General features: G+C 41.3%; 2 protein-coding genes across 2 annotated transcripts; both read right to left on the bottom strand.

Moving 5' to 3' along the window:
* Positions 1-42732: 42732 nt before the first annotated feature.
* Positions 42733-44253, bottom strand: LOC104110570 (probable carboxylesterase 120). The gene is made up of 2 exons (XM_009620099.4): positions 43568-44253; positions 42733-43356 (listed from the first exon to the last, which is right to left on the bottom strand). Exons 1-2 carry the CDS (start codon positions 44085-44087, stop codon positions 42899-42901), a joined length of 978 nt encoding a protein of 325 aa, XP_009618394.1. The 5' UTR covers positions 44088-44253; the 3' UTR covers positions 42733-42898.
* Positions 44254-49768: 5515 nt separating this feature from the next.
* LOC138892694 (uncharacterized) lies at positions 49769-56244 on the bottom strand. Its single transcript, XM_070176430.1, has 7 exons — positions 55866-56244; positions 55451-55790; positions 53852-54134; positions 53616-53764; positions 51483-51599; positions 51262-51401; positions 49769-49824 (listed from the first exon to the last, which is right to left on the bottom strand). Exons 1-7 carry the CDS (start codon positions 56242-56244, stop codon positions 49769-49771), a joined length of 1464 nt encoding a protein of 487 aa, XP_070032531.1.
* Between the last annotated feature and the right edge of the window lie 15845 nt (positions 56245-72089).

The raw sequence follows: 72089 nt of genomic DNA, 5'->3' as shown, positions 1-72089 counted from the left end.
AAGATGATGATCAGAGGATCCCTCGATTCTTCGTGATTCCCGATGACTCCGACGCCACCAAATCAACGATTGAGGAACTGGGGCAAGTCACACTAGTCGAGCACTGGCCCTAACGGAAGGTATACCTGGGTACGGGGTTAAGCCCCAAACTCAGGAAGAAACTTATTCAATTTTTTATCGATAACATTGATTGCTTTGCCTGGTCCCATTTAGATATAACAGGGATCCTACCAAACATAACGACGCATCGACTAAGCTTAGACCCTAGGTTCAGACCGGTGAAGCATAAGAGAAGACCCTAGTCCGAGGTAAAGCATGCATTCATAAAGGACGAGGTAATCAAACTTCTCAAGATAGGGTCCATTCGGGAGGTGAAATATCTCGATTGGTTAGCCAATTTAGTTGTAGTGCCTATAAAAGGGAACAAACTTAGAATATGTGTGGAATATAAGGATTTGAACAAAGCATGCCCCAAAGACTCCTTTCCGCTATCCAACATCGATTGTATGATCGATGCCACAACCGGCCACGAGATCCTCACTTTTCTCAATGCCTATTCCGGGTATAATCAAATCCAGATGAACCTGGAAGACCAGGAAAAGACTTCATTTGTCACCAAATATGGAACATATTGTTATAATGTGATGCCCTTCGGGCTAAAAAATACAAGAGCTACTTACCAATGCCTAGGAAGAACAAATAGGTAAATCAATGGAAGTTTATATCGATGACATGTTAGTTAAGTCCCTGCACGCAGAGGACCATTTGACCCATTTACAGGAAATGTTTGAGATTTTGAGGAAATACAACATGAAGCTCAACCCTGAAAAATGTGCTTGCGGGGTCAGTTCGGGCAAGTTCCTCGGCTTCATGGTGTCAAATCGGGGAATCGAAATTAACCCCAATAAAATCAAGGCCATCAAAGACATCACCATCGTAGACAGAGTGAAAGCCGTACAAAGGCTAACAGGACGGATTGCAGCCTTAGGCCGATTCATTTCGAGATCGTCAGATCGAAGTCACAAATTTTTCTCTCTACTCAAAAAGAAGAACTATTTCGCTTGGACCCCGGAATACCACCAGGCATTAGAGGAATTAAAACGATATCTATCGAGCCCGCCATTACTTCATACTCCAAAAACAGACGAAAAACTTTGCTTGTACTTGGCAGTATCCGAAATCGCAGTAAGCGGTTTCCTAGTTAGAGAAGAGCAAGGTACGCAAATTTCCCGTTTATTATATAAGTCGAACCTTAGGAGAAGCATAAACTATATATCCGCACCTAGAAAAATTGGCACTTGCACTAATAAGCACCTCTAGAAAATTAAGACCATACTTTAAGTGTCACCCCATATGCGTATTAACCACTTACCCTCTTCGTAATTTTTTGCACAGGCCCGAACTATCAGGCTGATTGGCCAAATGGGCCGTCGAACTCAGTGGGTACGATATCGAATATCAACCCCGTACGGCCATCAAGTCTCAAATTTTAGCAGACTCCGTGGCCGATTTCATGCCAACCCTCGTACCTGAAGTGAAAAAAGAACTTTTATTGAAATCGGGTACGTCAACGGGGGTATGGACCCTTTTTACGGATGGGGATTCGAACGTGAAGGGGTCCGGGCTAGGCATAGTTTTAAAGACGCCGACAGGTAACACTATTAGGCAATTTATTAAAACTACCAGGTTGACTAACAACGAGGCCAAGTATGAGGCCATGATTGTAGGTTTCGAGCTAGCTAACAGCTTGGGAGCAGAAGTCATTGAAGCCAAGTGTGACTCTTTACTGGTGGTAAATCAGGTAAACAAAACCTTTAAAGTTCAAGAAGATAGAATGCAAAGGTATTTGGAAAAATTACATGTCACTTTGAACCATTTCAAACAATGGACTTTACAGCATGTTCCACGAGAGCAAAACAGTGAGGCTGATGCACTTGCGAACTTGGGATCATCGGTCGAGGAAGGTGAGTTGAGCTTGGGGACTGTCGTTCCACTCTCAAGATCCGTGATCGAAGAAGGTCATGCCGAGATAAATTCTACGAACTTAAAGATTCAAGGGCCCTACGAGCCAAAGCTGCTCGATTCACGTTAGCTTCGGATGGAATGCTATACCGGAGGACATTCGATGGACCATTGCAGTATGCTTAGGCCCAGGAGATACCAATTACATCCTACGTGAGGTGAACGAGGGCACTTGTGGCAATCACTCCGGTGCCGATTCATGAGTCCGAAAGATAATCAGGGCAGGGTATTATTGAATCGATGTGGGCAAAAACGCAAAGGAGTTTGTTCGAAAATATGACAAATGTAAAAGGTTTGCACCAATGATCCATCAACCCGGAGAGCAACTTTATTCAGTCCTATCCCAATGGACATTCATGAAATGGGGAATGGATATCGTCGGCCCTCTACCATCGACCCCAGGTAAAGCTAAATTCATTTTATTTATGACTGACTGTTTCTCTAAATGGATTGAAGCACATGCGTTTGAGAAAGTAAGAGAGAAAGAAGTTATAGACTTTATCTGGGATCATATCATATGTCGATACGGGATACCCGACGTAATAGTGTATGATAATGGGAAACAATTTGTCGGCGGCAAAGTGACGAAATTCTTCGAAGACCACAAAATAAGAAGGATATTATCAACACCGTATCACCCTACAGGGAACAGACAGGATGAATCAACAAACAAAACTGTCATTCAAAACCTAAAGAAGAGGTTGAATGACGCTAAAGGAAAATGGAGAGAAATCCTACCCGAAGTCCTTTGGGGATATCAAACAACATCAAAATCTAGTATGGGGGCAACCCCGTTCTCCTTAGTATATGGCTCTGAAGCCTTGATACCAGTCGAAGTCGGCGAACCCAGTGCCAGATTTTGATATGCAACAGAAGAATCAAATAACGAGGCCATGAACACTAGCCTCGAATTATCGGACGAAAAACGAGAAGTGGCTCTCGTCCAATTGGACGCCTAAAAGCAACGAATCGAAAGATACTATAATCGAAGAACCAAACTCCGCCATTATAAGCTCGGGGACTTAGTGCTAAGGAAAGTCACCCTCAATACCCGAAATCCAAACGAAGGAAAACTAGGACCAAACTCGGAAGGACCATATCAGGTTCTCGAAAACTTCAAAAAGGGATCATACAAGCTCGGAATTATAAACGGCAAACAATTATCAAGAAATTGGAATGTGTCGCATCTAAAATGATACTACTACTAAGGTATGACCCTCCCATATTTGTTTGAATTTCAAAACTAACCCCTGGGGGGCTAATATAGATCCTTCAATACAAAGCTTTAGGTCTGAATGCATGCATTGCACTCTTTTTTCCCTAGACCGATTTTATCCCAAATGGGTTTTTCGGCAAGGTTTTTAATGAGGAAACCATTGATCGTGCTATCTTAGAACAATTCAACAGTATTCGAGGCCTCTTTACAATCGACCTCGAATATTGGGGGGCATTACCTCTCAAACATATCAAGCTCGATGCAAGAAAGTAACTTCATAAACAACAGGGTTCCGATAGAAAAAATTATAAGAGCCAAATGGTCAAAACGAACCATGCTCATATAGTTGACCCACATGTATAATGACTTACAAAGAAAACTTTCTTCTTTACCCACATCTTATATCCAAGAAATATTTCCTCTATTTCGAGATTTATTATGCAAACAAGCTTAAGGACCGACCGATATCCCTTAAATTGGGGACTGCCAACCGAAAATCAACGAAGCGCAAGGGCTACACCGACTCGAGTTCGAGCAATAATTCACTCGACTACTAAGCCTACGGGCTACTTTTAATTCGAGTTCGAGCAAGCACTCACTCGACCATTATGCCTACGAGCTACATTATTTCGAGTTCAAATCATTCACTCGACTACTAAGCCTAGGGCTACTTTTTCGAGTTCGATCGAGCACTCACTCGACCATTATGCCTACGGGCTACATTATTTCGAGTTCGAATAATTCACTCGACTACTAATCCTACATGCTACTTTTAATTCGAGTTCTAGCAAGCACTCACTCGCCATTACGCCTACGGGATACATTATTTCAAGTTCGAATCATTCACTCGACTACTGAGCCTACGGGCTACTTTTAATTCGAGTTCGAGCAAGCACTCACTCGACCATTACGCCTACGGGCTATATTATTTCAAGTTCGAATCATTCACTCGACTACTAAGCCTACTGGCTACTTTTAATTCGAGTTCGAGCAAGCACTCACTCGACCATTACGCCTATGGGCTACATTATTTCTAGTTTGAATCCTTCGCTCGACTAATAAACCTACGGGCTACTTTTAATTCGAGTTCTAGCAAGCACTCACTCGCCATTATGCCTACGGGCTACATTATTTCAAGTTTGAATCATTCACTTGACTACTAAGCCTACATGCTACTTTTAATTCAATTTCGAGCAAGCATTCACTCGACCATTACGCCTACGGGCTACATTATTTCGAGTTTGAATCATTCACTCGACTACTAAGCCTACATGCTACTTTTAATTCGAGTTCGAGCAAGAACTCACTCGACCATTACGCCTACGGGCTATATTATTTTGAGTTCGAATCATTCACTCGACTAGTAAGACTACAGGCTACTTTTAATTCGAGTTCAAGCAAGCACTCACTCGACCATTATGCCTATGGGCTATATTATTTCTAGTTCGAATCATTCACTCAACTACTAAGCCTACACGTTACTTTTAATTCGAGTTCGAACAAGCACTCACTCGACCATTACACCTACGAGTTACATTATTTCAAGTTCGAGTCATTCACTCGACTACTAAGCCTACGGGTTATTTTTATTTCGAGTTCGAGCAAGCACTCACTCGACCATTATGCTTGAGGACTTAGTCACTTCAAGTTTGAGTAAGCACTCGCTCGGTTATGGATGGGACGAAATCCAAATTTGATTAAGGCGTGAATAAAGTCTTCACAAGATAGGAAACAAAACTGAAGCAAGTCGGCAAAAAGGGAGATGTTTTTATATACAAAATTGTTTACATGATTGATTACAACGTAAAAATTAAGGACTAAGCTTCCTGGTCATCCCCATAAGCGGTCTCTTCTCTATCGGGCTCCCCCCCCATTCTCGAATCTGCTCTTACTCGCATCGTCATCATCATTGTCACCATCATCGTCATCAAAAACTAAGGCTTCAGCATTGGCTTGGAGTTCTTTGGCCCTTTTTATCTCTTCAGCAAGGTTGAAACCTCGAGCATGGATCTCCTCGAGGGTCTCCCTCCGAGATCAGCACTTATCAAGTTCAGCGACCCAATGGGCTCGAGTATCGGCGGTCTCGGCTGCCTCTCTTGCTTGGACCTGGGCAGCTTTAGCATCGGTCCGATAGACGGCCACGAGTGCATCCGCATCGGCCTTTTCCTTTTCGGCGTCATATTCGGCCTTGGCAAGTACAGAGGCCAACCGAGCCTCGAGCTCCTCTATTCCTCTTGCTTGGACCGAGCTTTTCTCCTTCATTTTTTGAAGTTGGTTTTCGACCGATGACAATTGGGCTAGAGCAGTTTTTTTCTCTGCAGCGAAGCGGTACATTCATTCTTTCTACTTTAAAGACTCCGCTCTTATCACATCAATTTCTTCATAGAGTTTTTCGATAATCTCGATTTTTTGCTGCAGATATGAGACCGAAAGATTAGCCATCATTCCGGTTCCAAGCCCATAGGCTTTTAAAAGCATTATTACCTGTTCAGATAGATCAATCTGATCTTGGTGAGCCCTGGCCAACTCAGCTTGGAGGTCTTTTATTTCCTCTCCCCTTTGGCCCAAAAGGATCTTTAAGGAGTTCCTCTCCTCCGTAACCCGTTGAAGCTCGGCCTCGTATCGACGCAGCTCGATTCGAGACCGAAAACATGATTCTCGATGAACTACCACGGCCTGCAAAACAAGAAGAAACGAAGTCAGAAAAGAAAAGCAAACTTAAAGGTAACGCCATATTATTTAGGGCCTACTTGATTCAAAGCCTGTTGCACTCCATGAAAAAGATCCGATGTGTCACTTGAACTAGCAGTGTTTTTGATGCCAATAAATAGGTCACGAAAATGATCCTATACGTAATGAGGCCTATCTAATTTGAGAGACACCAAAGCTTGGACTTCTCAAATCGCCCGTGCAAAAAAGGCAGTGAAGGTGGGCGAGCCTTCAATTGCTACTGCCCCAAATAAGTTATCTGGGGAATTCTCTTCGGTTCGAAGAGATTAGGGAAGAGCCCCTTTAGACATATCCCCTATTCGTCGGCTTTGATGGGAAACATCTTCGATCTCCAGCAACTCGTGGACTCTACCCGAATCTCTCTCCGATATATCCTCAATTCGAAGTGGAGCCTTATGAACCACCATCGATCCAACTGCCTGTGGAGCATCGGTGGTCTTCTTTGTTCGGGCCGCCAGAGCAGACCCATCATTCTCTTCTTCTTCCTCTTCTTCATCCCTCAGACGTAGAACTAATTCTAAGGTCAAAGGAATGGCATTCTTGTTCGGCTTACGAGCCGTCCTCTTCTTCGATTTTGGATCTTCAGGAATGGAGGATCTTTTCCTTTTATTTTCTTTCACCTACTTTGGGACAGAGGCCAAAGTTTCTTCCTCGATGGACAAGGGCCTCAAAACCGCATCTTTGCCCAAACCTGCATATGAAAACTTTTATTAAGATATTTGGAAGGCATCTCGTTCGAATTATCAAAGAGTACGAGAAAGGGGCTTACCGTGATTTTTGGCCTCCCACCGACCCTTTGACAAATCACGCCATGAGTGCTCGACGTATGTGGAGGTCGAAACAAGAGCTCGTACCCAGTTCTTGAGATCGATAACCGCTTCGGGCATCCAGGGAACAGCTGCATCACAAAAAGAAGAGTATCGATGAGAAATGAAATGAAAGAACAAAATAGATGGAAGTAACAACAGGATCACACTTACGTTTCATATTCCACTCATCGGGAAAGGGAAACGTTTCGGTCGAAATCAGGTCCGAAGTCCTCACTCAAACGAACCTGCCCATCCAGCCCCAATCCGTGTCCTCGTCAATGCTCGAGAATAGAGCCTTGGTAGCCCAACGCTGAAGTTTTATTAACCCTCCTTGAAAAAGTCGAGGACTGTATAATCGGATAAGATGGTCGAGGGTGAATAGCATCCCTTTGATTTTGTTCACAAAGTATCGGATCAAGATAATGATCCGCCAAAAAGAAGGATGGAACTGGCCTAGGTTTATCTTGTATTGACGACAGAAATCAATTATAACGGAATCGAGGGGACCTAACATGAAAGAGTAAGTATACACATTCAAAAACCCCTTTACGTAAGTGGTGATATCTTCATCAGAAGTAGGAATTATTATTTCTTTTCTATCCCAATTGCAATATTTCTTTAGCTGTTTGGCGTGCTACTCGGTTATCGAACACATGTACCTCGATACTGGCTCACATCGGCCAGGGACCGATGAGCCTTTATCGACCTTAAAATCAGAAATATGAACACACGCCCCGGGAATGCACTACTCAGGCTGTGGTTCTGCCGGTGTCTCATCGGCGGCATACTGTGAAGATGAAGCCTTCTCTTTCTGAGGAATGGTTTGTGACGTTTTCGCCATTTTCGAATTCAAAGGTGAGGAATAGATGAAAGTGACAAAGATTTAGTAAAATTGAAGGGGGATTTTTGCAAAGAGAAATCACAGATTTGCGGGTAAGCCAGAGAATACAAAAATGGACTTGAGAAATTTGGAAGATTGAAGATGTAAAAGTAGTAAATGATAAAAGGAAGGGTTATTTATAGGTTTAAGTAATGGCGGTTCAGTATCAGTTGTGGCCGACCACCGTCTGATATGCATTAAATACCTTGAAAGACTAAATCAACAGGACAGCTATCACGTGCGTCATGATCAAGCCCGATGAAAACGTCAGCATATAATCAGATCGAGTCGTTGAAAAATCATATCATTTCTCACCACATTCTTCCTGAGAAATAAGGGGACTATCTGTATACGGTCAAAATAGATTTCAACCTTCGTACGTATGATCGAGTTCGAAAGATAATCGATCGAAGTGAGACCTCGAGATGGGTTCCGAAAATGGTACAAACAAGCTTCGAATCCGAGGGGCCGATTTGTGTCGAGTTCGATATCATTATCAAGCTTGGATCCAAATCGAACTATGATGCAAAGTAAAGCAGTCAAGCTTATGATCCAGGGACCGACCAACATTGACCCTGAATCAATTCGAGCGCTCGAGTCAGAATTGAGCTCAAGCCAAGATCGAGAGCTCGAGTCAGAATCGAGCTTAAGACAAGATCGAGATCTCAAGTCAAGATCGAGCTCACAGACAAAAACCGTTGTAATCCCACTGGAGGAGAGAATCTTGGCAGGAATTGTGGAAAGATGATTTATCGTGGGTATCCCACTGAGTATTTTTAATTATATTTAAAGCAATATCCCTCTACTATAAAGGGCATGGTTATAATTTTTGTAAATGCAAGTTTTCATGCTTACATTGTAATCAAAACACTATATTCTCCCATAGTAAAGAGTTATTCTTTCAAGCTTCTTAAATTGATTCCACTTGTTTAGTCCTAAAATCCATCTTCTTTACAACCTTATCTATTTTGCATTCTTTGCAATCCATACTTATATTTTTATTTATCCTTACAATTTGTATTAAGTTACGCCACATATCCTTTGAACTACGTACAAATTCAACTCTATCCATTTTTCGGGTAAACATATTTTCAAGACCTAGCACATATGCATCCTTCCTACCACTCATCAAGGAGCGTAGCTCTTTTAGCTGGAGACGCATTTAGAGTAGATTCTGTGGATTTAAATAAACCCAAGACATTTGGCTCAAACTATGACTATATAATTAAACATGTAATGTTTGCTTAAGTTATTTATCACATTGGATGGCTCAGCAAATTAGTTAGTCTATATATTTTGAGGTAGTTGATTTTCTCAAGTACGAAAAAGAAAAGAAACATATAAATTTTCTATTTTCTTTTTGACTTTATAAACTATAGGTATGAAGAATGATATTTTTCTTCCTCACCAAAATCAAACAGTTGCGGGATAAAGTTCGCTCTTTGAACTCTGTACTTCCTTGTCATTGTGAATGTGTTTGTTGGTCCTAAGACAACAATGACTAATGGGCATGATCATAAGTTGGTATAGCTTATTGGAATTTGACTAAGAGCTCTATCTAATACGAGAAGGAACATACTTGTGTTGATTTTCATTCTTTCTTCATCCAGACAAACTTATTCATTAGTAATTCCAAAAGAGAATCAAAGCAAAATCCTAACCTAATGTACATATACTTGTATGCGCAAACAATATCATGTTATATGTGGACCATGTCGACATCAAGGAAGCCTTCGGATGCTTCCATGTGTCATAAATAGGATATAATGACCTGGCTTCAAAGGATCGACGTCACTGGAAGACAACGCCTCATAGACGAGGTCAAAGTGATTCCACATAGGACGAGGACGAGCACTCCTTTTCGGAAAGCAGTAACGTCTAGTTCTAGGATTACTATTGCCTAGAGAATATTTTAGTGAATATTCTTCTCAGTTGTACTATCTAAGATTTTGTGGCACATGTATCCTTATAAATAGAGAGATATATAGTTATGTGGAGGGGGGACATTGATTGTAAAGAACAACACATTGACATTCTCTGAAGATTTTCTTTTTATCATATATATACAAAGTTCACCTTTTTACATCATTATCTATATTTTCTTTCCGGATCCAAGAAGGATCCGAATATCAAAAGGCTTATCATTATCCATCATTGTCTGAAAAATTATTGGAGAGTCTCACCTTTTATCGGGTGACTTCTATTCATTTACTTACGTAAATGTCATTCATTGTTATTTATTGATATCTTCCATATTCTTGAATCATTCATCATACCATTATTGCTATCATTTGTCGCTATTCAACAGTTCACGTTGGGTATCTTCAACAAATACACTTGAGCTATCCTTTGAATATTAATATTGCCTAAGATTAACCTTATTTCATTATAAATTTGATTGTATAAACCAAGATCTAAATTTTGGATCATGCAGTTTGGCACTGTCTGTGGGAATTGCTCTGTCAAGTTTTTAGTTTACATTGGATCTATAACTCATGTGGCCGGCTAATCTAACAAACCACAAAAGATTATATGTTTTCTCTGTTTATACAAAACAAACACTCCATAAGTGCCATCAACGAAGAGTATGACACCCAAGATGAGGAGGTGACACCCACGGCCTCCCCCAGATGAGAGAAGTTGCCTACACCTTTCTGCATCACAACCAAACAGACAGGGAAAGGAGCCTCTACATCAACATGAGAAGGGGCACCATCCGCTGTAAAAATGCTCCTCGAAGCGTGGCTGACCGACACTCTAGTCAGCTTGATCAATAAACATGCCCCGTGTACGACTACAGAAACCACGAGAGTCCATGCAGCACAGTGCGGGAATGAACATGATGACCAACCAAACCCTCCAACATCAAGTAATATTTACACGATCACTGACAGTGCAGGGGATAGAATCCTCGCCACCGTGTTGAAAAGAATGGAAGAAATAAAAAACGAGAACATGACACTCAAGAAACACATAAAAGATCACCAGGAACGAGTAGATAAAATCCCATGTGCACCTAAATTATTACCAAAAAGAGACGCCGGCAGGTTTGTGGAACAGTCGTACAACGAAGAAGCAGCCCCACACGCTATACCAAAAACCTTCAAGATGCCCCCATATCTCAGAATCTATGACAGGATGATCGATCTCGAAGATCATGTAACTCACTACGTTACCGCGCGAAAGGCAACAACCTCACCAAAGAGCAGGTGTCCTCCATATTGCTGAAAATATTTGGTGAACTCTCACTAGATGGGTGTTGACGTGGTATTCACAGTTGCTAGCTCATTCCATAGAAACATTCAAAGAGATGGCTGATAAGTGCGTAACGGCGCATGCCAGGGCCAAGAAAGCTAAAACAAGGGTAAACAACGTCTTCGCCATTAGGCAATCCCCGGGAGAGGGACTGAGGAACTTCTTCACATGATTCAACAGAGTGAGGATGACCTTACCAAATGTCTCTGAAGGGATGGTCATGGTAGCCTTTCAAAACAGGTTTAGTAGAGAGGGTTCGAGGGCGACTAGAAAGCAACTGAGTCGGTTAATGAAGTACCCACCGGCCACTTGGGATGAAATCCACGATGCCTATTGTGCCAAGGTCAGAGCAGACGATGACGACCTCAACGGGGCAGCTCGACGACTTACGTCGGTACAATCTGAGCCCAAAAAGGAACACAGGGACAATATATGGAAAGATCATCTTGTATGGAGACCAGGCAGGGAACGACATCAACCCTATGTCAGGGCACCCATCTACCCCTCCCGTTATGAAGATGGCCCCTCTAGGCTGAGGTCCAGAACCCACAGGAATGATCGAGGTATGCCTCCCTTAGTATTTGCTCACAACTTTTGTATGTCACATACTGAGGTGATCTACGCTCTTGAGAAGCTCGGAACGAAGGTAAAATGGCCACCAAAGATGAGGTTCAATTTAAGTACTAGGAAGTCTGACGCCCTCTGCGAGTTCCACCAAGAATATGGACACAAAATGGAGGATTGCATCGCTCTAAAACTATAAGTAGTAAACTTGCTACACCAAGGACGTCTCATGGAATTACTTAGAGACAAAGGCAGGAACACTTTAGCAAGGGATCGAGAACGCCTAGGCCTACCAAAGCCACATTCGCCAGCTCGTACCATCAACATGATTATTGGTGGCAGCGACGACGCCTCTATCAACAACATCAGATTCAGCACCAACCACAAATGCAAAAGATCGATCACCCATAAACGGTATGACGGACTCGAAGAAAGTATCACCTTCGATTAGTTAGATGCTGATGGTTTGACTTTCCCTCACAACGATGCATTTTTCATTACTTTATGAATATTAGATACTCTGTTAGGAGAATTATGGTAGATGAAGGAAGTGGGGCATGCATCATTTATCCCCGAGTCCTCCCACAGATGAGACTCGAGGATATGATAGTGTCACGCTGCATTACACTAATCGGCTTTAATAATACAGTTGAACAGACTTTGGGAGGGATTACACTCCCTGTCCTCGTCGTTGGGGTGACTCTGGAAACAACATTCCATATCATGGACCAGGACACCGCATACAACGCCATCGTGGGACGACCACATATACATCCTATAAGAGTCGTCCCCTCCAGCTTATACCAGGTGATTAAATTCCCAACACCCTGGGGCATATGCAGCATACTAAGGGAACGACATACATCCCGGGAATGCTATCGAATCGCCATGGACGGCACAACAACTCTACAAAAGAAAGAAAAGGAAAAAGAAGCATATGAATCAGCAGGGTCAAGGTCACCAGAGGTCGAAGCCAATGAAGTCATTATGGACCCTCGGATGGCCGATACTATAGGATCAACCATAGAAAACCTCAATCCCATCCAGCTAGATCATAGCAACCCCAGCAAAAAGCCTATATCGGCTGCAAACTCCAAAACTCAGGTAAATTTAGTTAATTCCTAATAACTAATGCGGATTTATTTGCCTTTAGCCTGCAAATATTCCAGGCATCCCAAAGGAAATTGCCATGCACAGGTTGAATGTCAACCCCTACCACCCTCAGTGAGGCAGGTCCAACAGAAGTTCAACCCCATGATCAACTAGGCCGTCCACGAAGAAGTAAAATATTTATTGGCTAATGGCTCTATCAGGGAGTCAAAGTACCCTAAGTGGATCGCCAACGTAGTAATTGTCAAAAAACAAAAATAGGAAATGGAGAATGTGTGTGGACTTCACCGACCTAAACAAAGCATGCCCAAAAGATTCATTCTCATTGCCACACATCGACCAACTCATCAACGCAGTAGCAAGACATGAGCTGTCAAGTTTTTTGGGTGCCTACTCAGGATACAACCAAATACTCATGGAGGAGGAAGAACAAGAGAAGACTACGTTCATCACCCATAGGGGAACATATTGTTTTAGGGTTATGTTATTTAGGTTGAAGAACGCAGGGGCTACCTATCAAAGGTTGGTCACGAAGAAGTTCAAAGATCAGCTCGGCAAAACCATGGATGTATACATCGACGACATGTTGGTCAAGTCCGTGAAAGCCAAGGATCATATCGACCATCTAAAGGAAGCATTCGACATACTGAGAAAATACGAAAAAAAAACTAAACCCCGAGAAATGCGCATTCGATTTAGCCTTAGGGAAACTTTTCGGCTTTTTTATATCACAGTGAGGAATTGAGGTCAACCTAGATCAAATTAAGGTTATCGATGGGAGAACATTTGACCACTAAGAAACAAGTCCAGATACTGACCAGTTAAATTGCCGCCCTATCCAGATTCATCTCGCGGTCGTCCGACAGGTGTCATAGATTTTGCAATGTACTCAAAAAGGATAACGACCTAGAGTGGACACCGGAATGCGTACAAGCGTTGAAAGAACTTAAGGAGTACTTGTCATCACCAACCTTGCTCTCAAAGCCCGAGCCTGTGGAGGGCCTTCTCGTTTACCTTGCCATCTCAGAAGTAGCAGTAAGAGCAGTCCTGGTTTGAGAATACAAAGATACGCAATCTCAAATTTATTATATCAGTAAAAAACTTGTCGACGCCGAGATAAAGTACCTGATCTTGTATAATTTCACACCTTAATTCATGATTATGAAACGGTCGATGTAATAATAGTACCCAACAAGAGTCGGGGTCGAATTCTGCAGGGAGCTATATATGGAAGTTAGTAATATATATATATTGTAGTGTATGAATTTGACTATCTAAATTTACACTTTCAAACAATTAGGTTGTTTCTAAGTCTAATTTAAATCTAAGATTGCAAGCTTAGAAATAAAACTAAGAGAATATTTTTGTTGTTTTTCAAGTTTTGTAAAAGCCTAGGGCTATGACCATCACCTAGGTGTTTGCCTAATGGAATATAGACCTTAATGCCTATTTTATTGATCGGGGTGTGTTATAGCTATCAACACTCAATTACCCACTCAATACCTCTCGGTTAGAGAGTTATTTTTCCCAATTTAGCTTTCTCAAGTCCAAATGAGAATTGAACAAAACGGTTGATAAAAGCTCAAGTCGTGTTATTACTATCTCTAGGTTGAACCCTTTAATTGGGATTATCAATCTCTCTCTCGATTGACCCAATTTCTTGTTTGCGAAGTTTTCCTAGACTAAGTCTCTCTTTCTCAAGTAGAGACTAAGTTAATTAGGCATGAACTAATGTTTGCAACCATTAATTACATAATTTAAAGCATAAACAAGGCTAAATAATAAACATCCAATCATAAACAAGAATTAAATTAAACACCCATTCAATTTACACACTAGGGTTGGGTCACAACCCTAGTAAATATCTAGCTACTCATGCTTTCAATTGATGAAATAGAAAAAGAAATGATAATTGGACTCATATTGCAAGATTAAAATGACGAAATCTATGTTAAAATAGCTCAAAATTTGAAAAACTAGTAAAAGAAGTAAAAGGAAAAGGCTACTGTAGCAGCTGATGTCAAAAGTTGATCTAAAATTGTGAAACTCGTCTATTTATACAGGGCTAGAAATTTCGGACAAAAATACCCTTTGGGACGTTCTGCGGCCACACAATTCCATGTGCGATCCGCACCTTTCTTCAGCTTATCAGGACTGGAAGTCTGTGGCCGCATAATTCTGATATGCAGCCGCATGACACTCTTTCTGCGGTCCGTAATTTTACATGTGCGGCCGCACTTGATCTTCCGCGGTCTGTGCTTTTACTTTTGCGGTTGCTTAGCACTTCTTCTGCGGCCGTACAATTCTTGTATGGTCTGCATATTTGAGGGACTTGAAAAGCACATTCTCTAAACTTTGCTCTTGGCCCAGATTTTGGGTCGCACAATTTATGTGCGGACTGCACTTTGCACCAAACTCTGCTGACTTTTCCTTCATAATTTGCGGCCGCAGATGATATTATGCGGTCTGCACTTTTGAGCTTTTGTGCCTTTTATGTCCTTGAGTTCAGATTATTCCTTTTTGAGTTGAATTTCATCTCGGGAGTTCATCTTCCAATATTCCTGCAATTAAGTACATTTAATCAGCTTTCGGGAACACAATTAAACGATTTTGGACTAAAACAAAAGCTAAAAGACTCTAATAAGTAGTCAAAATCCCCACTTTTCAACTCCCCTAAACTTAAGTTTTTGCTTTTTCTCAAGAAAATAAATTGGTTCCCACCTCCACAAGTTAAGGACCATTCCATCTAATCAAAGGTGAGTCATTCACACATCAACTGGGACCAACAATTACCCACACCACTTATGAATTATCAACAAGGCAACAAGTTAAACTTTTATACACAAATAGTTCTAATGTGACACTTGAGCATCAAGAGTTGACTTTATTTATCAAGGAAGCTTGCTCTTTCATGTGGGTCATTGTGGATCCCAACACCTTCTACTCTACTCTCTATTTGCCTATCTCCTTAAGAATTTTAGCACTTAATTCAAGATTTGCAAAAGTCTCGCTCATCTCTCTCAAAAGAATATCGCAAGTACGGCTTTAAGTACCATAGGCTTACCCCTCATGTAGATCACCACTAATGTAAGCTCACTCAGCTTGAAATCACGTAGGGCTTTTTAATAATGCAATGAAGGCTTTTGGACTAAGGTTGGATATGCTTATGATAGAACGGGTCATCTTTGTTAGAGCACTCCATTTTCTGTTCTCGGCTCATGCTTTGCCAATTCTTTAAGGCGTTTTCTTTTTTTTTGGGGGAACTAGAGAGACTTAACATCACTCTTTCTTGATCATGACATTCATTTTCTCCCTCTTTGATTTCTCCATGCTTTGCATCATTATTTTTCTTTGAAACCCTTCAACTCTTCAATTTATTCACTTTCTTTTTATATTTTTCTTTTTGTTCTTTCCTTCTCTTCATTTCTTTTCTCTTCTTGTGCCTTGATACCACTTTCAAGTTCCTCGTCTCTCCCCCAAATGTATGTTTTTATCCAATTATTTCACAGGAGTGTTAAGGAAAGCTCGGGTGCCAAGAGAGGGTCACGACCAAACGAGTAAAGGCTTGTAACATAGTTATCACATGAGAAAGGTTCGAGGCTCAAATGGGTTTACTAGGGATAACAACTTTGGTGGGCAATGGAAAACTTCAAACGGGTCAAGGAGAGCCTATAATCACTTCTCAAGCCAACCAAAACTTAAGATTTCGCCTTGAAATACATTCGGGGCAAGTTCTAGACCATTCGCACGGGTACTTGGACATTCAACAAAAACATCTCACCTCTCACGCAACCGGATTGTTAAAGAGGATAGAGTCGAGGGCCCACAACGACCATATTCAAGATTGAAAATCACTATGGTTCGATTAAACCACTCGATGGTTGCCTATGTCAACACACGAGTCACAATGTCACTAACTAGAGTTACTTCTTTCCAAAAACCTTGTTTTAAAACATAAGTGCATAGTTAAGTGTGTTGGTACCAAGTGAAGCATGTTTGACTCTTCGAGCATGACTCAATTAGGTCTTTTTATTCATTACTACTACTATTATTACCTAAACACCAAAAACAGACTCAATCTCCAAAGAAGGTTGTCACGCCATCCATTGTTGGGAAAAAGCACCCGAATAAAAATAAACTCCACCCCTCCCCACCCCCCACCCCCCGGAATAAAAATAAGCATTGTCATCATCCTCAAGTCTAGGAGTGGTTGGGTTGGTGAACATCTAACGTACTGCCTCGACAGTGTTAGCAGCAGTGTCTGGCTCCTCAGCCTGGCCAGCTGGTACTGTAGGTGCTATAGGATCTGGGCCTAGGTGGTGCGGGTCTATCAGCATATCAAATGAAATGTCTCCGTCTACTGCAATCTTGGTAAACTATCGCCGGACCTTGTCCACTGACTTCTTGGAGGCCTGGGACTTCCGCATCTTCTTCACTTCTTTTCCCAGCTCTTCTATCACTGACCCATGCTATACTATAGTGGCCATTATTTTGTTCTGATTTTCCAGAAGCTTCTTCAACATTTCTTCAACTATGGGAGGCATCTGGGGTGCCGGAATGGATGACTGTGCTGCAAAATGATTGGATGTGTCTGACAACTTTGCAGTAGCTCTCTGCATCCAGTTGTTGAGGCTCGCCAGTGTTTGGGAGACTCGCAGGGCAGTCAATGGAGCAGTGGGCATCGGTACCGGCTTCAAAGACGAGGTGGAAGGCACTGAGGCTGAAGGTGGGGGCATGGTAGCTGCACTGACTGAAGGCTCTGCTGAAGTGGATGGCATATAGGCTATCTCTACAACTACCACCCATGGCTCATGAGACTGGCCTATGGTGGTAGTCGTCTAACCCTTTCTGTTAAGCTTGTGCACATCCATCAGAGAATACCATGAGAAAGGCTTCTTTGCCCGAACCTTCGTATCAAAATCTCTTGGCTCCACCCGTGCATCCGTAAGGTACTCAGTGATGGTGTTGGGATACGGGTAGGAGGTATCAACTTGACTGGCGACCACAGACATTTTGGTCGACATCATGACACCCACATTGATCGTGTACCCAGCCATGATGGAGGCGACTAGAACTTCCCACAGAATGGGTAGGTTTGTTTCATTCTAGCACGGGTCTAGTCTGCTGCATACAAAGGTCTGGCATCCCTTCGCCTCGAAGTTTAGGGTGTTCCGTTGAATAGGAACCCCTATTGTGATCCATGGTGGTGGTGGCCCAGGGGCTACAAGAATCTCAGCTAGCCATAGGCGAGATGCATCACCTATCGCCAGCTTCTCCAAGTACTGTGCAGGCTCAACATCCTCAAACCCCAAGTAGGAGTTATGTGTGTGCTGTTCAAATCGCACCTTCAAATTCCTCACTTTGGTCCCTTTCTTTATGTGTGCCACATTGGCGTAGAACTCCAGGACCAAATACTCCTTGGTGTCCTTTACACTCTGGGTGAACCACATCCACCCCTTCCGTTCTTTGAACTCTCTCAAGATAGCTAGATTGTACTTGTTAAGGTCTTTTAGTTGGAATTGCTGCTCAAGAGTGAGAGATCTCACCGGCCACCATCCATAGAAGCTAGTGAAAGCAGCTAGAATGGCGAACTAGTCCTCCCAGACTTGTTTCGTCTTCGAACTTTCAAGGCCGGAAACTGAGGTATCTCCCCCTCAGACATCATCCTGAATATCATCATTTGTATGTACCTCAGGTACGGGTGTAGAGGAGGGCTCTGAAGCTTGACTGGCACTCTTCGAACCGTCGAAGGTGCTATGTGAGGAGAAAGGCTCGTCCCGGAGTTGATACCTTCCCGGTGGCTTTGATTGGACAGCCGACTGCTATTGAACTGAGTTGCCCTCCGATGCTTCCCTAGATAGGGCATAAGAACTAGATTCGGAGGGCTTCGCATTTCTTCCTCGATCGACTGTAGGCTTCTTTCCGATTATCTTTTGGATGGCGAGGGCTAAAGTACTTTTTCCTCGGCCTTTGGAAGGTTCACTCCTCCCCTTTGAAGTATCTCCTCGGCCTCAAGATCTAACCATTTTCTGTAACAAGAAACAGTAGGTGTCAGTTTTAATTCAAGTGTAACATACAAGAACACACCAGATAGACAGTGAACACACAGTGTAAAACATGGTTGCAGGGTAGGGGAGTGCGTCCCACAAAATTATAAGTATGGCAGCAGGCAGTAGGCAGGGCATTGCGGACCGCACAATTACTTCTTGCGGCTGAAGAATTGGATCTGCGGTCCGCACAATTATTAGTGTAACCGCAGAACTGGAGTGCGGTCTGCACATTTTCTATTGCGGCCGCACATAAGATTCACCAAAATTCCAACTCTCTGAAGAGAGAGACTGTTTTGCGGATGCACTCACTTTTCTACGGACGCAATCGAATTTCTGTGATCCGCACAATTTTCAGTGCGGCCGCAAAATCATGCTTGACCAATGTGCCTTAATCTCAACTTCTGTGAACCGCACAATTTCTTGTGCGGCCGCAGATTCCAAAACATTTACGAACAGAATTTATAGGGTTAAAAATATTTTTACAGATTTGACATAGTATTACAATTAATCATGAAAATCAAGTTACCCATTCCCCATAGAGCAATTATCAGTTGACCCAATACAGTTTAAACCCCACATGGTTGTAAAATTTAAATCTACTGACAAATGGCCTAAAACTACCTAACAAATTATAAATTAAACTAAAAATTAAAAAATATTCTACGAGAAATTAAAGCATACCAAATATTAAGTAGTGCAAATGAGTGATCACAGATATTGATTGTATGTGGAAGATGATTTAGCAGATGCTTTCAATGTTTTAGATCTTTGAGTGCTCAGAGAGGGAAAAAATGTACAGTAGCCCTAAAGTTAATCAGAGAATTCCTTCTGCAGTCTGCACTCTGTTACCTGGGGCTCAAAAGCCCTTGCTGATCTGCGGTCCGTAGAATTTATGGTGAGACCACAAATTTTTGTTGCGGACCGCACATTTTGGTGTGCGGCCGCACTTTGGCCATTTTTGTGACAAACCAAACTTTAGAGAGTTTGCATTTTCTCTTTCTAATTTGTGCGGTCCGCACTACAATTGTGAGGCCGCAGTTCCCTTTTGCTGTAGCAATCACAATTGTGTGGTCCTCATAATATACATGCGGTCCGCACTTCTTTTCATACTTCGCCAATTTTCTAAGCACAGTTCCTATAAAGTACACTCATCCCTTCAATACACTTCAAATCCAGTTAGCACAAAAATAATACCTATCTACAAAAGAAGAAAAGAAAAGAAGCAGAAACATGGGTTGCCTCCCAATAAGCGCCTAATTTAACGTCGCGACACGATGCAGATTACCATTATTTCAAATGAATAACTGCCACCACGTGGCCATCATAAATGTTTCCCAAATAATGCTTCACCCGGTGACCATTTACTCGGAATACCTCGTCATTTTTCTTCTTCAAGTCCATAGCACCAAAAGGTGTCACACCCACAACTTCAAAGGGACCACTACACTTAGATTTCAGCTTTCCGGGAAACATCTTCAACCATGAGTTGAACAACAAAACAAGATCGCCCACTTTGAACTCCATGTTCCAAATGTATTTATCATGAAGGTACTTCATATTCTCTTTGTACAAGGACGAACTTGCATATGCATGGTACCGGAACTCATCCAATTTATTCAAGTGTGCAACCTATAAGTTAGCGGCTGCATCCCAATCAAGATTCAACTTCTTTATAGCCCACATAGCTTTGTGCTTAAGTTCTACCTGAAGATGAAAAGCTTTGCCAAACACCAACTGGTATGGAGACATCCTGATAGGAGTTTTAAAAGCAATTCGATAAGTCCATAGTGCATCATCAAGCTTCTTTGACCAATCCGTCCAGTTAGCATTCACTGTTTTGGACAAAATACTCTTTATCACACGGTTAGAAACATCCACTTGACCGCTAGCTTGTGTATCATAGGGAGTCGTAACTTTATGAGTGACACCATACTTGCCAAGCAAAGTGTCAAAAGTCTTGTTGCAAAAATGCGACCCCCCGTCGCTTATGATAGCCCGTGGAGTACCAAAACTTGTGAAACTATTCTTCTTCAAGAACCCCACCACACTTCTCGCTTCATTGTTGGGTAGAGCAATGGTCTCAACCCATTTAGACACATAATCAACCGCGACCAAGATGTAGATATTTCCACAAGAACTCACAAAAAGACCCATGAAGTCAATACCCCACACATCAAAGATTTCAATCCCCAAAATGATAGTGCGAGGCATTTCATTCTTCTTCGAGATTCCACTGGACCGTTGGCATTCATTACATCTTTTAACCATATTACTTATATCTTTAGAAAGAGTGGGCCAATAGAAATCACAACTTAGCACTTTGGTTGCCGTTCTTGCTCCGCCGTGGTGATCACCATAAGGCGAAGAATGGCAAGCCTCAAGAATAATATTTTGCTCTTCGTCCAGTACACATCTTTTAATTACCCCATCCGTGCAAATCCGGAAAAGGTATTGCTCATCCCAATAATAATCTTGACCATCTCACTTGAGCTTCTTCCTTTGATTTGAAGAGAACTCATCCGGGATGATTCCGCACATAAGGAAGTTTGCTAGATCTGCGAACGATGGAACCTCCTTCATTGAAATAGCCAAGAGTTGCTCGTTGGGAAAGGATTCATTGATTTCAAGGCCATCATGCGGCCTCCCATCCTCCTCCAAACGATACAAGTGGTCCGCCACTTGATTTTTACTCCATTTTTTATCTTGGATGTAAATATCAAACTATTGCAACAATAGCACCCATCTCATCAACCGAGCTTTTGAATCTTTCTTGCTCATAAGATAGCGAAGTGTCGCATGATCCGTATGAACAATAACCTTTTCACCCATCAAGTACGGGCGGAACTTCTCAATTGCAAACAGAATGGCAAGGATCTCTATCTCTGTAGCGGTGTAATTAACGGTATCATTCATGGTCTTACTAGCATAGTAGATAGGATGAAACTTCTTGTTGATAGCATAGTAGACAGACAGGACTTCCCCAACCGCTACATCACTAGTATCGCACATGAGCTCAAAAGAAAAACTCCAATTATGAGCGTTGATAATGAGAATGGTTGTCAACTTGAACTTTAGCAATTCAAAGGCTCCCATGCAATTATCATTGAAGTTAAACTTAGTAGCTTTCTCTAAGAGCTTGCACAATGGGTTCACCACTTTAGAAAAATCCTTTATGAAGCACCGATAGAATCTCGCGTGACACAAAAACCTTCGCACGCCTTTCACCGAAGTTGGAGGTGGAAGTTTAGACATCACCTCTATCTTCACCTTGTCGACCTCTATGCCATTCTTTGAAATCTTGTGGCCAAGGACAATGCCTTCCTCGATAATGAAATGGCATTTCTCCCAAATCAACACCAAGTTTTTTTCTTCATACCTGGCCAATACTCTATCCAAATTTGCCAAATAATCATCAAAGGAATCCCCGACTATTGAGAAGTCATCCATGAAGACTTCAAGGTAGTCCTCTACCATATCCATAAAGATCGCCATCATACACCTTTGAAAAGTCATCGGTGCATCGTATAAGCCAAATGGCATCCGCTTGAAAGCGAAAGTGCCATAAGGACAGGTGAAAGTTGTTTTCTCTTGATCTTCCGAGGCAATAAGGATTCAGTTGTAACCCGAATATCCATCTAGAAAGAAATAGAAAGCAATAGAAAGCACGGCCGGCCAACCTATCAAGCATTTGTTCAAGGAAGGGAAGTGGAAAATGATCCTTCCTCGCGACTTTGTTAAGCCTGCGATAGTCCATTCACACTCTCCACCCGGTCACCGTTCTTGTGGGAATCAACTCATTCTTGTCATTGGTGACCACTGTCATGCCCCTTTTCTTTGGGACACATTGCACCGGAGAAGTCCACGAACTATCGGAAATGGGGTAGATAACTCCGACGTCCACCCATTTGATAATATCCTTTTTGACCACGTCTTGCATAGCTTCGTTGAGTCTCCTTTGATGTTCAATAGATGGTTTGGCATCTTTCTCCAAGTTAATCTTGTGCATGCAAAATACGGGGCTTGTTCCCCTAATATCTGCCAAAGTCCATCCAACGGCTCTCCTCCTCTTGTGGAGCACCGCCAATGTGGAGTCAACCTGTACGTTAGTCAAATAAGAGGAAAGAATAACCAGTAAAGTAGAACAAGGGCCACGAAATTCATACCTAAGATGTGGAGGCAATGGCTTCAACTCCAATGTAGGAGGCTCTTCAATTGAAGGCTTTGTAGGAGGAGTTTTCCTATTCTCAATATCCAAAGAAAGTTTCCGGGGTGCATAGTTGTACGACCCCATTCCTTGCAAAGAATTTACACATTCCATGAAGCCATCCTTCTCTTCATCGTCAAATTTGAGCAAGACGGCCTCCAACATTTCACCCACATTAATCGTGGTACTTGTATCATAAATAATCACATCGGTCACCAAGTCCACGAAAGAACACACTTCATTGCAATTTGTTTGCCGCATAGATTTGTACACGTGAAACACCACCTTTTCATCACCTACCCGGAAAGTGAGTTCTCTGGCTTCCACATCAACAAGAGCCTTCCCCGTAGCAAGGAAAGGTCTTCCATGAATAATCAGCACCATATAGTCCACTTCACAATCAAGAATAACAAAATCCGCCGGAAGAATGAACTTATCAACACGAACCAATACATCTTCAATCACTCCCAACGGTCTCTTCATTGTACGATCGGCCATTTGTAATCTCATAGATGTGAGTCTTGGTTTCCCAATTCCCAAAGTCTTGAAAACTGAATAGGGCATCAAATTTATACTTTCCCAAAGATCACAATGAGCTTTAGGAAACTCGGCACTTCCAATGGTACAAGGGATTGTAAAAGCACCGGGATCTTTCAATTTTGGAGCCATCGAATGCACAATAGCACTCACATGATGAGTGACCTTGATAATTTCATAATTCATCAACTGCTTCTTTGTCACCAAGTCCTTCATAAACTTTTTCATTTCCCAACTTCTCAAGAATCTCCAAGTCGAACAATGAAGGGACTAGATATACTAGGACTGGGACTAGAATGTCAGCCAACACCCAAAACTTGTAATTTTCTCCAAACATTTCCTAAGGGCAAAATAATGTAATCGAAGCAATGATATTAAAGTAAATAAGATACACGTTCATTGAAACTGCTCTCGTCAAAGATAAGTTCAACCAGTTCGAACAACTCCTATCGGCCCACGACCACAACTTACCAAAATAGTACGTTCGATCAACCCGAATAACACCTATTGGCCCTCGACCATGACTTAATGAAAGGTAAGTTCTACCAATTCTAACAACTCCTATTGGACCACAGCTACAACTTAACAATATGGTACAATTGATCAACACGAACAATACCTATTGGCCCCTGGCCACGACTTAATAGAAGATAAGTTCGACCAGCTCGAACAACTCTTATTAGCCCTAGGCCATGACTTAATGAAAGGTAAGTTCCACCAGCTCGAACTACACTTATCGGTCCTCGGCCTTGACCTAACTCAATGGTATGTTCTATCCATTCGAACAAAACTTATCGGCCCTAGGCCTAAACTCGGGTAGAAGATAACATTGAAGAAAACACAGAAACAAAACACAAACACAAAATCAAGAAGGGACAGAGACAAAAAGGTGCGTACAAAACCAAAACAAACTGTTGTATTTTATAGGAAAGTTTTACAAAGACGTTGAAAGATGCCAACAAAAGATACAATATAAAGAAAGTTGAACAAAAACAAAAAACAAAGATAAACACTCAATGGTCGTCGCCACCCTGATCTCCACCATCCTCTCCTTCCCCCCCCTCGACCATAAGGAGAGTCATACCAAGCGATATCCGTAAGCTGGCCCACACCTCCCTCATCGTCTTTCTTAGAATCGGGCTAAGGTGTGGCGGGATCATAATCACAGGTGAGCCGGGCCTCATGAGCTTTGACTCGAGCCTCCTCAATGGCCGTCTCAAAGACAAACCCGTCTTGTTCAACTCATGGATCACGCCCAATCGGGCCTAAACGAGGATCCAGTCCTCGTACCTCTCTCGGGGAATGTCAGGAAACATAGAGGCATGAGACATAGAGGGCCGTTCGAGCAATCGGGCATTCTCGGCCTCAACAACAGTAACTCGCTCGAGCAGTTCAGAGTTCTCCTTACCCAACACTCCAATTCTCTCCTCGAGCTTGGTTTCCTTAGCTTCGGCTACTAATAGAATGTTATCTCATTCTGAATGAAGAGTTCTATTCTACAACTCCAAAACAACGGACCCTTTCCAGCTTTCATTCGGGAGGACTCCGCCTCCTCAAGCATCCGCTACCTCTCAGTGACTTCCCCCCTAAGAGCGTCGATCTTAAGATGGCATCTGTCCAATTGACTTTGCAGTTGAACCACCTAACTCTGGAGGTCACTACACTGGGCCTCCACGCCCTTGCTCAATTCAAGCTCCTCTTATTTACTCTTAAACGCTCCATCGAGAACGCTGAACGGCTCCGCGGATGGTATAAACTCCTCATCGATCTTCTTCAACTCCTCCTTCAAGGCCGTCATGTCGCCCTCCTCGCGAAGCTGCCTCTGAGCATCTCGGTACTTCCCGCAGAATTCCTGGTACTTAACCTTCAACTTCTAGTAAATCTTTTTCCGCTTCTTCTCCCTCTACACAATATCAATCTCCAAAATGATAGTCTGCAATCCAAAGAAAGGTAAATATTAACACTTAGAAACAAGTCAAAGCAAAGAAGAAAGAACAAGAAATGACTACACTTACCCTGAGAGTGAGGTCGGCGATGCTCTTCGACAGGGTGTTGTCACTCAGTTCATTGAGATTGACATGATCGGCTTTAGAGCAGAGGGGATCGAGGGCGTTGACCACGTCCTTGGAGTTTTTTAGCAGATTACAATCCATTGAAATCATGATAGTTCTTGAACCCCCCTCCATCCTAACCTCGATCTGAGTAGTCCCCTCGTCGACCATCTTGAGATCCTCGGGGTCGATATCAGAACCGGACGCATCGCCCTCTTCGATGGGACCCTTACCTTTTTCCCCATCGGCAGGAGAAGCATCCTTAGTCTGCCTAGAAGAAGTGGCCTCCTCATGCCCGAGAGGCACAGAGCTATCACCAAACGCCCCCTTCGCGACCATCCCCTCTTCGAGACACGAAGGTACGGTTGTATTGATTTCTTCTAACTAAGGCACTCAGAGGCCGCCCCATCATCCTCCCCAATAAAAATTGTTGCAGTCTCCCATGCCACGATCTCATCCTCTAATGAGTGAACAACCGGGAGCACACCTCCTCCTACATCCACGGCCTTTCTCTTGCGGGGTCTCAAGTCCACATTATGTGGAGAAACATCATCGTTCTCGGCGATGAGTATCGAGGAGGGAGCAGACATGGTAGCTAAGACGGGGGCGGAGACGAAAGGTGTAGCAATCATTCTCCTCCTAAATGAAGGCACAGGCATCCCGTTCCCTCCTACAGCCCCTTGATGGAACCTGGAGGAAACACAAAAAGATAAGCACGATGATGTAAGCAAGTACAAGTGCAACGCCGACCACAAGAATGCAAATATATGTTGGGGAAGGGCCAGTTTGAACTTTTGAAAGAAGCTCAACCAATCACAAATCCCTACAGTACAGGGGAGAACTTGTCTAACTCAGTCAATGAGATATGTCACCAATTGAAGAGGTCGTCCAGTAGTTGCAGAACAAGAAGGGTTATTCAACAAGCTCGGAATGAACAAATATTTGAAAAGGAAAAAGCATGAGTATTAGTATTTACGAGTACGGTTCCAAGCCTTATAGAAATCTGTGACATCGGCCACAATGGCTTCAGTCTTGACAAAGAAAAAGTCGAGCCAGAATTGTCGACTACCTTTGTCGTCCATTTTTACCACTAAGGACTTGCCTCCATGATGTTGAAGATTCAACATTGTGCCTCGATAGAAGCTGGGCGCAAACAGGTGAACCAAATGTCGTACCGTGACCTCAACACCGGCCAGATTGGAAAACTTTGATAGCATCTTGATCACCTTATAAAGTAAGGGAAAGCTGAGTGGGGCAAACCTTATAATAACGAAAAAACTCCTCCACCAGCGGAAGTAGGGTTAACGAGTAGTCGATGGTGAACATGTAGGCATAAAGGGCACAATACCCAGGACGGTGGGCATGTACTTCATCGTTGTCAGCGGGAATTAGTTCCACGTGGTTGGGAAGGCCATATTTGACTGTAAACTCAGTTAAATATTTGGTTGTCATCGAAGATTGGAATTTCTCAATCATCACCTCCGGCGGCCATTGAAGATCACGTTTAGGATCAGGACTACGGGGGATGACCCCCTCTACTGAGGGGAGAGCCTCCTCTTCAACGGCGGAGATGGTGTCTTCCCCATTAATGGGAAACACAACAGCCAACGGAATGGGCTGGTTTCCCTCATTTACATCTGAAGGCATGTTCGGCATAATTATGGAGGTTGAGAAAACTTAGAAGAAGAAAATTGAAAGTATAAAGGACAGATATAAGTTAGCAAGAGAAGAAAACTCGAAGATGATTCTAAAGAAGGTATAACCTGAATTCTGGTAAAACAATCCTTATTTATAGAGAATAGGCATTGAACCCGAAATGACTCGTCATGATTGCCACTAAAATCAAAATAGCAGAGACAATCAGGAGTCGTGCATGTATCGATGCAACACATCGAGAACATGTGTCATCATGACGGATGACATCATAACATTATATATTTTCCTTGACTAGATAGTTCCATTAAATCACCCGAGAAGTTTAAGATTTTGAAATATGCGGTCCGCGAAATGCCACGTCCCCTTTTTCACAACGACCGAGACCGTTGTTATCCGCTCATTGAACTCGCCCACGAGGACGACCTCAACAAGCGGAGAGACTAATTATATGGGCAAACAATACCATGTTATATGGGGACCAAGTCGACATAAAGGAAGCCTTCGGAGGCTGCACGTGTCATCAATAGGATATAATGAACTGGCTTCAAAGGATTGACGTCACGGGAAGACAATGCCTTATCGACAAGGTCAAAGTGATTCTACGGAGGACGAGGACGAGCACTCCTTTTTGAAAAGCAGTGACGTCTAGTTCTAGGATTACTATTCCCTAGAGAATATTCCAATGAATATTCTTTCCAGTTGTACTATCTAGGGTTTTGTGGCCCATGTACCCTTATAAATAGAAAGATATGAAGTTATGAGGTGGGGCATTGATTGTAAAGAAAAACACATTGTCATACTCTGAAGATTTTCTCTTTATCATATATATACAAAGTTCACCTTTTTACATCTTTATCTATCTATTGTTTCCTAATCAAAGAGGGTTCTGAATATCAAAAGGTTTATCATTATCCATTATTGTCAGAAGAATTATTGGAGAATCTCACCTTCTGTCATGTGACTTCTATTCATTTATTTACTTAAATGTCACTCATTGTTATTTATTGCTATCTTCCATATTCTTGAATCATTCATCATACCATTATTCCTATCATTTGTCGCTATTCAACGATACACGTGGGGTATTTTCAATAAATACACTTGAGCTATCTCTTGGATATTAATATAGACTAAGATTAATCCTATTTTATTATAAATTTGATTGTATAAATCTAAATTTAAATTTTGGGTCATACAATACTCACTAAACCTGCGTAGATCTTTGCACTGTTCCACCTGACCTTAGAGGTGTATTTAGCTAGGACAATCGTTCCCCATATTGAAAAAAGTTGTTACCAATATTGCTGCTAAAGAATAGGGCTTTTCACATGAAGGAGCCACGGGACCAACTCACGATAATTAAGGTAGGCAAGCTGGTACCACAGCGTTTATATCTCATTAAATTCGATATAAACAAATCTCTTTAAATCATTGAAATATGTCACGACCCGGAATTCCCATCTTCGGGACCTTGATGGTGCCTAACATTCCACTTGCTAGGCAAGCCAGCGTTATAGAATTCTTTAAACCATTTTTTGTCAACTTCAATAACAGAATCAATTAAGTTAAATAGAAGTTAAAACTGAATGCGGAATAACATAATGCCCATAATATCTGATACAATTCAGATCTGGAGTCACAACTCACGAGCTTCTAAGATTTTCTACAAACAGAGTCTGAAAGAAATACAATTGTTCTGAATGAAAAGAAACAGTAAAATATGGGAGATAGAAGGGGACTCCAAGGTCTGCGAATGCCAGCAGATCTACCTTGAGCCTCCTATAAGCAATTCCAACCTGCTAAGCCTCACGATCAGCTAGGGCCGGTACCAAAATTTGCACTAGAAGTGCAGAGTGTAGTATGAGTACAACTGACCCCATGTACTCGTAAGTGTCGAGCCTAACCTCGACGAAGTAGTAACGAGGCTATGACAAGACACTGACATAATAAACCTGTGCAGATAACAGTATATATACAAGAAAACAACAGTAACAGCTAAACATGTATTCTTGGGAGGGGGACATGCTAAAGGGACACAAGATATAAAAGATACAACTGAAATGATAACTAGAACAATCAACATGCTTTTAATCAGTGAAAACAACTAAACACAATGAAGAAAATTTGCACGGCATCACCCTTCGTGCTTTTACTCTCAACCTCACAATATAAATCATTAGATACGGCACATCATCAACCTTCGTGTATTAGCTCTCATAACATGGCACGGCATCACCCTTCGTGCATTAACACGCACAATATGTCGCAGCATCACCCTTCGTGTATTAACACTCATAACATGGCACGACATCACCCTTTGTGCATTAACACTCACAATATGACACGGCATCACCCTTCATGCATTTAAACTTACAACATAGTACGGCATCACCCTTTATGCATTAACACTCCCCCTTATCACATAACAATGAACAAGTAATAGCAGGGAGATAGAATCAACAAGAACAAGCCCTACTTCAACAATGGTTCCACAATACTAATCTCAACTTTGGAATCAATACTAAATTATCACAAAAACCCGTAAACACGATAAGAACGATCAATTAGTAAGTAAGTAGTCTAAGCATGGATAACAAGATCAAAGTAAGCAATAAACTACAAGGAACAAGTCCCACCCGCATGCTTTAACCCGACAACAACGCATAAGTACTCGTCACCTCACATATACGTTGTACTCAACATATAAACACATAGCAAATAGGCAAAAAAGTCCTAATCCCTCGAGTCAAGATTAACGACGACACTTACCTCGCTCCAAAGGTCCACTCAAAGCTCAATCACAGCTTTTCCATTAAAACGAGCCTCCGAACCAATAGAATCTAGCAAATTACTAACCAAACGATTCAAATTAAGCCTTAGGAACTTCCCACGATTGCAAAAAATTCAATTTAGGCCATTTTTGAGAAAGTCAACAAAAGTCAATCCCCCCCCCCAGGCCTGCTTGGTCCAATCGCGAAGTTCGGACCAAGACCCGTTTACCCATTCACCCCCGAGCCCGGTCATGTAATTTGTTTTGGAATCCGACCTCAATTTGAGGTCCAAATCCCTAATTTCTACCCAAAAAATCCCAATTCCACCACGGAAACTTTAGATTTTAGGTTGAAATCTTAGAAAAATTAGTGAAAGATTAAAAGGAAATAGGTTAAAATCACTTACTAACGATTTGGGGAAGAAATAGTCTTGGAAAAATTGCCTCTAAGGTTTTATGTTTTGAAAATTTGAAAAATGAACCAAAAATCCCATCTAAGACATATTTTGTTCAGTTGCAGATGTCGCATTTGCGACCTCAACTTTGCAAATGCGAAGCCCGCAAATGCGAGAAATCCATCGCATTTGCGAAGACACCCATACCTCTGCAATCATCGCATTTGAGATGAAACATTTGCAAATGCGAACATTGACTTGACCGCAAATGTGACCCTATGATCGCAAATGCGAAGAATCTCCCTCCCCAGCTCCTATCGCAAATGCGATGCTTTGTTCGCAAATGCGGACACTGGCCTCCCGTAAATGCGAACTCATGATCGCAATTGCGAACCTAGGCTGATCTAGGCATACTTCGCAAATGCGAAGAAATGACTCGCAAATGTGAGCCTGACAGAAGATGGAAATGTTTGCAAATGCGAACTCTGATCTCGCAAATGCGAGATCAGAGGCCAATTCCCAGAAATTGCAGATATCAGCAAATGTTCTAAGTCCAATTCACTTCGTAGCCTATCTGAAACTCACCCAAGACCTCGGGGCTATATACCAACTATGCACACAAGTCTAAAAACATCATATGAACTTGCTCGCGCAATCAAATCGCCAAAATAATACCTACAACTACGAATTGAACACCAAATCAAATGAAATTTTCAAGAAAACATTGAAACTTCAATTTTCACAACCAGACGTCCGAATCACGTTAAACCAACTCTGTTTCTCACCAAATTAGGCAGACAAGTCCTAAATGTGCTATTGGACTTATACCGGGCTCCGGAACTAAAATACGGACCCGATATCCAAAGAGTCAATTATGGGTCAAACATTTCAAATTCATTAAGCCTTTAGCTTTCAAATTTTAACAAAGTCCGATATCTCGGGCTAGGGACTTCCGAATTCGATTCCGGGGATACACCCAAGTCCTAAATCACTATACAGACCCATCGGGCTCGTCAAAACACAAATCCGGGTCCGTTTTCTCAAAATGTTGACCATAGTCAACTCAAATAGTTTTCAAAGAAAAATTTCATATTTTTCACAATTTTTAACATAAAAGTGTTCCGAAAACACGCCCGACTGCACATGCAAATCGAGGAGGGTAAAAATGAGATTTTAAGGCTTCAAAGAGTAGAATTAGGTTCTAAAATATAAGATGATCTATCGGGTCATCACATTCTCCACCTCTAAAATAACCGTTCGTCCTCGAACGTACATTGAAAAGTACCTGGGCTGGTGAAAAGGTAGGGATATCTACTCCACATATCCGACTCGGACTCCCAAGTAGCTGCCTCGATGGGCTGACCTCTCCTCTGCACTCGAACTGAAGGATAACTCTTTGATCTCAACTGACGAACCTGCCAGGCCAGAATAGCCACTGGCTCCTCCTCGTAAGTCAAATCCTTGTCCAACTGGACAGATCTGAAATCTAACACGTGGGATAGATCGCTGTGATACTTCTGGAGCATGGAGACATGGAACATCGGATGCACTACTGAAAAGCCCGGTGGCAATGCAAGCCTGTAAGTCACTTCACCCACTCTCTCAAGAATCTTGAAAGGTTTGATATACCGAGGGCTCAACTTGCCCTTCTTCCCGAACCTCATCACACCCTTTATGGGTGATACCCGAAGCAACACTCTCTCTCCGACCATGAATGCAACATCATGAACTGTACGGTCGGCATAACTCTTATGCCTGGACTGAGCTGTGCGAAGTCGATCCCGAATAATCTTTGACCTTATCCAAGGCATCCTATACTAAATTTGTACCCAACAACAGAGCCTTCCCCGGCTTGAACCATCCAACTGGCGATCGACACCACCTACCGTATAATGCCTCATAGGGAGCCATCTGAATGCTCGACGGGTAGCTGTTATTTTAGGCAAACTTCGCAAGTGGAAAGAACTGATCCCACAAACCTCCGAAGTCTATAACACAGGCGTAGAGCATATCCTCCAATACCTGAATAGTGTGCTCGGACTGCCCGTCTGTCTGAGGATGAAATGTTGTGCTCAACTAAACCTGCGGGCCCAACTCATGCTGTACTTCTCTCTAAAAGTGCAAGGTGAACTGCGTACCTCGATCAGAAATGATAGACACGGGCACACCATGAAGACGGACGATCTCGCGGATATAAATCTCTGTCAACCGCTCTGAAGAATAGGTAACTGCCACAGGAATGAAATGCGCTGACTTGGTCAGCCTATCCACAATGACTCAAACTGCATCGAACTTCCTCTAAGTTTGTGGGAGCCCAACAATGAAATCCATTAGTGATACGCTCCCACTTCCACTCAGGAATCTCCAACTTCTGAAGCAAACCACCAGGTCTCTGATACTCATACTTTACTTGATGACAATTTAGACACCGAGCTACATATGCAACTATGTCCTTCATTCTCCTCCACCAATAATGCTGCCGCAAGTCCTGATACATCTTGGTGGCACCCGGATGAATAGAATACCGGGAACTATAAGCCTCCTTAAGAATCAACTCATGAAATCCATCCACATTAGGCACACAAACACGACCCTGCATCCTCAAAACTCCATCATCTCCAACAGTAACCTGTTTGGCACCACCGTGCCACACTGTGCCCTTAAGGACAAGCAAATGAGGGTCGTCATACTGCCGCTCCCTGATGTGCTCAAACAAGGAAGACCGAGCGACTGTACAAGCTAGGACATGACTGGTCTCAGAAATATCCAATCTCACGAATTGATTGGCCAAAGCCTAAACATCTAATGCAAGCGCTCTCTCACCGACTGGAATGTATGCAAGGATGCCCATAGTAACTGACTTTCTACTCAAGGCATCGGCCACCAGATAAGCCTTCCCGGGATAATGTAAGATGGTGATATCATAGTCTTTCAATAGCTTCAACCACCTCCTATGCTGCAAATTGAGCTCCTTCTGCTTGAACAAATAATGTATGCTCCGATGATCTGTGAAAACCTCACACGACACGCCGTAAAGATAGTGCCTCCAAATCTTCAGCGCATGAATAATGGCGGCCAGCTCTAAGTTATGAATAGGGTAATTCTTCTCACGGACCTTCAACTGTCGCGACGCATATGCAATCACCTTGCCATTCTGCATCAATACTGCACCGAGCCCAATACGGGATACATCACAATATACCGTATAAGATCCTAAACCTGTGGGCAATACCAACACCGACGATGTAGTCAAAGCAATCTTGAGCTTCTAAAATCTCGCCTCACACTCGTCTGACCATCTGAATGGGGAACCCTTCTGGGTTAACCTGGTCAATGGGGCTGCTATAGATGAAAACCCCTCCACAAACTGACGGTAATAACTCACCAACCCTAAGAAACTTCGGATCTCCGTGGCTGAAGTAAGTCTAGGACATTTCTAAACTGCCTCCAATCTTCTTAGGGTCTACCTGAATACCCTCTGCTAATACAACGTTCCCCAAGAAGGCGACTGAGTCTAACCAAAGCTCGCACTTCGAAAACTTAGCATATAACTGGCTGGCTCTCAGAGTTTGAAGTACAATCTGAAGATGCTGCTCATGCTCCTCTCGACTGCAGGAGTAGATCAAGATATCATCAATAAACACAATCACAAAGGAGTCCAAATAAGACTTGAACACTCGATTCATCAGATCCATAAATGCTGCTGGGGCATTTGTCAACCCAAAAGATATCACTAGAAACACATAATGCCCGTACCGAGTCCGAAAAGCTGTCTTAGGGAAATCGGACGCCCTAATCCTCAACTGATGGTAGCCATACCTCAAATCGATCTTCAAAAACACCTTGGCACACTGTAACTTATCAAATAAGTCATCAATCCTCGGCAATCGATACTTGTTCTTGATTGTGACCTTGTTCAATTGCCGGTAATCTATGAACATCCTCATCGATCCATCCTTCTTCTTCACGAACAACACAGGCGCACCACAGTGCGAGACACTAGATCTAATGAAGCCTTTATCCAGTAGATCCTTCAACTGCTCCTTCAATTCTTTCAACTCTGGCGGGGCCATATGGTATGGAGGAATACAAATGGGTTGAGTTCCTAGAGCCAAATCAATACAGAAATCAATGTCCCAGTCGGGTGGCATCCCCGGTAGGTCTGCAGAAAACACATCTGGAAACTCACGGACAACTGGTACCGAATCCATAGTAGGAACCTCCGCACTAGAATCGTGGACATAAGCCAAATATGCTAGACACCCCTTCTCGACCATACGTCGAGCCTTCATGTAAGAGATAACCCTACTGGTGCCAAGAGTCCCTCTCCACTCTAATTAAGGCAACCCTGGTAAGGCTAAGGTCATCGTCTTGGCGTGACAATCCAATATAGCATGATAATGTGACAGCCAATCCATACCCATGATAACATCGAAATCTACCATATCGAGAAGTAGAAGATCTACACTGGTCTCAAGACTCCCAAAGGTAACCACACACAAGCGATAAACAAGATCTATAAAAATAGCATCTCCCACAGGTGTGGACACATACACAGGAGCACTCAAAGAACCACGAGGCACAACCAAATATGAAGAAAATTAGGATGACATATAGGAGTAAGTAGAACCCGGATCAAATAGAACTGAAGAATCTCTACTGCAAACTGAAACAGTATCTGTGATAACAGCATCAGATGACTCAGCCTTCGGCTTGGCTGGAAAAGCATAGCATCGGGGTTGGGCCCAACCACTCTGAACTACATATCTAGGACGGGCCCTAACTGGCTGGCCTCCACCTCTAGCGGCCTGACCTCCACCTCTAATGGCCTAATCACTGCCTCTGGATTCCTGACACCTACCTCTAGCTGGCTAAATGGGCGGTGAAGCACCTGGTGCCGGGATCATGGCACGAGAACCCTGATGCTGTGAATTGCTCGATGCACGAGGGCAAAATCTAGCAATGTGCCTCTAATCACCACAAGTATAACAGGACCTCAGCTGCTATGACTGCTGACCCTGGAACTGACACTGTCGACCTGAGTAACCACCCTGAAACTCTGGACCAGAGGTGCACTAATAGGAGCTGGTGGTGCATTGTAGGCTAGCTGGTCGGAATAAGGCATATGAGGGCCACGACCACCTGAAGTACCATGGGATGCCTGGATTGCTAAATGAAATGGCCTGGGAGGATGGACTCTACCAAAAGTACCTCTGCCTCTAGACGAAGCACCGCTAAACCCACCGGAATGACAAGGCCACTTTTCAGACCCCTGACCTCGCTCTTGTGCAAGAACCATCTCGATCCTCCTCGCAACATTAGCAGCCGCCTGAAAGAAAATCCCACTTCCGGTCTCCTTGGCCATATGTAGCTTGATAAGGTGAGTAAGTCCCATAATAAACCTCCTCACCCTCTCTCTCTCGATAGGAAGCAGAAGAATAGCTTGACGGGTCAGATCTACAAAACGGGTCTCATACTGAGTAACAGACATACTGCCCTGATAGAGTCACTCGAACTGCCTACAAAAATCCTCTCTCAGTATGACAGGAAGGAACTTCTCAAGAAATATCTGAGAGAACTGGTCCCAAGTAAGAGCAGGCAGCCCCGCTGGTTTGGTCAATACAAAATCCTTCCACCATCTCTTGGAGGAACCCGTCATCTGAAACACAGCAAAATCGACCTCATTGGTCTCAACTATCCCCATGTTCTGCTAAACCCCATGGCAACGGTCAAGATAATCCTGTGGGTCCTAGAAGGTGCACCACTGAAGTGAACTGGGAAGAGCTTGGTGAACTTGTCCAGTCTCAATAAGCCCTCAGAAGACATAGCAGGTCCATCATCGGCCTGTGCCGCAATAACCGGCTGAACTACTCCGACTGGCTAAGCTGCTGGAGTCTGATACGGGGGAGCTATCTGCTCCGGAGTGTGAGTAGTAGGAGTCTATGCTCCTCTTCCAGCCTAAGAGACGGCTGGTGCCATGGGAAATGTACCAGTCTCGGCCACACTCTCCATAAGGCCCACCAAACGGACCAAAGCGCCCTGAAGCAATGGGGTGGTGATGACCCCCACTACCCCCGGGACTTGAGCTGGTCCGACAGGAATAGTCTAGGCTGGAACCTCCTCGTCAAACTCTACTGAGGCTCCACTGCTGGTGCTGGTGGTCGAGCTCTGGTCTGAGCTCTGCCCCTGCCTTGGCCTCTAGCACAGCCTCGGCCTCGACCTCTGCCCCTCGCAGGAGCTGCCACTGGGGGCTCTAGCTGCTGCTCAGCTGAAGATGGAGTACGTGTACTCGCCATCTATGAGAGAATACGAGTAGAAGAGTTCAATTTGCAATGATAGAACAAAATCGCACGACAGAGAAGAATAGAAGTGAAATTTATTCCTAAACTTTTTAGCCTCTAGAAGATAAGTACAGACGTCTCCGTACCGATCCTCCAGATTCTACTAAGCTTGCTCGTGAATTGTGAGACCTAGGCAACTTAGTGCTCTGATACCAACTTGTCACGCCCCGAAATTTCCACCTTCGGAGCCGTGATGGCGCCTAACATTTCACTTGCTAGGCAAGCTAGTGTTATAGAATTCTTTAAACCATTTTTTGTCAATTTTAATAACATAATCAATTAAGTCAAATAAAAGCTAAAACTGAATGCGGAATAACATAATGCCATAATATCTCATACAATTCGGATCTGGAGTTATAACTCACGAGCTTCTAAGATTTTCTACAAACAGATTCTAAAAGAAATACAACTGTTTTGAATGAAAAGAAACAGTAAAATAAGAGAGATAGAAGGGGACTCCAAGGTCTGCTGACGCCAGCAGATCTACCTTGAGTCTCCTATATGCAAATCCAAGCTGCTAAGCCTCACGATCAGTGAAGGCCGGTACCAAAATCTGCATAAGAAGTGCAGAGTGTAGTATAAGTACAACCGACCCTATGTACTCGTAATGTCGAGCCTAACCTCGATGAAGTAGTGATGAGGCTATGACAAGACACTAACATAATAAACCTGTGCAGATAACAGTATATATACAAAAAATAACAGTAACAGCTAAACATGTATTATTGGGAAGGGGACATGCTAAAGGGGCACAAGATATAAGAGATACAGCGGAAATGATAACCAGAAAAATCAGCATGCTTTTAACCAATGAAAAAAACTAAACACAATGAAGAAAATTTGCACGGCATTACCCTTCGTGCTTTTACTCTAAATCTCACAATATATATCATTAGATACGGTACGGCATCACCCTTCATGCATTAGCTCTCATAACATGGCACGGCATCACCCTTCATGCATTAACACTCACAATATGGCATGGCATCACCCTTCGTGATTTAACACTCATAACATGGCACAGCATCACCCTTCGTGCATTAACACTCACAATATGGCACGGCATCACCCTTCGTGCATTAACGCTCACAACATGGCACAGCATCACCCTTCGTGCATTAACACTCTCCCTTACCACATAACAATGAACAAGTAATAGCAGGGAGATAAAATCAATAAGAACAAGCCTTAATTCAACAATGGTTCCACAATACCAATCTCAACTTTGGAATCAATACTCAATTATCACAAAAACCCGTAAACACGATAAGAACAATCAATTAGTAAGTAAGTAATCTAAGCATGGATAACAAGATCAAAGTAAGCAATAAACTACAAGGAACAAGCCCCACCCGCATGCTTTAACCCGACAACAATGCATAAGTACTCCTCACCTCACATATACGTTGTACCCAACATCTAAACAGATAGAAAATAGGCAAACAAGTCTTAATCCCTCGAGTCAAGGTTAACCACGATACTTACCTCGCTCCAAAGGTCCACTCAAAGCTCAATCACAGCTTTGCCTTTCAAATGAGCCTTCGAACTAATAGAATCTAGCAAATTACCAACTAAACGATTCAAATTAAGCCTTAGGAACTTCCCACGATTGCAAAGAATTCAATTTAGGCCATTTTTGAAAAAGTCAACAAAAGTCAACCCCCCTCCTCGGGCCCGCTTGGTCTAATCCCGAAGTTCGGACCAAAACCCGATTACCTATTCACCCCCGAGCCCGATTATGTAATTTGTTTTGGAATCCGACCTCAGATTGAGGTCTAAATCCCTAATTTTTACCCAAGAACCCCAAATTCCACTATGGAAATCTTAGATTTTAGGTTGAAATCTTAGAAAAAGTAGTGAAAGATTGAAAGGAAATAGGTTAGAATAACTTACCAACGATTTGGGGAAGAAAGAGTTTTGGAAAAATCGCCTCTAAGGTTTTAGGTATTGAAAATTTGAAGAATGAACCAAAAATCCTGTGCGAGAAATCCATCGCATTTGTGAAGACTCCCACATCTCTGCAATCATCGCATTTGCGATGAAAAGTTCACAAATACGAACACTCACTTGACCGCAAATGCGATCCCATGATTGCAAATGCGAAGACTTTCCCTCCCCAGCTCTCATCGCAAATGCGACCGCATGATCGCAATTGCGAACCTAGGCTGACTCAGGCACACTTCGCAAATGCGAAGAAATGGCGCACAAATGCGAGCCTGACAGAAGATGGAAATGTTCGCAAATGCGAACTCTTATCTCGCAAATGCAAGATCAGAGGCCAGTTCCGAGAAATTGCAGACACCAGCAAATGTTCTAAGTCCAATTCACTCTGTAGCCTATCGAAAACTCACCTGATCCCTCGGGGCTCTAAACCAACTATGTACACAAGTCTAAATACATCATATGAACTTGCTCGCGTGATCAAATTGCCAAAATATCACCTAGAACTACGAATTGAACACCAAATCAAATGAAATTTTCAAGAAAATTTTGAAACTTCGATTTTCACAACCGGACGTCCGAATCACGTCAAACCAACTCCGTTTCTTACCAAATTTGACAGACAAGTCATAAAGGTGCTATTGGACCTATACCGGGCTCCAGAACCAAAATAGCGACCCGATATCTAAAAAGTCAACTAAGGGTTAAACATTTCAAATTCATTAAGCCTTTAGCTTTTAAATTTCAACAAAGTCCGATATCTCGGGCTAGGGACTTTCGAATTCGATTCTGGGCATACACCCAAGTCCCAAATCACGATAGGGACCCATCAGGACCGTCAAAACACGAATCCAGGTTTGTTTTCTCAAAACATTGACCAAAGTCAACTCAAATGGTTTTCAAAGCAAAATTTCATATTTTTCACAGTTTTTAACATAAAAGCTTTCCGGAAACACACCCGGACTGTGCACGCAAATCGAGAAGGGTAAAAATGAGATTTTTAAGGTTTCAAAGCGCAGAATTAGGTTCTAAAATATAAGATGACCTATCGGGTCATCACAAAATATTATCGGTTGGTACCACAATGTTAATATCTCATTAAATTCGATAGAAAAAAATCTCATTAAATCATTGAAATTGTCACGCCCCGAACCTAGGAGCGAGACCAGCACCCGGTGCCTCACCTAACCTGGCATACCAAATTGCGACTAAGGGACTCTGAACATATAATGTCATACTTTGGCCATGGGGCCACCTTGCAAGACAATTTGCGAAGCAAAATATAAAACTGAATGGAAACTAGCGCTAACTAAACATCAATATAAAGCTAGGCCGACAAGGCCGTCATAGCTACTACAGCTAACAAACCATCAAATATACATACCAGGCCTACAAACCCAACATACTGCACTAACCAACAGTATATGTCTACAAGCCTCTACTTATAGATATATTGTGATTGGAACAGGGCCCCGACCAACCCATAACATATATACAGATATACATAAGATGTACATAAAACTCTAGACCTGGCAACTCCGAAAGACGTGGAGCTTACCGATCAGGCTGAACTCGGGAAACACCTACTGAGGAGGTCTACCCATCTGTCTGTCTGAACCTGCACGTATGAAATGCAGCGCCCCCAGAAAAGGGACATCAGTACGAAATAATGTACCGAGTATGTAAGGTAATAAAATAACTAAAATCTAAAACTGAACTGATAATATGATAACTGAAATTAACTGGGAGTCAAACATGGTCTGGAGATATACTTACCCACTAATAGTGACTAAACTCCTTCAATATAGTAAGTAAAATAAATGTCCGGCCCTATAAGGCTCGGTACGTGTAACTGCTCGGCTGTAGTAGGCTCGCTCATAGGCGCTCGGCCATACTGGGCTCTGTACCTCGGCCATCCTAGGCTCGCTCATAGGCGCTCGGCCACAGTAGGCTCGGTATATATAACTTACCATCTGATCAGAGGTTGCCCAATAGGGGCCTGCCCACCGATTATAGCTCGATGGTGGTGAAAATAGTGTAATACTCTCTATATATATATATATATATATATAGACCCTCTGCTCTCTTGACTGAATAAAGACCAAACTAAACTGAATATGAAGTCTCGATAAGGAATAATATTGTAACTTATGAGACTAGAATAATGTGAATAAATTCATGAATACGAACTTCTCTTTATGTCTCATTATTAACACATGTAGCTACGAGATCATGCCAAAATGAAGGAAGGGCTTAGCCTTAACATACCTTATCACAATCTTTCCAATCACCAAGTTGAACTCACCTCTTCGCACCTTAATCTACAAGAATGATAATAATACTATCGTTAAGTTACGAAAGGTACAACTATCGCACAACGAACGACAAACTTATTTTGTATTAAAACGGGCAGCATCTCCCCTATAATCCTTACTTCCTCCAAATTCAAGATAACACCAACAATACAAGAATAGAACAATAACAACATATATACATCATTTTCCAGCCCTATATACACCATCAAATACTACAAAACAGCCCAACACACCCCAATCTCTTCATACACAAAACGACCACCATAGTAGTGTCAAACGACCCGAAAATGTTATGACGAACGACCAGCCAACCACCCTACATTTATATGGTGTTTATACACCCCCTTCCTCCTCTAAAACTCCACAAAATAGTAGTAAAATACGCAGCCCAATAGCAACACAAAACAGTCCACAAAACAGTCCGCTACAAGTGAATAACTCGAACTCACGGCTTCCGATCACCGTCCCGTGAGTTCTTACAAGTATAGAATGACTTACCATGAATTTACAGCAGAAAAAATGGATGAAAGATATCAGTAAACTTACCTTATTTGTTGGATAACTCAGCTCCTATCTTGGTTCTTCAAACTCTAGGTTTTACCTCCAATTAGAACTTGAAAGGGAGTGAAAATCAATTAGGGCTTGTGGGAAATATTTGGGAGGATTCTTTGCAGAGCTTATGTCTGGTTATTATGCTCTATTTTAAGTCTAATATATGAAGAAAATAGACCTTTAAAAGGCCTCTTTGGACGACCCGAAATGACCCATTTTTGGGCTTTCATTTAAGCAAGTAGGTGACACACCTACTTGTCACCTAGCAGCTTATGCAGTATCGCAAAAATGCCCATATATCTCTACTCCGATATCATATTGACAAACAGTTTAATGCGTTGAAAAATAGACTCATAGATCTTTAATTTTATGGGTGGAACACCCCATAACTCTAAGTATATTGGGAGAAAATTGCAGTTACATTTGACCCAAAGTTTCAGTAAAACTTATGAATGTAACTTGTGATGACTTTCATCGACTTTTGTTCCACAACTCGCTTGACTTCAAAACATAACACACGGATGTCATACGACTAATATAAATCATAACATAATCTCCTTATCATGTTAATCACCCTAGTCTCACCCCAAAGGTACATGTTATAACATTCCCAACTTGTCGACTTTCGACGAAACATTATTTTATTTAATTGCTTTAGCTTCTGAACTGTCCAACCCTCTTTGTACTTGTTGTTCATGATCTTCAATATTTGTAACCTCAGAGGTAACATGATTAACTTACTTTATATACTTTTAAATATTATCTTATTTTTGGTCCTACATTAGTTTGCTTACGATGCATTTTTTTACGTACGAAAATATAGGGTGTAACAGAAATATCATAGGTTGGTACCACAAAATTAATATCTCATTAATTCGATAGAAAACAAAATCTCATTAAAACATTGAAATATCATAGGACCCGTTTAGCCATGATGAATTGTTCCGGTACTTATTTGAAAAGATGAAATAGTTATTACCAAGACTAGTTTAGTCGTGAAACTTTGAGTTTTAACAGAAATATTTTTTGAACTTCAAGCAAAATTATTATATTGAATACTAATAATATATTTTTGAATGTGTATGCATAACTTTTCAATCTTCAATTCTCTCTCACAAAATTTTAAATTCCAGACTCCTTTTGTCAAGTGAAGTTCAATGCAAACATAATTTCTACTGCGCCAAACCTTTTTTCCACAAACTCAAATAGGAGTAATATTTGTTTCAAGTACAACTGTAAATATTGTACTCCAAAACGCATACTTATGGATCTCATGATTTTTGGGTTGAGCTATGGAAGTTTTTGCTTCTCCCCTGCCCTCTCCAAAAAGAAAATAAAAAACAGAGAAACTTATTTTCATAGAAAAACAGAACAATTAAAGTAATCTCATAAACTATAGAGTACCCTGCTCCTCTCTTATTTGCACAAAACGAAACTTTACCTGCATGAGAATGAAATGAAACAAACACGACATAGATATTAATAAGTACTAGCATATTTTTAATTTTTACTAGCATTTAAGAAATCCCTGGTGGCATCATATAAAGCTGCTGCCATTGATTGATCGAACACTTCCATAGCATGGTAACCATCTCTAAAGAACTTGTAAACTTTTATACCTTTCTCTTCCAACAACTTGACACAGTTACGTGCAGCATCAACCAGAGGATCTTCACATACACCACTTACCAAAACCTTCCAACCTAATTCCTTCATATCTTCTAAATGCTTTGACCCTCCATCTGCACATGGATTGCAATATTCATGATCATGATCCACCCCTTTTGGCAAACACAAGTCGAACATCTTGTCAATTGCATGGAGCGGCAAAAGCTGATCATCTTTTAGCTTCTCCTCTGATTCTGTCCTGTTTTTCCCACTGAAATATGGATGATGCAAAATCAATCCTTTGATTCTCAAGGGCTCTAGTTCTTTAGCTGCAGCAGCCGCACGTAATCCTGTATAAAGAGGTTACAAAATCAATCCATTTTTCAGCACGTAATCGTCCTTTTATCTCAAGTTTAAACAGGATAATGAGTTATGTTCAGTTTGTTGAATTGACCTAGAACTCGAAATGACCTATCAAACTATTGGATCAAAATAGTCTAATAATATCTTGAAAAATACATTATTAGCTTTCACACTGAGATAGAGGTTAGTCAAATATACCTGCATGATATGCCAAATTGCCTCCGGCGCTGGTTCCATAAAGATAGACATGACTCAAATCAGCGTAATTACTGACCCATTCATCCTTAGTGGACTTAATCCAATGTAATCCATCCATGGCATCTTCGTAAGCTGCAGGAAGGCGGTGTTCAGGGGCGAGACGATATTCGAGTGAAATAACCATAGCATTAACTCTTTCAGAAAGTGCTTGACAAAATACATCGAAGATAAAAGTATTGGCATGGAAATAAACAAAGCCTCCGCCGTGATAGTAGACTATGAGAGGCAATTTCTTAGGAGCAGAGGCTTTTGTTACTCGTCGTGGGACGTAAAGTCGAAGCCAAGTTTTTTTGTTGGTGTCAAGGGTCACGTCCCTGGAAATGACTAGAGATGTGCCTCTAGGATCAGAATTGGCTTGCTTAAGGGATTCAGAGTTACGTTTTACTGTGTCACCTGGTAATTCTTGAATCTTGAGAAAAGGATTGTCAAAAATTGGACGAGCAAATCTTTGGCTAGTCATAATTAATTATTATACAGAAGTTGAAAACAAGTGTGGGAGGTTTTTATGTTTCACTGAATGAATGTTAAAGAGACAAAGTTTTGGATGTTATATATAAGATCACTGAGAATTAGGGAGTTGTTGTCGCTGCGGTTTGTATGGAAAAGGCCTAGTGGCCCTATTCTTTGGTTGGAATTCTGACCAAGCTCAATTCCTTATTGTAGTGCTGAAAAGAAAAAAAGAAAAAATAAAGATTTGGGAGTTGCTTTCGGTAATGACAAGTTGTACATCAACGAAAATTCATTCCACCATTAATTATTTAGTAAAAAGTTGCTTGTGATTTTTTTTTTTTTTTTTTATTATTATTATTTTTTGCTTGTGAAGTTTCTGCTCATAATCTATTGAAGGGTATCCTTCTAGATGTGTCTTTTCTTTAGTGATGATTTTGATATTTTGTGATTTCCTACTAAGTAAAGGTCTCAATTATTTTGGTGCTTTGAGCGTTGATGTGACCCCTCATCTTTTCTGTTAAGATTAAATTTATTTGTGCACTTATACTCCTTATTTGAGTTGGACATATATTAAATCATGAAAAATTATCAACTGAAGGACCATAAATGTACATTCTAATTAAATGATGAAGGCTAAATGTGATTAGTTTTTTTTTTTCTTTTTTAATGAATGTGATCAGTTGAATTATTACGAGAATAAAATTTAAGGTTGTTAACAAGTGAGATCAAGGTTGTATCTTTCCCAAAAAGAAAATCTGCTCTATTAGCGGAAGACAATTCTCTCCCAAGAAGGGACACTAATTAAAATGACGGTGTTTTTGGTGTCACGACCCAAAACTCAGCATATCGTGATGGCGCCTATCATGATACTGAGCAAGCCAACAATTCATACATACCAACATTTTTAAATTTCAAAATATAACGAAAGAGGTTTAAGTAACACTACTAGAAAACAGGCAAAAACCGTCCAAAGAATACCGACCGACATCGGTCGGAAAAAAAACCGACCAAAATCGGTCGAAAAATAAGTAAATTGGTCGCAAAAGTCAAAGAAAATAATTCTGACAACGGAAATAGTGGTCCCACAACAAATATATAAAATTTTCGACCGATTTCGATCGGAAATTAGTCAATCTTTGACCAAGACCTGATCATACTTGCATATTATCTTCTAAAATAATATTTAATTAAACTTTTTTCAAATATACCGACCGAATATATATATATATATATATATATATATATATATATATATATACACACACACACACATACACATAATCTTTTGAATGTTTTATTCTCAATCACCTTATTAGTACTTTGCTCGGATAGTTCATCAGTGGATCAATTGGAAATTCAATTATATTCGGTTAAATCTTACTATAACATATTTTAAAACAAAGTATATAGTTTTATAAGATGTAGTGCTATATTAATATTTAAGTTTTGGCAACAACTTAATACAATTGGATAGAACTTAATATAATTGGATACAACTTAATATTGGATATAATTTATATTAAGTTGGATATAACTTAATATTGAATTTTCAATTGATCCACCAATGAAGTATCCGATCAAAGTACTAATAAGGTGATCGAGAATAAAATATTCAAGACTGTGTCGACTGTACACATCTTGGAGCATCTAGTTACTCATTATACCGGAGCATCTAGTCACATAAACTCCAAGATTTATTTTCTTATTTAGTCACCGATCAAGCATTCAAGTATGAATAGTTGAGAATAAATCATCAACGCTAGTCATATGTATGTAAGTGTAAATTATCGAGTTTAATTGACATAATCGTTGGATATGTGTAAATATTAATTTTATGAAAATACCGACCGAAGTCTGTCGATTTTTGATAATTTATATAAATAATATATATATATATATATATATATATATATATATATATATATATATATATATATATATATATATATATATATACTAAGTTGTATCTAATTATATTAAGTTGTTGCTAAAACTTGAATATTAATTTAGCACTACATCTTATAGAACTAAATCAGGCTGGTTGTGGTCGATATATATATATACATACATACATACATATACAATTAAATATATATTATATAGTATCTATAATTAAATAATTTTTTTTTTAAATCTAACATTAAATTACAGACCGACTTCGGTCGGTATTTAAATTAATTTGTTTTTTTTAATTTAACATTAAATTACCGACCGAATTCGATCAGAATGGTCGTGGTCAAACGGGTCAAAGGCCACTTAAACTTACCGACCGAAGTCGGTCGGAAATTTTTAATTTAGATCTAGCTGAGACGGGATTTTCTCCATTTCGCCTCTTTTCTCTATCTGTCTCCCATCTCTCTTCTTCTCCTCCCCACTATCGCGATTCCCACAAATTCCCACCAAAAATCAGCTCCTATCTCCCTCCTCACCCAAAAATAAAGCACCTAGAAGTCTCCCTCCCCTCCCCCACCACTGTTTCGTCGGCCTCACTGCCTTCTGCCACCCTCCGCCATTGTTCCGCCGGCACCACTGCGTTCCGCCACCCTCCTCCATCCAAAATCAAACCCCCTATCCTAGCATTTCAAGGTTAGTTATATACATTTTTCAATTTAAGTAATTTTAATTATTTTAATTGTATAAATTAGGATTTAGTTAATATTTAATTAAATTTTGTTGTATAATTGTGAGTTATCTTGTCATTGAACTTTTGAAATATTTCATGTGTTATCATTTATCATTTAGGATTGTTCATATTTATACTCTAGCCCCTCTTTATGAATTGGTATTTTGTATAATTATGGAATTTTATATTTTGGAAGACTTAGATGCATGTCTTAGGTGCTAATAGCATTTCAAGGTTAGTTATCTATATTTTTTAATTTAAGTAATTTTAATTATTTTAATTGTATAAATTAGGGTTTAGTTAATGTTTAATTAAATTTAGTTATATAATTGTGAGGTGATATAAATTAGGGATTGTTCATATTAGAAGAGTTCATATTAGAGGTCTTTAGAATCTTATTATAATTTTTAGCATGTGATATTTAGGGATACAGGTGAACTTTCAAATTACTTCTTACAATTGAATTTTAAAAGAACTTTCAAAATACTCAGTTGTCTATTGCGGTTAGCTACTCTTGTTTATTTAATAGCTACTCTTATTTATTTAATGTAATTGTTATGTTGTAGGTTCATACCTAATCATCGGACTACAAAGATAATCACTGAAGCTCTTGGCCGGTTGTATGATCCACCCTATGCGACTTGGAGTGACTTTCCATCGGAGCTCGTGCATCAAATTTTTAACCAATTTAAGGTTTTAATATAATTCTTATCTATTTAAGGATTATATTAACAATATTTTCATCTAACGTTACACACTTCATTTGTATATTAAGTGTACCTGGGAGAACCGGCATAATAGTAAAATTTGTGCAAATTTTGTGTTCAAATACCGTAAGAGACTATCTGATTCCTTCTGCTCTGCCCGAAAGAAGAGCAAGAAGCCTTCATGGGTTCTACCGTATTTATGGGAGGATCTGCTGAGACAATTAGATACTCTTAAAGTTCAGCTAGAAAAGAGGGATCAATAATTTAATATCCTTCAAGGTCAGTTAGCCAATCTTCTTGCTAGTGGTGCTTTCCCGATTCTCCGGTCTCGTCAGCCTTACCCATATGGTAATCCTTCGAACCATGCCGATAATGAATGCTATAGTAGTGGAGATGAAGATGATGTAGTACAAAACACTCATTGAATGATGTTTGAATTTTTAACTTGTAAAATATTTTGTTGTTGGGTATGATGTTTTGTTAATATAGTTTAGTGGAGATGGAGATGGAGATAATATTTTGTTAATATAGTTTTGATAGTTATTATTGTTGTTGTTGTTGTTGTTGTTGTTGTTGTTCTTGGCAGTAATGTAATGCTGCCAATATAAGTGATTGGTTGTTGGCATGTGGTGCAGCTATAAAACAGCTATTTTTCGGTAAACAAATACCCAGAAAACCGACCGACTTCGGTCAGAAATGTTCATATTAATTCCTAGAAAATCAAAATTACCGATCGAATTCGGTCGAAATTTATGATTTTAAATATTAATTATTTAAATAATACCGACCGATTTCGGTCGGAATTAACAATTTTAAATAAAAATGTATAATTTTATATTTTAACAATACCGATCGATTTCGGTCGAAAATGAATAATTTTAAAACAAATGAATAATTAAATTTCCAACCGAATTAGGTCAAATTTAATTATTTTTTAAAAAATGAATAATTAAATTTTCGACCGAATTTGGTCGTTAATTTAAAAATAATTAAAAAAATATTTTTAATCGGTCGGTAAAATTAATTTGTGTCACACATTTGGTCAAACTGCGTTAACAGTTACCGACCGACTTCGTTCGCTCCCCGTTTGCGACTATTATCTTATCGACCAATTGTAAATGGTCGAAAATCAGTTGATTTTTTTTGGATTCCGATCGATTTCGGTCGGTGTTCTGGACGTTTTTTGGCAGGTTTTTAGTAGTGTAAGTAAAAATCTCATAAAACTAGATGAAAATACCACAACTCAATACCGAATTTTTCCAAAATGCGGGTATCACTGAGTACATGAACATCTATACAATAACATAGTCTGATACACTGTCAAAGAAAGTAGAGAAGAATAAGCAAAACTAAGGGATAGGGGAGGAGAGTCAAGGTCTGCAGACGCCAAGGCAGCTACCTCGAACATCTCCGAAAGGCTGAAGTTCCAAGATCAACAACAAGCGTGCCCGGAAACACCTGAATCTGCACACGGAGTGCAGGGTGTAGCGTGAGTACAACCAACTTAATAAGTAACAAGTCTAACCTTTGGATTGAACACAGTGACGAGTCCGAACAATACGGTCCAAATACAGAATTAAACTATAGGGAAATTTACATAACATATGACAATAGTATCTTAGAGAAACTCATAATTTGCAGGTACAGTACAAGAAAATAGACATACTTTCAGGTTTAATAGTTAAACTCAAAACAAATAAAATATGTCAAGTCTCTATGATATGAGGAATATGACATCTATATATCTACATGCCAATATGCATATCGTATGTGATGCAACACGATGGAAGCCTCGCGTACTCACACTCTCTAAGTACTCAACCTGACTGTCTCAATTCTCACTCATCACACTCAATCACTCAGCACTGTACAGTACCCGTTGCGACGTACAACCCGATCCTATCATGAATCAATAGAAACTGCGCTCACTGTGGGTGTTCTTCCCCCTCCTGAAGGGGCAGATCCAGCCCAAGCAGTAATAAATCCTGCTGCGGCGCGCAACCCGATCCCATCATAAATCAATAATACCTAATGCGGCGTGCAGACCGATCCCATCATGAGTCAATAATGCCCGTTGCGGCGTGCAGCACGATCCCATCAATATCACTCACAAACAGGCCACCAGCCTCACTCAGTCATTAATCCCTTCAATCTCTCGGGCTCATAACACTCATGCTAAGTAGCCCAAATACATGATACATGATGTGACAATGTATGATAACAGAGATTAAGATAAGATATACAATGATGAATGCAACTAAGTACATAACTGCAATTAAGAAAATAACTCAATAGTAAAGAACGACCACTGTGGGTCCCAATAGTACCAGCACATAGCCTAAACGTGATTTCTAACATAAATCATAGCTCAAGTGCTTTAACACATTGCGTACAGTAATAATATTTAGATAAGATAACTACACAGTTCCATGGAATCCACTGAATAACAATTACTAAGGTATACGCCCACACGCCCGTCATCTAGCACGCGCGTTACCTCAACACCAATCACATAGCACATAATTTCAGGGATTTATACCCTCATAACCATATTTAGAAGTGTTACTTACCTCAAACCGTGCAAATATTTACTCCAACAAGCCCTTGCTCTGAATGCCTCGAATCTAGCCACAAAAAATTTGATACAATCAACTCAAGCTATAGGAATCAATTCCATATGAAAATGCTAAGTTCGTAATCAAAATACAAAAAGTCAACTCAAAAGTCAACCCTGAGCCCACATCTCGAAATCCGACGAAATTTACAAAATTCGAGCACCCATTCAACCACGATTCCAACCATACCAAAATTACTCAAATCCGACACCAAAATCCCGCTCAAATCCTCAAAATTCGGGCTAAGAAGTTTTCTCCATTTTCCCCCAATTTTGCAATCCAAAACACTAATTAAATGATGAAATCATGGATATATTCATGTAATTTAACCAAAACCAAGTTAGAATCACTTACCCCAATCACTCCCTTGAAATTCTCTCTAAGAATCGCCTCAATCCGAGCTCCCAAAAATCAAATTGTGAAATAAATGCAAACCCTCATTTTTGAGATTTAATATTCTGTCCAGAAGTCCTCAATCGCGATCGCGAAGCACAAAACTAAGTTGCCCCAGAATTAACTCTACGCGAACGCAAAAAGCTCTACGCGAACGCGATGCACTGACCCTCAAACCTACGCGATTGCGACCCTCTTCACGCGATCGTGAAGAACAAAGTGCGTGACCAACTCCTGCCTCATTTCCTATTCGTGAACGCGGCTTAGCCCACGCGTTCGCAATTCAGTGCTTCCTCCCGCTTACGCGATCGTAGACCAAAAATCGTGAACGCATAGCACTAAATCCTCAGCTGCCCAAATAAGCCTTCGCAATCGCGGACCTATCCATGTGATCGCATAGAAGGAAACTAGAACACACAACACCAGCAGACCAGCAGGCTTCAGCAATCTTCAAAGTCCCATTTCGTTCTGTTAACCATCCGAAATCCACCTGAGGCCCCCGGGACCTCAACCGAACATACCAATCAGTCCTAATATATCATATGAACTTAGTCAAGGCCTCAAATCACATCAAACAGCCTAAAAACATGAATCGCACCCCAACTACTAAATCTATGGTGATACGCTCCTACTTCCACTCCGGAATCTTAAGCCTTTGAAGCAATCCGCCCAGTATCTAATGCTCATACTTCACCTGCTGATAATTTAGGCACCGAGCTACAAACCCCATTATGCCTTTCTTCTTCCTCCTCCACTAATAGTGCTGCCTCAAGTCCTGATACATCTTTGCGGCACCCGGATGAATTGAATACCGCGAACTGTGGGCCTCCTTAAGAATCAACTCACGTAGACCATCCACATTGGGGACACAAATCTGACCCCGCATCCTCAACACTCCATCATCCCCAATTGTAACATCCTTGGCATCACCGTGCTGAACCATGTCCTTAAGGACAAGCAAATAGAGATCATCATATTGGCGCTCTCTGATGCGATAATTTAAGGAAAACCGAGAAACCACATAAGCTAGAACCCGACTAGGCTCTTAAATATCTAATCTCACGAACTTGTTGGCCAAGGCCTGAACATTAGCTGCAAGCGGTCTCTCACCAATAGGAATAAATGCAAGGCTACTCATACTCGCCGCCTTTCTACTCAAGGCATCGGCCACCACATTAGCCTTCCTGGGATGATACAGAATGGTAATATCATAGTCCTTTAGCAGCTCCAATCATCTCCGCTTCCAACCTATCGGAACCAAAATCTGAGCCCGGTAACCACAAAGTGAACTCTCGATCAAACTTCTGAATTTCCAAAACTTCTAAGTTTCCAACTTCCGCCATTTCAAGCCAAAATCAACTACGGACCTCCAAATCACTATCTGGGCACATTCTTATGTCCAAAATAACCCAATGGAGCTATCGAAACCATCAAAACTCCATTACGAATCCATTTACACATTAGTCAACATCTGGTCAACCTTTTTAACTTAAGCTTCCAACCTTAAGACTAAGTGTCTCAACTCATTCCGAAACATCCTCGGAACCAAACCAACTACCCCGGCAAGTCACATAACAAAAATTGAGCAAAGAATAAGTTGTAAATGGGGGAACAGGGCTATAACACTCAAAACGACCGGCCGGATAGTTACATCCCCCCCACTTTTAAACAAACATTCATCCTCGAACGGGTCGAGAATCATACCTGGAGTCTCAAATAGGTATGGATATCTGCTCCGCATCTCCCGCCCGGTCTCCCAAGTAGCCTCCTCGACTGACTGACCTCTCTACTGCACCTTCACTAAAGCTATGTTCTTTGATATCAACTTTCGAACCTGCCGATCCAAAATGGCCACCAGCTCCACATCATAAGTCAAATCATCATCCAACTAAATCGTGTTGAAGTCCAAAATATGAGACGGATCGCCAACATACTTCCGGAGTATAGAAAAATGAAACACTAGATGAACACTCGACAAACTAAGCAGCAAGGTAAGCTTGTAAGCCATCTCTCCAATCCTCTGAATCACATCAAAAGGCCCAATATACTGAGGGCTAAACTTGTCCTTCTTCTTGAACCTCATAACACCCTTCATGGGTGAAACTTTGAGTAGTACCTTCTCCCCAACCATGTAAGCAACATCGCGAACCTTCCGATCGGCCTAGCTCTTCTATCTAGACTGCGTAGTGCGAAATTGATCCTGAATCAACTTAACCTTATCCAAAGCATCCTGAACCAAGCCAGTACCCAAAAACCTAGCCTCACCCGGCTCAAACCATCTCATCGGAGACCGACACCATCTCCCATACAAAGCCTCATACGGAGCCATCTGAATGCTCAATTAGTAGCTGTTGTTGTAGGCAAACTCTGCGAGTGGCAGAAACTGATCCGAAGAAACCTCGAAATCTATGACACAAACGCGTAGCATATCCTCCAATATCTAAATAGTGCGCTCAAACTGTCCGTCCGTTTGAGGGTGGAGTGATGTACTCAACTCAACCTGTGTACCTAACTTTTGCTGCACTTCTCTCCAAAACTGCAATGTAAACTGTGTGCCCCGATCTGAAATGATGGACACCGACACACCGTAAAGGCGAACAATCTCGCGAATGTAGATCTTAGCCAATCGATCCGAAGAATAAGTAGTCCGAGCTGGAATGCAATGTGCGGACTTGGTCAGCCGATCCACAATCACCCAAATAGTATCAAACTTCCTCAAAGTCTGTGGGAGCCCAACTACGAAATCCATGGTGATACGCTCCCACTTCCACTCCAGAATCTTAAGCCTCTGAAGAAATTCGCCCGGTATCTAATGCTCATACTTCACCTGCTGACAATTTAGACACCGAGCTACAAACCCCACTATGTCTTCCTTCTTCCTCCTCCACTAATAGTGTTGCCTCAAGTCCTGATACATCTTTGCGGCACCCGGATGAATGGAATACCGCGAAATGTGGGCCTCCTTAAGAATCAACTCACGTAGCCCATCCACATTGGGCACACAAATCCGACCTTGCATCCTCAACACCCCATCATCCCCAATTGTAACATCCTTGGCATCACCGTGCTGAACCATGTCCTTAAGGACAAGCAAATGGAGATCATCATATTGGCACTCTCTGATGCGATAATTTAAGGAAGACCGAGAAACCACACAAGCTAGAACCCGACTAGGCTCCGAAACATCTAATCTTAAGAACTTGTTGGCCAAGGCCTGAACATCAGTTGCAAGATGTCTCTCACCAATAGGAATAAATGCAAGGCTACTCATACTCACCTCCTTTCTACTCAAGGCATCGGCCACCACGTTAGCCTTCTCGGGATGATACAGAATGGTAATATCATAGTCCTTTAGCAGCTCCAATCATCTTCGCTATCTCAAATTTAGATCCTTTTGTTTTAACAAGTGTTGGAGACTCCGATGATCTGTAAATACCTCATAAGACACACCATAGAGATAATGCCTCCAAATCTTCAATGCATGAACGATGGCTATCAACGCCAAATAATGAACATGGTAGTTATTCTCATGGGGATTCAACTGGAGCGAAGCATAAGCAATCACTATACCATCCAGCATCAAGACACACCCAATACCGATCCGAGAAGTATCACAATACACCGTATAAGAGCTTGACGTTGAAGGTAAAACTAGAACTGAAGTTGTGGTCATGGCAGTCTTGAGCTTTTGAAAGCTTTTCTCACACTCATCCGACCACCTGAATAGAGCACCCTTCTGGGTTAATTTGGTCAAAGGCACTGTAATGGATGAGAAACCCTCCATAAAGCAACAATAATATCCGGCCAAGCCAAAAAAACTCTGAATCTCAGTAGCTGAAGACGATCTAGGCCAACTCTAAACTGCCTCCATCTTCTTTAGATCCACCTTAATCCCCTCACTGGACACCATATGCCCCAAGAACGCCACCGAACTAAGCCAAAACTCACACTTGGAGAACCTGGCGTAAAGCCTTTCCTCCCTCAGTCGCTGTAGTACAATCCTCAAATATTGGGCATGCTCCTCCTGGCTACGTGAGTACATCAGGATATCATCAATGAATACTATGACCAATGAATCAAGATATGACTGAAATACACTGTTCATCAGATGCATGAATGCTACTGGGGCATTGGTCAGCCCAAAAGACATCACAAGGAGCTCATAGTGACCATAATAGGTCCTGAATGTCGTCTTCAGAAAATCCGAGTCCTGAATCTTCAACTAGTGATACCCAGACCTCAAATAATCTTAGAAAACACCCTCGCTCCCTGAAGCTAGTCAAATAGATCATCAATGCGCGGCAAAGGATACTTGTTCTTGATTGTAACTTTGTTCAACTACCTATAGTCGATGCACATCCACATTGTACCATCCTTCTTCTTCACAAACAGAACTGGTGCACCCCAAGGCGACACACTGGGCCTAATAAACTCTATTGATGCCATACGATACGAAGGAATAGAAATGGGTTGAGTGCCCGGCACCAAGTCAATACCAAAATTAATATCCCTGTTGGGTGGCATGCCCGGCAAGTCTGTAGGAAACACATTCGGAAAGTCTCGCACTACCATAATAGAATCAATAGTTGGGGTATCAGCACCAACATCCCTCACAATGGCCAAATAAGATAGACACCCCTTCTCAACAATCTGTTAGGCCTTAAAATATGAAATCACCCTGCTAGGAACATAATCTAGAGAACATATCCACTCGATCCTTGGCAACCCCGACATCGCTAATGTCACAGTCTTAGCGTGACAATCCAAAATTGCATGATATGGAGATTACCAATCCATACCTAAGATCACGTCAAAATCGACCATACTAAGCAATAAGATATCAACTCTAGTCTCCAATCGCCCAATATTCACTACATACGACCGATATACACTGTCCATAACAATATTATCGCTCACCAGCGTAGATACATGAACATATGAAACTAAGGACTCACAGGGCATATCCAAATAGCGAGCAAAATATGATGATACATCTGAATAAGTGGAACCAGGGTCAAATAATATAGAAGCATACCTGTGGCATATTGATACAATACATGTGATCACTGTGTCTAAAGCAACGGCCTCTGGCCTAGCAGGAATAGAATAGAATCGAGCCTGACTACCACCTGATCGCCCTTTCCCTCTAGGGCGACCTCCTGCTGCTTGAGCCCCACTTCGCACTGCCTGAGCGGGTGGTGAAGTAACTGGTACAAAAGTCACAGCCTGAATCCACTGCTGAATTGGACCTCCCGAAAGGCGAGGAAAATACCTCTTCACATGACCCAACTCTTCACACTCAAAACAACCCCTCTCGAAAAATGGCGGCAAGTACTGAAGCGTGCCCCGAGAACCAGAATAACTACCAGAGGAACCTGGTGCAGATGAACCCTGAACGGAAGGAGCACGAGATGAACTGTGAGCTGGAAGTGCGCTGAGAGATGACTAACCCATTGGAGCACTGTATGAACCATGGCTAGCTGATGCGCCACGATGAACTGGAAGACCCATCTGAGCGGGCCTATAAGGACGACCCCTGCTGTATTGGGACTGACCACCAGATGAAACACCGTTGAAACCACCCAAACCACGAGGTTTCTTGGCCTCCCTCTCCTCATGCTCCAGACTACAGACAAACTCTAGCCGCCGAGTAATATCAACCACCTCGTCGAACCAAGTACCTGATACACTCTCCCAAGTCATAACAAAATGCAACTGATAGTTGAGGCCATCAATGAACCTACTAATCCTCTCCCTCTTAGTGGGAACCAACCAAACTGAGTGATGAGCCAACTCTAAAAACCTCATCTCATGCAGGGTCATAGACATGCCCTCCTAGTGTAGCTGCTCGAACTGTCTGTGCAACTCTCCTTGTGGGTCTATGGCATAAACTTCTCCAAGAAGAGAACGGAGAAATCATGCCATGAAAGTGGTCCAGCTTTGACTAGCCTACTCCTCTCATAGGCCTCCCACCATCTGAAGGTAGCCCCTAATAGCTGAAAAGTAGTAAAGGAAACTCCATTAGTCTCCAAAATACCCGTCGTGTGAAGAATCTGCTGGCACCTATCCAAGAAGTCATGAGCATCCTCTGACTCAGCCCCACTGAATGATGGAGGCTGGTGCCTCCCAAATCTCTCTAGTCTCTTCTGCTCCTCATCACTCATAACGGGACCCACCTGGGCCTGAGCAACTATAACTGACTGGGCTAGTAGTACCCCCGGGGTCTGAAGTCCCCGCACTACCTGCTCTAGAGTAAGGGCAGCGGGAGTCTGAGTACCTCCCCCAGCCCGAGAAGTGGCTGGCACGGCCTGAACAGAAACTGCTTGAGCAAGGCTAGTGCAAACAGTCAATATCTGGGCTAAAGCCTTCTGAAGGCCTGGAATCACAATAGGCACATCTGGTGCTTGAGTTGGTCCCACCGGCTCAACCACATATGGAAGCTACTCCTGAGTTAGAGCACTTGGTGGGTCTACAGGTGCTGCTCTAGCTGCTGTACAAGCTGCACCTCGACCTCTACCATGGCCCCGGCCTCTCGTGGCCCTAGCTGGTGGTACTGGTGGCCGTCCGCCTGATCCGGTAGCATGTGTCCTCACCATTTGTGAGAGAATAAAATAACAGAAGTTTAGTTCCCGACGAATTCGCATGACAAGAATACAAGAATGTGGAGTTTTCCTAAGGGTTCGGCAGCCTCTCGAGGATAAGTACAGACGTCTCCGTACCGATTCGTAATACTCAACCAGACCTGTTCATGACTCGTGAGATCTATGTAACCTCGGCGCTAATACCAACTTGTCACGATCAAAAAATTAACATGTTGTGATAGCGCCTATCAGGATACTAGGCAAGCCAACAACTCACACATACCAATATTTTTAAATTTCAAAATATACCGAAACCGGTTTAAGTAAGTAAAAATCTCATAATAATGGATGAAAACACCACAACTCAATACAGAATTTTCCCAAAACCCGAGTGTCACTGAGTACATGAGCATCTATACAATAACATAGTCTGATACACTGTCTAAGAAAGTAGAGCAGAATAAGCAAAACTGAGGGATAGGGGAGGAGAGTCAAGGTTTGTGGACGCCAAGGCAGCTACCTCGAAAATCTCTGAAAGGCTGAAGCTCCAAGATTTACAACCACATTTCCCGAAAATACCTGGATCTGCACACGAAGTGCAGGGCATAGCGTGAGTACAACCAACTCAATAAGTAACAAGTCTAATCTTTGGACTGAAAGCAGTGACGAGTCCGAACAATACAATCCAAACACAGAATTAAACTGTACGGAAATTTATAGAACATATGACAATAGTATCTTAGAGAAACTCATAATCTGCAGGTACATTACAGGAAAGTAGACATGTTTCCAGGTTTAACAGTTAAACTCAAAATAGATAAAACATGTCAAGTTTGTATGATATGAGGAATATGGCATCTCTATATCTTCATACCAATATGTATATCGTATGTGATGAAAGCCGATGGAAGCCTCGCGTACTCACACTCTAAGAGTACTCAACCTGGTTGTCTCAATTCGCACTCATCACACTCAATCACTCAACACTGTATAGTACTCGTTGCGGCGTGTAACACGATCACATGATGAATCAATAGCAACTACGCTCAGTGTGGGTGTGCAGATTCCGGAGGGGCAGAACCAACCCAAGCACTAATAAATCCTGCTGCGGCGCGCAGCCTGATCCCATCGTGAATCAATAATATCTGTTGCAGCGTGCAGCCCGATCCCATCATGAGTCAATAATGTCCGCTACGGCGTGCAGCCCGATCCCATCAATATCACTCACAAATAGGCCCTCGGCCTCACTCAGTCATCAATCTCTTCAGTCTCTCGGGCTCAAAACACTCATGCTAAGCAGCACAAATCAATGATACCTGATACGACAATGTATTATAACAGAGTCTGAGATATGATATGCAATGATGAATGCGACTGAGTACATAACAGCAATTAAGCAAATAATTCAACAGTAAAGAATGGCCAATGCGGGTCCTAATAGTACCAGCACATAGCCTAAACATGATTTCTAACATAAATTACAGCTCAAGTACTCTAACACATTGAGTATAGTAATAATATTCAGATAAGATACCTACACAATTCCAAGGAATCGACTGAATAACGATTACTACGGTGTACGCCCATATGCCCGTCACCTAGCATACGCGTCACCTCAATACCAATCACATAACACATAATTTCAGGGATTCAAACTCTCAGAACCAATCTTAGAAGTGTTACTTACCTCAAACCGTGCAAATCTCTACTCCAACAAGCCCTTGCTCTGAATGCCCTGAATATAGCCACAAACAATTCGATATAATCAACTCAAGCTATAGGAATTAATTCCATATGAAAATGCTAAGTTAGTAATCAAAAGTCAAAAAGTCAACTCAAAAGTCAACCCACTGATCCACATCTCGAAATCCGAAGAAAGTGACAAAATCCGAACACCAATTTAACCACGAGTCCAACCATACAAAAATTACTCAAATCCGATACCAAAATTCCGCTCGAACCCCCAAAATTTGCCTTAAGATGTTTTCTCCATTTTTCCCCAATGTTTCAACAAAAAACACTAATTAAATGATAAAATCAAGGATATATTCATGTAATTTAACCAAAACCAAGTTATAATCAATTACCCCAATCACTCCCTTGAAAATCTCTCTATGAATTTATCACGACCCAAAATCCAACTAGTCGTGATGTCACCTAACCCAACTCGCTAGGTAAGCCAGTTAACCACTAACCAATTCCAATAACAATTAATAAAGCAATTAAGCAAAGAAATATCTGAATATGATACATTCCTCAAGAACTGGTAGTACAAATCATGAGCTACTAAGAATAGAGTTTACAAAGATGGTATGAAGTAAATACATCATCTGTTTGAAAAGTACATAAACAGAGTTTTATAAATCTAAGGCTACCAAGAATAAGAGGCAACTACAACCAGAACGCAGGTACATCTTCAGATCCAGCTCCCAACGAATACAGCAACATCAGCAGCCAGCATCTGCACGCAAGGTGCAGAAGTATAGTATGAGTACAACTGACCCCATGTACTCAATAAGTAACAAAACCTAATCTTAGGTTAAAAGTAGTGACGAGCTTGTACCAAGGTCAGAGTCCAACTCCAATAACCAACAACAATTCATAACAACATAACGCAAGTAATAAAATAAGTAACTCAAAGATAAAATGCTCAGCTTAATCATGATTTCTAAAAATAGTTCTGCCTTTCAAGTATATTAGTGAAAACCCAAATCGTTCACCGAAGTTGCCAAAAGTATGAGTAAGTTCGAAAACAGTAATTTTCCCAAAACTCCTTTCAATAATAAATAAGATATCTCATTTTCTTTCCAGATAGCCAATGTAAAACAAAAGCATCACTATGCCCATATATCAACATGTATGAGAAGTCATGAATGACGTGATACCGTACAGCATGAGGAAAAAATACATCTCTATGCTTGTATGTCATGTGTGCATGTCAATGCAATGTATCTCAAAGATGAACTCATGTACTCACATAATCAGAGTACTCAATCTCACTTTCTCACACATTCCACTCATCCTGCTCAATCACTCGGTACTGTATATGGCCAATCCGGCCCAGGGAAGATCCATCCCGGAATATACACATCAACTGATCATCAATCACTCAGTACCGAGTAAGGCCAATCCAGCCCGTGGAGAAGATCCATCTCTAGCTATATAATGCTTCGGACAAGATCCATGTCCAGGAAAGATCCATCCCTCAATAATATCAACCGCACTCACTAGGGGTGCGTGCAGACTCCGGAGGGGCTCCTTCAGCCCAAGCGCTATCTCGTTACGGCGTGCAACCTGATCCATATATATATATATATATATATATATATATATATATATATATATATACAGCCCTAAGGCTCGTTGCGGCATGCAACCCGATCCATAAACATACAACCCTCAGGCCCGTTGTGGCGTGCAACCCGATCCATACATACCCATATAGCTCACAACTCAACACTCAGGCCCTAACTCAGTCATCAATCTCTCCAGTCTCTCAGGCTCACAATGTCAGGAAATTAGCCTAACGATGATGATATGATATGTCAATAAATAATAACTGAGACTGAGATATGTTATGAATGTATGGATATGACAGAGTACGAAATATCAATGAAATCAGTGAGATGACAGTAAGAAACGACCATTATGGGTTCAAACAGTATCGGCATAATGCCTAAACATAATATCTAGCATGATTGACAACTTAACTATTTTATCACATAGTGGAAATACAGTTATCAACAAAGTAGGACCACTATATAGTGCCATAGAAGTAACAGAGTCCCAATTCACATGGTGCACGCCCACACGCCCATCACCTAGCATGTGCGTCACCCCAATATCGATCACATAATGCATATTACGTGGTTTCATACCCTCAATACTAAGTTTAGATGAGATACTTACCACGAACAAGCCAATACCAATGCCGAGCAAGCCAAGCGATGCTCCAAAGATGCCATCACACGCGTACCGACCTCCGAACGACTCAAAACTAGCCAAAAGCAACTCAAATACATCAAATAAAGCACAAGGAAACAATTCCAAATGATAAAGATCAAATCCTTAATAAAAACCCAAAATCGGCCAAAACTCACACCCGGGCCCATGCCTCGGAACCCGAAAAAACTCACAAAATCCGACACCCAATTCAATTACGAGTTCAACCATACTAGTTTCACTCAAATCCGACTCCAATTCGATGTTCAAAACTCAAATATTCACATTATGAAACTTTAGGCCAAAACCCCCAATTTCCTCTTTAAAATTCACAATCCAATTACCAAAAACGAAGGTAGATTCATGAAATATAACCAAAACCGAGCAAAGAACACTTACTCCAATCCTTGTGATGAAAATTGTTCCAATAATTGCCTCAATCCGAGTCCCACATCTCAAAATATGATGAAAGAACCAAAACCTCGATTTATAGCTTCTGCCAGCATTTTCGCACCTGCGGCACATTAGTCGCTTCTGCGACCAAAAACATGCTTCTGCGGAGAAGCACTGGAGTTCTGTCTTCGCATATGCGGTTGATACTACGCAGCTACGCACACGCAGGTGCGAGTCCAAATTGCGCTCATGCGCTGACGTTCGCTTATGCGCCCTTTCACACCACATCTGCGCCTTCGTAAATGCGAATGAACCCCCACTTCTATGGACTCCTGGTCCCAGCAACACCTTCATTCCTGCGACTCCTCTGTCGCTTCTGCGGCCATCGCACCTGCGCAAACCAGACGCATGTGTGATCACACCAGAACCAACAAATTAGCAAAAGTCCAAAAATGAAATGAAATGATCTGAATCTCATCCGAAACTCACCCGAGCCCCTCTGGACCCCGTCTGAACATGCCAACAAGTTCCATAACACAATGCGGACCTACTCGAGGCCTCAAAACACACATAACAACGTCAAAACGACGAATCACACCTTAAATCAAAATCTATGAACTGTGAACTTTTCAACTTCAACAACTCGTGCCGAAACATGGCAAATCAACCTCGAATGAACCCAAATTTCGCATACAAGTCCCAAATGACAAAACGAAGCTATTCCAATTCCCAGTATCACAATCCGAATTCGATATCCAAAAGTCCACTCCCGGTCAAACTTTTCACAAATCTAACTTTCGCCATTTCAAGCCAAATTCCACTACGGACCTCCAAATCACAATCCGGACGCGTTCCTAAGTCCAAAATACCCAACGGACCTACCAGAACCATCAAAACTCCATTCCATGTTCAAATTTACAAAAAGTCAAACTTGGTCAACTCACCCAATTTAAAGTTTCAACAATAAAATCCATTCTTCCAATTCGATTCCAAATAACCTGAAAACCAAAACTGACGATTCACATAAGTCATAATATATCATATGAAGCTACTCATGCCCGTAAACTTCCGAGCGAAGTGTAAATGCTCAAAACGACCGGTTGGGTCGTTACATTCTCCCCCACTTAAACATATGTTCGTCCTCGAACGTGTCCAGAGTTGTTATCAAAGCCATCAAACCGCCGTATAACCTTGCCATGCACATACCCGGGGTTGATCCCACGTCACCCTATCCCATACATGTCCGATAACACAACATAACTGAAATTTCTCAATTCAACCTAGCCCACAAGCCTTAGAATCCAATTTCCAACATCCGAAATTTCTTATAAGATCTAAATCTCGCAACCTACACACTGTATAAGTCTAAACAAGCTGTGCCAAGCTACAACCATAACCCAAGATACAATCGCATGATATATCACATAACACAGATACTCATAGCAATGATTTCTAATCACAGTAGCTACTCAAAATGACCCAATGTCGGTAATAAACCTCATATCAAACAAGACTCCATTCTAAAACCTTCGAACACTACCGATGATGAAAGAAACACGCAGAAACTCATAACCATTCATCAGATCCACCAGTCATGGAGCTCTCTCTCCTTCGACAAGAACTATAGCAAATTCCTAAGCTAACTTCCGATATTATCCTTCCAAATATACCGCAATCAAATCCGATAGCACCCATCCTAGATCCGACTACTTCATCTTATTGAATACCAACTACTCTACTGACACGCAACACCAATACTATCCAGAGCCACAAACTGTGCAATCCATGCACCAATAAGCAACAATCCAAATGTACTCAATCACGAAAATGACTCAATCAAGAGAACCGTCTCGCAAGCTCAACAGGTACCACCACAACGCAATGCTAAGAACCTATCACACATAGTAGAACCAAAAAACACGAATCTAACACAAGGGATCATATCTCAATATAACTCTGGTGCAATGCGTGACCCCATCCAAACTCTGCTCCATACAAAATACCTCAGCCATCATGCTCAAAATCAATAACCACGCGCAATCCGACATCAAGTACTCATAGTGTATTACCATAACCACGGAGGAGCAGATGACACAATGCCACACAAAACCCGAAAGACAATAACCCATACTTCATCAACTATGCAATACCCAATTACTCATCTCGCTCAAATTCCGCTATAAAGCCCAAATAGAACCGCACCAGGTGTGCTTATAGCCAATGAATCACAACTCCTCATAGCATAGAAGAGTAACTCACAGATCATTTCCGACCACGAATAAGTTCAACATCAACCGAATGGTACATCCCTCAATAATAGCGGTATGGAGCCAACCAATATGGCTCGGTGTAGAATACACATCCTAATTGGGCCTACTAATAGACTCCCAAATCAACTCTGGGCACCCACAAATAGATGAATAACCCTCTGAAAGCCTACAATGTCTGAATCATAACACATACTATCATCTGACTAGCTTCGGCCATGACTTCACAATCCACAACCATGAAACAAGCTGCTCTTGAGAACTCCCAGTCTCCAAATCCATAGAACACATGAATCACCATATCTGATCCCAACTCTACCGCCAGAATGTCTAACACATCTCTCATACACGATCATCCCATGAAAAATACTTCTAAAATTCTTCCGTGCCACATAGCAAAATTTGAATATCAGCAGTCGATCAACCAGGAGAGTATCGCAGTACTAGTGATGTATCCATAAATCAAAACACATTGCCCCTTATGAAATATATACTCACATCAAGCCATACCAAATAGTAATATCATTTATATAGTCATCTGAACTCGTCCATGCTGCCTACGAATTTTATGACCTTCCCTTCAAAACTGAACTGTGATCTCACTTACGTAAATTTCAATCCCACGCAACACACCGCATATACCATGCCATTATATGAAAAATATGAGAACTTCATAGTCAACCCCGAGTCACAAGCAACTACATACTCAATTAGCGAAGGACCTTCCATTTGAATTCATCCGGGAGAAATTCACAATACACCACATGCTCCTTACGCCAGTAGGAAATATACTCCTCGAACTGTGGTAAAAACCATTGAGAACTCTTCGAAGCCCATTTGCACATAACAAGCTATCAGAACCGAATCTCTCTAACTCAACCCAGCCACGCAGGTTGCCGAAACCCAAGAGCATTGCCACGAAACACCTATTGAGACTATCCACATCATAAGTACCCAAAGAACCGATTACATCCATTATTGTGCTGATACAACCTACTACCAAGTTGTCCTATATCTCCAAGTCCCTTCTAAATTGCATTCAAATTGATACTCCTCCTTGCTGGAACACCACGATCCGTAACCAAAATTCACCACACAAGAGACCCTAGTATAAGACCACAACGCCCTAAGGCCCATAAGCCGCTGATTTCCCTCTTAAGCACCCCCAAAGCACCACAACCGCGACACCCACTCTAAAGAGACCTTATGTGAACCTAAAACTGTTTCCTTCACCTTCTTGATGCTAAAATGCATAATCCACAATGGTATAAAAATGCCACAAGTCTCGACACCATCCAATATAACTCTCAGTTTCTAGCCATATACAAATCTTGAAAATTCTAAATCGCTACATATAAATCTTGAATCTATTAGAACCATTCACGAGAGTTATCCACTTTACTCAAATCTCAATTATTTCGACCAAACGGACCGAACGACTTATGCCCCATTAGCACACCAACACCCAAGGGAGTAACCCATACTCCTAAGCAACCGAGCAAATTCCTACTCCATGTACACTACATCCTTCACGAATAACCACTCAATTATTTTATGATTCCCATATACCCATAGAGTGTAATACAACCTGTATCCAGAAATTCCTTTTCCCGATTCATCCTCGATCTTGACCTCTGCAAGTCATAGTTGATTCACCAGTATACGCCGAACTGAAACTAATACATCACATAACCGTGCAATCAACTCGTCGATAGCAGACTCCTCCACTTGGCTCAAAGACGTCTGATTACTTACAATAATCATACCCCATTACTACCATAATACCACAGTGAGATTCCACTAAATCCTTCACCCGCTCATGCAACACAAACAATCTAGTACATCAAATCATCTGCAAATCTCGCGCTCATCCTCATGATGGTTAAGCCAACTTCCACAAGCGATCCAAACTCAAATTGCAACATATATCATTCACTGGTAAAAGAGAACTCTCTACAAAACATCATAGGGATCACACAACCTCAGGACACCTCGCAGGAGATAGCCCACCTGCTTTTGCCTCAAACTGACATCTCCCTATACCCTTCCACAGTCACGACTACTATGAAATCACTTAATCTTATCGATTCTGAACTCATAAAAAAGACATGAGAATCTACTTTACTCCACAACTAAACAACATGAGAGATCCCTCAACACACCCATAACTCGAGACCATACACCAAATCAAGACAGAAATCAAACACCCCATAGTCCTTGCTATATCTCAAGTAAACTCTTCTCGTCGCATTTGAACAATCTAAACACATCTCGCAGTCACATCATACTCACCACATAGTCATCCAATCACAAATTCCACTAATGGGGACACCAATAGACCTATAAGTCCCAAAAGCACGTGCTCACCCAATCGAAATCTCCTTGCTTAAGCTACCGTCAAAACTCGGCCTCAAGTCTTCCAGACTGGCCCATCATCACCACCCCAAAATCACATCTCGCGACTCAACCATGGACTCACAAGCTGCCGACGTACAATCGATACTGAGCGCTCACATGCGCATACGAATACATGGAATAAATTCAAAGAGTTACGCTTCAAGCTGAATCAATGCCGCATGATAAGGAAAGAAAGATGGGAAGTATATCTTAAATGTCCTGTAGCCTCTCGAAGATAGGTATGTACATCATCATACCGATCCGCAAGACTCTACTAGACATTTGCTTATGACTTATAGAACCTATGAACCTAGAGCTCTGATACCACCTTGTCACGACCCAAAATCCAACTAGTCGTGATGGCACCTAACCCAACCCGCTAGGTAAGCCAGTTAATAACTAACCAATTCCAATAACAATTAATAATGTAATTAAGTAAAGAAATATTTGAATCTGATACATTCCACAAAAACTGGTAGTACAACTCATGAGCTTCTAAGAATAGAGTTTACAAAGCTGGTATGAAGTAAATACATCATCTGTTTGAAAAGTACATAAACAAAGTTTTATAAATCTAAGGCTACCAAGAACAAGAGGCGGCTATAACCGGACCGCAGGTACATCTTCAGATCCAGCTCCCAACGAACACATCAACATCAGCAGCTAATATCTGCACGCAAGGTGCAGAAGTATAGTATGAGTACAACCGACCCCATGTACTCAATAAGTAACAAACCTAACCTTAGGTTGAAAGTAGTGACGAGCTTGTACCAAGGTCAGAGTCCAACTCCAATAACCAACAATAGTTCATAACAGCATAACGCAAGTAATAAAAGAAGTAACTCAAAGATAAAATGCTCAACTTAATCATGATTTCTGACAATAGTTCTGCCTTTCAAGTATATCAGTAACTCAAATCGTTCACCGAAGTTGCCAAAAGTATGAGTACGTTCGAAAACAGTAATTTTCCCAAAAATACTTTCAATAATAAATAAGATATCTCATTTTCTTTCCAGATAGCCAGTGTAAAACAAATGCATCACTATACCCATATATCAATATGTATGAGAAGTCATGAATGACGTGACACTATACAACATGAGGAAAATACATCTCTATGCTTGTATGTCATATGTGCATGTCAATGCAATGTATCTCAGAGATGAACTCATGTGCTCACACTCTCATAGTACTCAATCTCACTTTCTCACACATTTCACTCCTCATGCTCAATTACTCGGTACTGTAGATGGTAAATTCGGCCCGGGGAAGATCCATCCCGGAATATACACATCAACTGATGATCAATCACTCAGTAACGAGTAGGGCCAATCCAGCCTGTGGAGAAGATCCATCTCCAGGTATATAATGCTTCGGACAAGATCCATGTCCAGGGAAGATATATCCCTCAATAATATCAACCGCGCTGACTGGGGGTGTGTGCAGACTCCTGAGGGGCTTCTTCAGCCCAAGCGCTATCTCGTTGCGTTGTGCAAACCGATCCATATATATATATATATACAGCCCTAAGGCTCGTTGCGGCATGCAACCCGATCCATAAACATACATCCCTCAGGCCCGTTGCGGCGTGCAACCCGATCCATATATACACATAGCTCACAGCTCGGCACTCAGGGCCTAACTCAGTCATCAATCTCTTTAGTCTCTCAGGTTCACAATGTCAGGAAATTAGCCCAAAGATGACGATATGATATGTCAATAAATAATAACTGAGAGTGAGATATAGTATGAATACATGGATATGAATGAGTACAAAATATCAATGAAATCAGTAAGATGACAGTAAGAAACGACCACTATAGGTCCAAACAGTATCGGCATAATGCCTAAACATGATATCTAGCATGATTCACAGCTTAACTACTTTATCACATGGTAAAAACACGGATATCAATAAAGTAGGACCACTATACAGTGTCATAGAAGCAACAGAGTCCCAATTCATATAGTGCACGCCCACACGCCCGTCACCTAGCATGTGTGTCACCTCAATACCGATCACATAATGCGTATTACGGGATTTTATACTCTCAGCACTAAGTTTAGAAGAGTTACTTACCTAGAAAAGGCCAATACCAATGCGGAGCAAGCCAAGCAATCCTCCAAAGATGCCATCACGCGCGTAGTTACCTCCGAACGGCTCAAAACTAGCCAAAAGCAACTCAAATACATCAAATAAAGCCCAAGGAAACAATTCCAAATTATAAAGATCAAATCTTTAATCAAAACCCAAAATCGGCCAAAAATACACCCGGTCCCACTCCTCGGAACCAGACAAAACTCACAAAATCCGACACCCAATTCAATTACGAATTCAACCATACTAGTTTCACTCAAATCCGACTCTAATTCGATGTTCAAAACTCAAAAACTCACATTATGAAACTTTAGGCCAAAACCCCCAATTTCCTCTTTAAAATTCACAATACAATAACCAAAAACAAAGGTAGATTCATGAAATATAATCAAAACCGAGTAGAGAACACTTACCCCAATCTTTGTGATGAAAATTGCTCCAAATATCGCCTAAATCCGAGTCCCACATCTCAAAATATGAAGAAAGAACCAAAACCTCGATTTATAGCTTCTGCCAGCATTTTTGCACATGCGGCACATTAGCTGCTTCTGCGATCAAAAACACGCTTTTGCGGAGAAGCACTGGAGGTCTGTCTTCGCACCTGCGGTAGAAACTCTGCTACTGTGCACACGCATATGCGAGTCCAAATTGCGCTCTTGCGCTGACGTTCGCTTATGTGCCCTTTCACACCGCATCTGCGCCTTCGCAGATGCAAATGAACCTCCGCTTCTGTGGACACCTTCTCCCAGCAACTCCTCCGCTCCTGCGACTCCTTTGTCGCTTCTGCGGCCATCGCACCTGCACAAACCAGCAGCAGGTGCGATCACATCAGAACCAGCAGCTTAGCAAAAGTCCAAAAATGCAATGAAATGATCCGAATCTCATCCGAAACTCACCCGAGCCCCTCGGGACCTCGTCCGAACATGCCAACAAGTTCCATAACACAATAGGGACCTACTCGAGGCCTCAAAATACAAATAACAACATCAAATCAACGAATCACACCTCAAATCGAAATCTATGAACTTTGAACTTTTCAACTTCAATAACTTGTGCCGAAACATAGCAAATCAACTCGGAATGAGCCCAAATTTTATACACAAGTCCCAAATGACAAAACAAAACTATTCCAATTCCCGGAATCACAATCCGAATCCGATATCAAAAAGTCCACTCCCGGTCATACTTTCAAAAATTCAACTTCTGCCATTTCAAGCCGAATTCCACTACGGACCTCCAAATCATAATCTGGACGCGCTCCTAAGTCCAAAATTACCCAACAGACCTACCGGAACCATCAAAACTCGGTTCCGAGTTCAAATCTAATTTAACAATGAAATCCATTCTTCCAATTCGATTCTGAATAACATGAAAACCAAAACCATCTAAAATCTACCCGAGGCCCCTAGGACCTCAAACAGTCCTAAAACATCATACGAACTTAGTCGATGCCTCAAATCACATCAAATAACATCAAAAATACGAATCACACCCCAATTCAAGCCTAATGAACTTATGAACTCCTAACTTCTACATTGGATACCGAAACCTATCAAATCAAGTCCGGTTGACCTCAAATTTTGTACACAAGTCATAAATGACGCAACTGACCTATTCCAACTTTCGGAACCAAAATCCGAGCCCGGTAACCACAATGTTAACACTCGGTCAAACTTCTCAATTTTCAAAACTTCTAATTTTTCAACTTTCGCCATTTCAAGCCAAAATCAACTACGGACCTCCAAATCACTATCCGGACACACTCCTAAGTCCAAAGTCACCCAACGGAGCTATCAGAACCATCAAAACTCCATTCCGGAGCCATTTACACATAAGTCAACATCCGGTCAACCTTTTCAACTTAAGCTTCCAACCTTGAGATTAAATGTTTCAACTCATTCCGAAACATCTCCAGAACCAAACTAACTACCCCGGCAAGTCATATAACAGAAATTGAGCAAAGTAAATGGGGAAACAGGGCTATAACACTCAAAACGACCGGCCGGGTCGTTACATTTGGTTAAGATTAGACGGCATAATTGACTATATTAATTCACTCACATTTCTAAATTAACTAGCAATATAAGTTGCTTAATTTGATTTTTTTTCTCTATCCATCAAAGTCAGATTACGAGTTTTCGCCGAATTTGAATCACAATACTCTTCCCGAAGCTGATAAAATCGAAGAAAATATTTTTTAAATTCTTTTTCGCAAATGGTTATCTCTTTTTGGACAAATGAAATGAGGAGATGAATTTCCATGTATGAGTTGGTTTGAGATAATAGGTAGAAGGGAATCGATGACACCACTTGCATCCAGTGTTATACCAAACAATGAAATGTTTTTGTATTAAAAAAATATTTTAATTTGTACGTCGGTTTTAAAATCAAATTATTTGATTTGCCAAGATTGCAAGAATGGTGCTATATAGACGGGCAGATACCACATTCTTATCATATACTCGAGCCCATTATAATGTTACCAAAGTATTGGCCCTGCTTACGAATCGGTCTGTATATTTTGGTTTTTATTGGTATGTACTGTATATATACGTTCTTTCTTTTTCACTTTTGTGGCCAGGAGATTGGGATTGTTTTTTTTTTTTTTTTTGACACATTAAAATGCTTTTATGGTTTCTTACCTTAATTTATTACATTTTTCCAGCTTTTAGACTGGAGTTTGTCAAGTCTTATTATGGGAATTACCGAAAGCTAATTAAAGCTGACAAAGTTAATGTAGCTAAATGGTCGCTAGATATGAGTCCGGAACAAAAATGTGAATATTTTGGACTCAAAGAACCAAAATGTGTGAAAAAAAAATTGGTGACCATAATATACATAACGCCATTGTAAAAGGCGTTATAACTTAACGGCCGTTTGCCCGATTAAGTATAGTTCCCTTTTAAAAGGCACTATATTTGAACCTGAAATGAGCGGGAAGGTATAGCGCCTTATATTAATACGATATAGTATAGCGCCTTATATTAAGACGATATATAAGGTGCTATACCCACATAAAAACTCGTACACTCCCCTTCCCCACCAAACCATAAACGCTCCCTCCCCCCCCCCATTAAACAAAACAAAACAGTGGTCCCCCATTGTTAAGGAAAAAAGCTCGAGTGGAGCCCACCGGTCCCACAAAAAGTATATATTCTCGGTTTCACATTCTAGCTAAGGCATTATCTCGTAGTGGGTTGCTCGTTTCGGCTCCAAATCACCAAATCTACAACTTTTCAAAAAATTTAAATCGAGGTATTCCGACTTAGTTTTTGTTAAAACTCATGTATAAAAAATGGCTATTAGTTATTTTTAATGTGCTCTATGTTATTTTGTGATTGTTTTGCGATTTAATTAATTTGTTATTTTTTATCCGGACTATAGTATTAGTGTGCTAAAAACAATTGGTAAAATAGAGAAATTGTTATTAGTTGTTAAAAAAAATATTAATTAGTTGCTTTTTACTGTGGTATATGTATTTTTGTGATTGTTTTGTGATTAAGTTAATTTGTTATTTTTATCCGATTTAGATTATTTATTTGCTAAAAGACTAGTAAAATAGATAAATTGTTACTTTAGTTCCCTAGAGTGGTATCTTGTGGCCTAATGTAGTGCCCGTATTTGTAATGTAATGCCCTTTTAGCGTAGTAAAATATAGTGCCCTTTAGCATAGTATCTTTGTAGTTATTGAAATTAATCATTTAAGTATCTGTTAAACCCAAAAATATGTCAAAAAAGCTTATAGTTCAAACACAAACTCTCTCCAATTCTAGTCAACAAATGTAAGAAAATAACATGAGAAAACAACAATATTTGTCAAACTAAGTATTGTTATATGAATATTTAATAATTAAATTTTGTATAGTTATGAAAATTAATTATTTAATTTTATTATAGTCAAAAATAAGTGAGTAACAAACAAACATATAAAATAATAAAATTAACATATAAAATAATAAACTAACATATACAATAATAAACTAACATATAAAATAA

The sequence above is a fragment of the Nicotiana tomentosiformis genome, chromosome 5 (assembly GCF_000390325.3).
Source record: "Nicotiana tomentosiformis chromosome 5, ASM39032v3, whole genome shotgun sequence".
Taxonomy (NCBI): domain Eukaryota; kingdom Viridiplantae; phylum Streptophyta; class Magnoliopsida; order Solanales; family Solanaceae; genus Nicotiana; species Nicotiana tomentosiformis.
This window is presented reverse-complemented; position numbering and strand designations above follow the sequence as displayed.

Coding starts and splice junctions, on each gene's coding strand:
- LOC104110570 (XM_009620099.4), bottom strand. CDS start 44,087: ATGACTAGCCAAAGATTTGCTCGTCCAATTTTTGACAATCCTTTTCTC. Junction 43,357..43,567: donor CAATTTGGCATATCATGCAG/GTATATTTGACT, acceptor CTCTTTATACAG/GATTACGTGCGGCTGCTGCA.
- LOC138892694 (XM_070176430.1), bottom strand. CDS start 56,244: ATGTCTATGACCCTGCATGAGATGAGGTTTTTAGAGTTGGCTCATCAC. Junction 54,135..55,450: donor ATTGTATCAATATGCCACAG/GTATGCTTCTAT, acceptor TGCTCTATTCAG/GTGGTCGGATGAGTGTGAGA. Junction 51,402..51,482: donor GTTCAGGCCTTGGCCAACAA/GTTCGTGAGATT, acceptor TTATCGCATCAG/AGAGCGCCAATATGATGATC.